Genomic DNA, 61818 nt, shown 5'->3' on the forward strand with positions numbered 1-61818 from the left:
GACCACATTCTTGACAGGATAATAACAATTGAAATGCATAGAAATTAATTTTCTTACATTTGTTATTACCCTGTAAGTAAATCAAACAAAATTGCCTGCTTACTGACCAACTCTATTTTTCTCTGGAATGTTGCCTGAAAAACTTTTTGTTTTGTTTTAGCCTAAACATTAACCCTTTCTCAAGGAGGAATGAATGATCCAGAGGTAGCAAAATATGCATATGAAATAAGCCTACAGGACCTTTCCATCTATGAAGAGTATTTGATTGTAGCATCTCTGTGTTGAAAATTTAGTCAATTTGACCTCTTTTGGGCTCAAACCCCTGGCAGATTTGATCATAAATTTGGCTTGCATTTGATCATGGAACTTTCCTTCAAAAAATAGCTGAAGTGGTTTAAAGGTTTCTATGACGAGGCATTCAAAGGAGGTCAACACCAAGACTTTGATAACTGAAAAAAAACACCATTTTCTAGCTTAAGTTCACAAATCAATGAAATCATAAATGTAATACTCACTGCCTACCAAGATGTTCGAATGTACTGTTGTTGTATGAACGCAACTATGTTTATACCAGGCTCAGAACTACAACTTGCAATGTGTAAAAAAATATTATGAGTTTTTTTTTTTTTATTCCAAGATATATACTAGTAAAATAAAAAGATCCTAAATTTTCCATTCATATTAATTATGATTCTGCAATATAATTGTCAAAATAAGATTGCATACGTATATACCGATACATGCAATTCAAATTTGTACATAAGGTTATTCATGACAAGTTATCACGATTCTCCCCAGTTGAATCTCTACATTTACTTGTAGCTGACAGGGGAAACGCCTTTATAATATAAGAACCTTCAAACAATATATTTCAATTTTAGATATCTCATATACCAGTATTTAGTTATCAAAATGGTGAAAGCATAGCATGTTCTTTAATATTAAATTTTCTGATGTTGAAATATTTCAAAATTATAATATATGTATATCCTAAATCTCTAAAATAAGATTTCTCAAAAGTAATTACAGTGTAGGAAATACTTTAACATGGATGTCAATGAAGTAATAGCCTGGCTAGAAGCTAGTACTGTACATACAATATGACACAGTTGATTTTAGGCTTGCATTGCCATACAATGTGATTTCCTGAGATGCTGACCTGAGACTCCCAAGTTTGGATCCTCCTTAAAACCGTCTTCAAGTGACAACAAGCGAAGCCAGACAAAATCTTTAAAAATACCGAATAAAGTAAGTGACATCAGAAGTTTTTTTGTTGATATGACTATAATTCACCTCTATACCAAATTTCAATTTTATATTTGAAAAATTGACCGAGTAATGATGAATTGAATTTTTCGATCGGCGGCGTGGCACGTGTGTGTACTAACCTGTACAGTAAGGAAAGCATCGCCAAACAATATCTTTAAAAATACTTACTTTTGAACGAAATAAGCGACAAAAAAGGACATGTTGTTCATAGGTCTTTTATTGGTATATATTCCAAATTTTAGCTAGATGTTGAAAAAATGACAGCGTTCTGATGAATTGAATTTTACGATCAGATGTTATTCTACAGGGGCTCGGTTTTAGGATACTTTCCAGCAATACTTTTGATCAAATCCGGTGTTTATACACATTCTAAACCCTTATAAAAATTAAGGGTATAAACAAAACTCGGTACTCTCAATTAACACCGGGTAAAAAGTGTTGCTGTTATTTACTGGTGTGTATAGGTTTATTACTAACCGAAAGTATCCCGAAACCGAACCCCTGTGTGTTGTTCATATGACTATGATACAACTTAAGCTAGATATTTGAAAAATTGACCGAGTTATGATAAATTGAATTTTTATACCACCGGTGGGGTGGCACACGTGTGTATAGTCCGAATAATTCTGACGGTTTTTTTCCCTTCCAACATTTTTTTTTTTCACATGTTATTTTACAAAAGACAGTACAAAACATAACATGTATACACTCTTGCTCTCATACTATGGATATTTAAGGAGAATTTTTGAATTCCCATCCGAGATGCGCATTACACATGTAGTACCTGTGTATTTGTGACCGTAACGGTCTGGAGTTGGAATGAATTATTCGAAATTGGTTAATACACATCTCGGGCGGCAATCGAATTAGGTACAAGTTATATGTGCATATATATGGGAAAATACACAATACTTGGTAAATAAGCTATGTTATCATTAAGTTAGAAAAGAGTCTCCATTTTTGGAGAAAGGTATTTTGTTTCATCTCTCTTTACACTTTCTATAAAAAGTGTATCACATTTCATACGTTGTTTGAAAATGTAATATTTAACAATTAGCATAATAAGGTTATGCACATAATATGTTTTACCTATTTTCCCAAATATAATATCTTGTTTTGTTAATGTAAACAGAGGTTTTTGAGAATATCCAGTTTTCAAGAAGTAGCCAAAGCCTTTCGACATGTTCACATTAAAAAAATATGTGTAGTAAAGTTTTTTCGGATTGTTTGCAGAATATACAAAGTGGTTTGTTTTTTATTTCAATTTTTGTAAGAAAACTGTTAGTTGCAAGTATCCTATGTATAATTCTATATTGAAACCACTGCAGAGTCACATCTGTTGTTATTTTGAAAACTATATTTTGTAATTTTATTAATTCAGTATTGTCGTCAACACCTAGCACATTAGACCATTTGTCAATATATTTATTAGTGCATTTAATTTTGGAATTAAAAATATCATACATGTCTCTGCTTCGTTTTTTGCTATTATTTATTAATTCTATGGTGATTGTAATAAATGGTTAATCGACGCCAGACTGATATAAAAAAAAGTCGATAAAATAATTCGGACTAATGTGTGTGAAGAAATCTACTGATCATGAAGTGTCTTCAAACTATATCTCTAAAATTAATCTAAAAAGTAATCGATATCAGAAGATATGTTATTTTGTTACACCTCAAGTGAATTTCTAGCTATTTGATTGGTTGGGAGAAAATTAAACAAAAATCTCTGTCACCCTCCGAAAATACATTGGTTTTAAGGGGCACGGTTGATATTGCCATGAGACAGTGAAAAATATCACATGCGTGAAAAATGTGCGTGCACCGCTTCGTTTCCCCACCATGATGGTCACAAGAACGTTTGACGGCAACAGCCAATTTTATCAAGCCCCGCTGCGATAGCGATTGTAAAAAGCAGACTATCAATACACAAGATGTCATTATCGAGGTTTGCTGCCGTTTCTGAGCTACAAAGACTTTTGGTGTAACAAAATAGATATGACATTCATTAGCAGGTGACAGTAAATATTGTCAACCCTTAAAAACCCATTGTCACCCTCGGCTTCGCCTCGGGTGACAATGGTTTTCTCGGAAAGTTAAAAGCGTTTAAGGGTGTGCCAGTTATGAAATTACTTAGATTTGCTCAAGACAAATTAAAATTAATGATTCCGGCTTCTGAAAACAAATCTGACATGTTCACAGCTGCAAGGCTTTTATATTACCTCCAATACAATACATTCAAAACCTGCCATACTACATTCCGGCTTCTGAAAACAAATCTGACGTGTTCACAGTGGCAAGGTTTTAAATTACCTCCAATACAATACAGTCAAAACATGCCATACTACATTTTACAGAATTTTGTAAATTATACACTTAAATTTCACACGTGTATATATCTCGATGCGTAAGGCTATGAATGCAAATATCATATTTTAATTAATTAAAGCAGTGCTCGTCCTTGAAGTTGTTTACAAACCAACAACTCAAATATGTAAACACCTCACAAGCGTGATATTTAAAAAAAAAAAAAAATTTTTTTTATCTTGACTGGACTTGATCACTGAGGAAGTGTTGCGTCAATAGTCTGATGTAGGTGTTTGTTACCAGGTATCTCAATGGTCTATGATAAGTGTTTGTAAACAGGTATCTCAGTGGTCTATAGTGAGAGTTTGTAACCAGGTATCTCAGTGGTCTATAGTAAGTTTTTGTGTCAAGGTATCTCAGTTAACTAAAAAAAAAATGTGATCAGGTATCTCAGTTGTCCATAGGTAGTGCGTCTGTTACTGTTCGTGACTAGCTAGGTACATGTAACTCAGTGAACTATAATTAGTGATTGTGACCAGGTATCTCAGTGGTTTATAGTATAATTAGAGTGTGTGACCAGATATATATCAATGATCTATAGGTAGAGTTTGGGACCAGGTATATCAATGGTCTATAGCTAGTGTTTGTGACCACATATCTGAATAGATTATACATGTGGTTGAAAATTGACTAAAACGTTACATGTAATCAGTTATTCAATTTTTCGTTTTCACATTTAAGAACTGATTATTTCACACGTTTCGAAAAGTCAAACATACAAAAATTAGTCAAAGTCATGGACCTAGGTCTAGTCTAATTCCTTGATGAAATGACGAATCATATCTACATGTAGCTTATTTTTCTAGATCTCGTGAGTTACGTCCCCTTAACACCTTTCGACTCAGGCCAGACCATGGAATTAGATTACTATCTAAGTCCGTGCTAGAATTGACCATTTTCAGCCAGTAAACTTGCTTAACTATTCTGATACTCAATGATTTCATCAGAAAGAACAACTGAAAAGACGATTGACACTCTAAAGTGTTTTTTTTTTTTTTTTTTTACCTAGGGGGCATCTACTCATCTTTTATAATTATTCATGTTTTGTAATATTTGATTTTGAGCACACGGCTTCCCCCCCATAAAAAAAATCAAAGGTTGGCAAGTATGCATTTATCATTTATTACCATGTATCATTTGTTTACAAAAATAAGTGCAATTAACGCCTTCATTAAATACAGATACAATTAAAGGGTAGAACAAATATTAGTACATGTAAAGGGGACTTAATGGAATGCTTGATGTTTGTCATTTATTGTAAGTTTAGTTGTTTTTAATAAAATAGAAGAGACAAAACTGATGAAATAACTTGTTAAAAGAATCTTTTTTTCAACACGTCTAAATACATTGTGTGCATTTAAAAAGCATGGCAATGTATTTTCCTTAACACATCACAAACTTCCAAAGAGATCCGTTGAAAAATGCAGGAGGAGATTGCCGGACAAAAATCAAGGAAACACGACAACATATCATGATTATTTAGCCTACTAAGTTTCAAAGAAATCCGTCAAAAATTGTAGTAGGAGATTGCCGGACAAAAATCAAATACTGAAATAAACAAAGGGCAATAACTTTTGCAAAAATTGTCGAATCAAAGTTCTTTTCAAGGAAACACGACAACATATCATGATTATTTAACCTACTAAGTTTCAAAGAAATCCGTCAAAAACTGTAGGAGTAGATTGCCGGACAAAAAATTAAATACTGAAATGAACAAAGGGCAATAACTTTTGGAAAAATTGTCGAATCAAAGTTCTTTTCAAGGAAACACGACAACATATCATGATTATTTAGCCTACTAAGTTTCAAAGAAATCCGTCAAAAATTGTAGGAGGATATTGCCGGACAAAAAATCAAATACTGATATGAACAAAGGGCAATAACTTTTGCAAAAATTGTCGAATCAAAGTTCTTTAAAGGGAGACACAACTTCATATCATGATTATGATGTATACCAAGTTTCAAAGAGATCGATTGAAAAATGTAGGAGGAGATTGACGGACAAACAAAAGTTTACGCGGGCGGAAGGACGACGCCATACCATAATACTCCCGTCAAACTTGACGGCCTTTAAAAATCTCTCGTCGTCAGAAAGCTACGTTATCGCAGCTAGATTGAACCACAGGGGTTTGTTACACCTGTGCATTATGTGTATTATGACCCATGTCAGTATAGCATATGTGTATTTCAGACCCCGCACCAGGGTTGGGAAGGGGACGGGGGAGTGTCAATCATGTTGTGACCAGAGACATCCAATGTATAAAGCCAGTAGTAAGATAATCTCCAAGTGCTAACGGACAAACAGACGGACAGAAGACAATGGACGAACAGACAGACAGACAGAGGAAAAACAGACGGATGGACAACATGATGACTCATTTTATAATTATCCCCCACTTTTATCGAAACGGGGAATATTTATTTTGGTTTTTCTGTCTGTCTGTCTGTCTGTCACGCTTCGTTTCCAACGAATGTTAACCGATTTTCTTCAAACTTGGTCACAGGGTTGAATGCCTTAAGGGCTTAGCCAAGTTCGATGACCACTTTCAGCGGACCCCAGTTGCCGGAGCTATATGGCCCCTTGAATAATGAAAAACGTTATTATCTGCTGCGTTTCGTTTCAGTGCAATAACTACAACAAATATGTTAACCGATTTTCTTCAAACTTGGTCACAGGGTTAAATGCCTTAAGGGCTCGGCCTAGATTGATGACCACTTTCAGCGGAATTTATTTGGCGGAGTTATGGCGCCTTAAATAATGAAAAACGTCATTATCTGCCGTTCCTGTTCATTAACTCTCTCAAATATTTTTCGATTGTCTTCAAACTTAGTAACAAGATTCAACGCATTAATTGCTCGGCAAAGTTAGACAACACTCTAATCGGACTCCGCTTAATAAATCTAGAAAATATGAGCCAAATCCTTCAAACTTGATAATTAACAATGTTAGTGTTCCTCTGCCTTTCCATCCATCTCGGGCACTCATTGGTTTTCGTGTGATTATTGCTGTAAATATTATTTAGATGTTTCAACCAAATTCCATATGCACATCCGACTCATGCCAAGTTTGACAACCGATGTGATTTGTGCATATTTACGAATAATCAATGAGGTATAGGGCTTTTTTTCTTCGAGTGTCCAGCTATACATTATGTCTTAACAGCACGATACTCACATGTTTATACCTTACCTCAGTAATGTTAACCTGCCAGCGGGGGATATAAATTCCACGAATTTGCTTGATTAAAAGCAATTTCTCGTTAAGATCAAACGACATAATGCCAACGGACTGCAAATTTGAGACGATAATTCTACATTTGTGTTGGAAATTCAATCATGCATGCAAACACTTTGACGTTAAGCAAAAAAACTAGTGATACAAGTATATCCCCTTACGTTACAGACCCTGTTTGTTAATTTTATAATGCTCTTCTCTCTCAATGCGATTCAACTAGACAAACAGACAGATATGAAAGGTACAATGTAACACTTTTTTTTTTATCAAACCTTAACTACTAAATATCACGCGACTGTTTTCCTCTCTTCTGTTGCTTGTGAGTTATTTTATATGCAAAATGTTTTATTTGATACCACAGACGAGAAACGGACGTATTTTTTACCAGGGCTTCCTACATGTACAGGAAAGGAAACCTTAACGAATCACTTTTACATCCAAATATGACTTTTAAATGCTTCCGTCACTCTGAAAATATCGAGGGAAAAATTTGCATTGGGATACAGCAAGCCTATTCTTTCACCGGACCTACACAGGTTCTGCTTTTCTGACATGTTTACTTTCAAGTCCTCGTGTACTTTTAAAATGTAGCTGGAAATGCTGACATATAGGGCACGTGCACCCGCATCTTTAATGCCCGTCCCTAATGAAAGAAGGTTTGTAGAATTTCATATTGGCAATTGTTTGTCAAAAGTATGAAAAACATCCACACCCTCTGTTTATACAAACTTGAGTCCCCTTTGTCAAAATATGTTTTCCTCTATTTCTCCTGTTGGGCCCCAACCCTCTGCCCCTTCAGACCAGATGAGCTAAAAATGGTTTACACAGAGTTGTCAATAGGAGCCGGCACCCGGCGATTTGTCGCCTGGTATTCTGTTATTTGTCGCCGTCTACTTTTGTGCCAAGAATAAAAATAAAATAAAGAAAATATGCTATGTTTGTTGCTGTTGTTGGTTTTCTTACAACTGTGAACTTTTCTTCTGATGTCGACATCAAATCACTCTCAAATCACGGACGTGATCGGTAAACATTAGTATGCCCAAGGAAAACACCCGAGGACCCCTAGTGAATTCCCGGAAGTGGAAAACCTCCGATGCACTCCGAAAAGAGGACAATATTAACAAAACAATTACACATAGCATGAAACGGCAAAACACTCAAACTTTGTTCCATTTCTTTAAGAAGGGATGATATTCAATCGATAAATAAAAGCTCCAGACTCAAAATATTCCGGCAATTTGTGGTGATATTTGTAGACTCCGCCTGACTAGGTACCATCGTAATATCGTAACATTGACTTGTCACGGCAATGTTTACACACGAGCACAGTGTTGAATTCAATTACAGGGATTAGTATAAACATTCTGATATCCATAATTACTAATTATTAGCTGTATAGTTCTAATGTTACATTAGAACTATACAGCTAATAATTAGTAATTATGGATATCAGATTGTTAGGCGAGTGCTATCGATAGACTTGCACACGTCCGAAATACACTTGACTGGCCGGGAGCATTTATCAGCATTTATGAAGACTTAATTAAATATCAAAATTTAATTTTAATATTGTAACATTTTATTTCAACATTTTATTTCAAATTTTGTCATTCAAAAAAACAGTATGTTTTTTTTTGCATTTGTTTTTAATTGATTACATATTGTTTTTGTCTAAATTATAATGAAAATAAATTGAAAAACTTTAAAAATACACATTTAATAAATATAACTATTAATTTCTTAGTCCCAGATTATTAAATAATTAAACAAATGAATAGCTTAAAATCAGTGTGAACATGTCAATTGATTGGTCCAGTGGTTTCAGTACTCGGAATGGCTGAAAAAAACAAATTATATAAATATTCAAAATATTGTATTATAGTTATTCTTTGAGACAATGCAACAACAAACAGCATCCTGTCAAAAAACTGAATTTTTGACCTCCAGGAGAATGCGTTTTCAGCATCATGGGTAGTAGAAAAATTTCCAATTTTAAAGTTGAATGGAAAATAATTTGCATGATATTGATGTTTGTATAATGAACAATTATCCTCATTTGTTTCTCTCAAAAGTGCTTAAAAGCCATCTCCGGTCATCTAGGATTTCAATTTTTTCCGGGGGTGAGCCCCCGGGTGAGCCCCCGGGTGAGCCCCCGTACCCCCCTCTCGTGCTCTCCCCCTGGCTACGGCCTACGGCCCTCGTTCGGCGGCCTTTGGCCGCCATTAGGGCCTTCGGCCCTCAAAAAAATGGTGCCTCCTACTTTTTATTCATCAACCTCCTACTATTATTCTTATTGACAACACTGGTTTACAGCATATACACAAATATCATAAACACATGATTTTTTTCAAACTATATGAGAATGAAATGTTTACAAATCATTTGCAAAAGATACAACTGTTTAATTATTGCTCAAAGCTAAACCAGAAATATGTGAAGCAACATATACAATATATGTATTGAGATATTAAGTTTACAATCAAATATTCACGCCTGTCGAAGTAAATTGTATAAATTGTAGATTTCATCATAATCAATTGTAATGTTTAATCATACCAGCGTGTGTTCTTGAATATTTCGCTACACCAGCCACAGAAAAAGAAGGGTGTTTAGAAGCTTCTTTGTCAAGTCTAATAAAATCAAATATTGTAAATAACAAACATGTGTCTTGTTGTAACAGGCAAAATTAATCTATTTAAGGGAGGAATAAATAACAATATTAATGTATGAATATTTTTAAATGAATTTTAACTGTCATTGTACAATACCACAAAGCTAATTATATAACATGATAGATCTATATATATTGTAAATTAAAAATGTTTGCCTTGTTGTGACAGGTAAAATCATGGAATTAATGCTATCTTAATGTCCAGGGTCACATGAAACTACATGTATTTAAGATAGGAATACATTACAATACATGATTATTTTAAATGAATTTCAACTGTCATTTTACAATACCAAAAAGCTAGTAATATTACATGTTAGAAATTGGGACAAAATACACCCCAAAGTGCTTTACATTCAATAGATGACCCGGTCCTTGAGTAATAAACTTTACAATTTAGATAAAAGCATGTATGGACATTTCTATCCATCAAGAATATTAGATTCTAGTAAATCCCAGAGAAGACGAATTTTAATATTTTAGCCAATATTCCAATAGACCCTGTCCCTCCGGCCCAAGGGGTGGGTCAGGATCTTATTTTCTGATAGCATTAAATTGTAATCTCATTATCATTTCAAGCAAATTTGAATTATTTCATGTAGAGTTAAAAACAAAATATGCCAAAAAGCATAATTGCCCTATATAAACTATAGTAACTTATACCCTCTCCCAAAGGAAGATCTAATGATTATGGGGCAATGTTGATAATACACCTAGGGACCTTCCCGTCCATGAACAGTACTTGATACCAGTACACCTGAATCTGAAGAAGATTTTTGAGAAATATTGGTCAATTTTTCCTTTGGAGCCCTATATATCCTATCCCCTAGGTGAGCGGCAGGAACTCCAATTTTACAATTTGATACCCTCTTTCCACAAAGAAAGATTCTTATAAAGTCTGAATAGAAAAGTATACCTTGTGGGACTTTAATAAAAAAAAAATATATAATAACAAGAGGCCCAGAGGGCATGTATCGCTCATGTTTCTTTTGTTACATGAAACTGACATATAGATAACCTCAGACCAAATTTGGTAACTAGAACACGAGGCATTTTAACATCTATTAAACGGTTCTTAAGATATTGTTGGAAATTTGAAATTTTAGTTTTAAAGCTTTTAATCCACGTTGACCTTTGCTCCGTCAGCACTTAAAGTTGACCTTTGACGCATTACTGTAATTCGGAAAAAGATTCACACAGATGGTCTACATAACATACCCAAGTATCGTGACTCTCGACCAAATGGTTCTTAAGATATTGTTGTTTGAAGTTTTTAACATATTTGACTCCTGTGACCTTGACAGTAGGTCAAGGTCATTTTAATGAAGAGCATTCCATCCCAGGTACCTATTTGTCAAATATCATGACCCTGGGCCTTATCGAACTTGAGAAGAAGATTGATGAAGCTTTTCACCCTTATTGACCTTTGATCCCCGACTAGCACTGAAAGGTGACATTTGACCTCATTACTGTAATAAAGAAAAAGATTCCAACAGCTGGTCTACATAACATATCCAAGTATCATGAATCTAGTCATCATGGTCATTCAAATATTGTTGTTTGAATTTTTAACATATTGACCCCTGTGACCTTGAAAGTAGGTCAAGGTCATTTTAACGAGGAAACTTAATAGCACTCCATCCCATCTACCTACTGGTCAAATGTCATGAGCCTCGGTCCTTTAGTTCTTCAGAAGAAGTCGTTCAAAAGAAAAAGTTGACAGACGGACGACGGACGCCGCAGTATGGCATTTGGCCTGATGAGCTAAAAATGAAATCAGCAAAATATAATAAAAAGCAGTTTTCTAAGCATAAAATTCTTCTGGCTAGTCCATAGTATGAACCCTGGACTTCATATTGAACTATAGCAGACTGATCGAGCTGCATGATCATTGGAACTGTCCTGGCCCAAATGTGCTAAAGTTATGTATCCAACACTGAGATATACACGAGATGATCATCGATCTAAACCCTTAAAACATGTAAAATTACTCTGAAAGCCTTAGTTTAGGTCCAAATAAAGCTGTAACAAATTATCAGGTTCCTGTTAGTTAGATAAGGGCGCCTAGCATCGTCGACATATTTTTATGTACAACATATTTCAGTGGGATGGTACCAGTAAGAGTATATGTAGCAGCGTCAGCTACTCGGTCAGACAGTGAGAAGATTTGTTTGAGGATTTTCCTATACTGTACTTCCAGTGGTTCCATATCTCTGTCTGTCGGATTGACAGTTTCCTGACCATATACGTAGAAGGTGTAAACAGGTCTCTGGATTCAGTCCACTTTCCATGTAACCCTTTACCCATTAAACTGTGTAGAATCCTCCTGTCTCGTTTTTATGTTACTTTGTATTGTTGTCTTGGCTGATTTCCTTTGATTGACATGGTGGATCACACCTAGGTGGACAGCTTCTATAACTCTAGACAGAGTAATGTTATTCATAGACCATGGGAAGGGTGGTGTGTCGTTCGGTATCCTGTTGTTATTACAGACTGGTAAGATAACACACTTTGCTGGTTGTATGTCATACATTGTACATATAAGCTCCTCGCTGTAGTTTTTACGATGTTAATCAGTCAGTCTGCAAGCCACCCTTCGAATAGTCTATCAGAGCTACACTGTACGTCATCTACACAAGTGGGTGAAGCACATGCATATGGTGTTAGACCGATATGCACGCCAAAACCGGAAATCGACGACCGAACCAGCAAATATACATAGAGCTATGTGCTGAGAGTCCCGCCTTGTCTAACTCCCTGTTGTACAGAGATAGATTTAGATAGTTGGTTTTGCCATTGCACTGAGGTGGTTGCATTACAGTTCAGATCATGGATATTCTCTCATGTTTTACCTGTTACGCCATATAGGTATAGTTTCCTTTCTAGAAGACGGTGGTGTACGGTATCAAAAGCAGCCTTTGCATCAAGGGAGGCTATATATGTTATTTTCATGGCTAGCAGCGATCGCCTCATGGACAATGAAACTACTGGAGAGAGGTGAAGTGCCTTTGGTGAATCCTCGTTGTAGTTGGTTCTGTTGAGTACTGAAGGCTGCCTTTAGCCTGCTTAACGGGACGGGTTCCAAGGTTTTGAGTACTGCTGGTAATACAGTTATTCCCCTATAGTTCTTGCTTTGAGACTTAGGAGCATTTCTTCTTAAAAACAGGTGATACATTTCCTAGTTTCAGGACATCAGGGACAACTCCCTTGCTGATTATTATGTTAAACAGTGTATCCGTCTTTCTTTAGCAAATTATATTTGATATTACTCTTGTTTTATTTCCTTCCAAACTCCTGTGATACATTAGATAAACCAAAGAGAAGAGTTTCTTCCCCTTCCCTAGCGCCTTCTGAAAGGGACAGTTCTCCTCTATAGAGGTTCACCAGGGGAATATTTATATATATATTGTTTGCGATAAATTGTAAAACTTTATCTGTTTTTGTTTTGTTTTTGATTTTGCGACAATGTCACTACTGACCCGATTTAATGATACCCATGCACTGACATAGTTTTTTTAAAGGTTTTAGTCCGTTACAAAAATTGTAAAATCGATGTTACAATTATAAAATAATTGACCTTGGCACCATTAACCTTAGATTATCCCATTTGAAGTTTTTTCATACTTAACAAATATAATTATGTTCTATTATCAAAATCCATTCAGAAATGAAGTTGCTAGAGCAATGACAAATATTTTCTATAAATAGTATTGGTGACCTTGACTTTCTGAAAAAATGTTTGTTTTAGGTATTCTTATATTTACCCAACGCAGGAAGTTTGATCAAAATCCATGCAAAAATGAAGTTGACAAAATGATTGCAAACATGTTCTGTACAGAAGAAATAGTCTCTTTGACCTTGGCAAGCTCATTCGAGGTATTATCATGCTTGACCGATACATAAAGTTTCATCAAGATCCACTAAGAAAAGTTAAAGCAGTCTGCTATATACAAACATTAGGGTATCGCTATATCCCCTTCAAGGCCTTAATCGAAAGGGAAGAAATATGAAACAGTACAGTAGGTGCCAATATACAATAAATGATCTTCGTCCATCCGATGTGTTTTCTTATAAAATATTTCAAAATCAAACAAATTACAGAAACAACAGTTATTATAAGAAAACAAAACTTTATTAGAAAACAAAACTTCATTATAACAAATTAACAACAGTTGTGTAGAGACAAACATTGCCTTGGTGATTAGCATTAATGGCTGTAAGGTTTTCACCACAGAAATATTCTCCTTAGCATGCCTACAGAGAAATATTACTATTAAACATTTGTTTGTTTGTGTTTTACGTCCTATTATATTAAATTAACAGCTATGGTCATTTAAGAACCTGCCAGGTTTTGGTGGTGGAGGAAAGCTGGAGTTCCCGGAGAAAAACCACCGACCTACGGCCAGTACCTGGCGACTGCCCCACGTAGGCCTCGAACCCGCAACCCAGTGGTGGAGGGCTAGGTGGCAGCAGAATGTCAGACGCTAGTAAACAAAGTGTTTGAATTCAAATTTAAAAAATGATGTAAAACTTTGGAGATATTTTGATATATAGACAAATTTTCATGTTTGTAGTCGCAATAAAATGTCGGTTGATTCTTTATATTCTTTACTCAACCAACATTTCAGTATGAATTGATATTTATGAGCTAATAACTTCAAATGATTTAAAAAAAAATATTATTTTCTGACTATGTTCTTATTGTCATGAACGAAATTATTATTGTTCATAATTTCAGAGGCAAAACAGCCCAGAATTGAATTCAGCACACACAATTTTTTTTTGAATTAACTATTTGTATACGTATAAGCTTCTGATTTTTGAAAGATGCAGCTTCACTATAATATGACCATAAAGTCATGCTTAGGTCTCATTGGGCAGAGCTACAGAGGTCAAATGTACACTGAACTTGTCCCAGAAGAGTACAGAGTACTTTTTGTTTACAAAGTGTTGACGTGTTCAACTCCGTACAGAACTTTGTGAAAACCACAAAAAAAAAGAGACTGACTCATAACACTTCACACACAATACAGGGTTCTGTAGAGAAGAAATCAATTTTTCTTTATAAAAACTCTTAACATCCTCTTCCATAAGGAAAATCAATTTTTACATGAAAAATTAGTAGCATCCTCTAGATCTGTTAGGAAATAAATTCCTACACGTCCGTAAAATAAGCACTTCTAGATAATTAGAGCATTGTAATATTCTTTAAACTACAAGCCAGCCTGTTTGATATAAATTATACATATTTTGATATTACACAGGGAAAATCAATTTAAAGGACAGAAAACTTCTAAATCTAAAAAATCTAAAATAAGCACTTCTAGATAATTAGAGCATTGTAATATTCTTTAAACTACAAGCCAGCCTGTTTGATATAAATTATACATATTTTGATATTACACAGGGAAAATCAATTTAAAGGACAGAAAACTGTGCTATGTATACATGACTTGTAATGATAATTATACCATAGAAAATAAATCTGTATATAACACAACATTGATTGCACAACTTTCATTAGATTTTGATAAATTCAAATACAGATGATATTCAATTGTTTTTTATGTTGGAGATCAGACAAATTAAGCTAGATATCAATATTGCATTCCTCATTAACATATACTTATGGATATTATAGAGATTGGTGTGGATATTATAATTGGTGTCTGTTGATTTTCAGTGTTTTACATATACTGCGGTATATAATGAAGAGTATTATATTAAATGGGGATTTGTTTTCTATGATAAAACATGCTTTCCATGAATCCAAAGGGACAATAGAAATTACTTTGCTATAATCAAAATTAGTTGTTCACGAAATCAGTCCCTGCCATCTATATGATTTAATTCTACAATGTATGTCAAGGGGAGGGACAAAATTATGACTGTCATAACTAAGAACGTCTTTTACATTAAGCAGGTTCATACAATGTACTTTATTTACTGTACTGGGGCTATCTGATTTCTCTGCGTAGATACTGGGTAAGTCTGCCTCATAAGAAGTGATCGATAATATACATGTACCTGTGCATTATTGACATGCGCTGTAGATTCTGCTTAATAGCGTAGCTTATTTTTGCATCTTGGAAATAACTGACAAGTATGGATTACATTTAACCCTTTCACCACTGTAGACCATAATGGACTCGTCCATATCAATGCACGGTAGAGTCTACTAAAGTTACATAGGGGTGAAAGGGTAAATAGATTAAAAAGAAAATAATAAACATATAACTATATTTTGATTTCAATTAAATAGGCTTAAGATTGATAAATAACGAGATCTGGAGAATTTTCCTTACCATCAGTGGGTAAGATAACCTTACTGACACACACTAATCATAACATGTTATGGAACTTTAATATCTAGATCTTAGGGTAGATAAAAAACATTTGCAATATAAAATGGATCTCTCCTTGTGTTTGTAAATTTGATGAATGCTGTGGGTATGTAAAACTGTATATGAAAACCAAATTTTACTTGGGTGTACAACCATTAATCAGGTAAAGTTAAATATATGCTACCTTAAATTAGTCAAATGAATTACCTCATAAACGTTTAGCTTAATCACACAAGCTCATAAGAAGTACTAAACTGTTTATTTATTATACTGGCAATTCAGTTTTTATTTTGATTTTACAATGGTATTTGTAGGACACTAAAATGTGTATGACATTGGAATTATTGTTTGAAATAAAATAGTAAATATTGCTAAAAAAATCTAGGTGGAAACTAACCTATAACCTATACTATTTAAAAGTAAATGGGACCAGGACAAATTTAATTTCAAAACGCAAAATTGCACATTAAAATGGTGTCAACATATAGTTGTGATAAAATTAAATTTGTGTCAGGTAATCAGGAGTAATACCAATACAAGTAAAAGCAAACAAAAGGCCCACAGAACCTGTTTCCCTCACCTGAATATTTAAGCAACAATGACAAAATATTATCGCTAGATGTAATATTACAAATATTTTCCCATTTTGGGCTATATCTCTATAAGCACTGATTTCACAAGGCTGCTTCATAGAAGATTGGGTTGGAATATGATCAACTGTTCTGGAGAATATGCTTTTATATTTTGATTGTTTGGGGTTTTAATTTTCTTGCAGCAGCTAAGGTCATATGAAGACAGGTACCTAGGGAGATGCTGCCTGAACTAAAGAGTAGCGAAGAAAGAAAAGAAAATGTAAACATTTCTGCAAGGGGACTTGGTTGAATTTCATGATATGATACAATGGGATAGTACAGTAAAGTTATTATTTCCCTAAACCTACATGGAGTAGTAGGCATAAATTTCGTCATGAGCCTCGTACATTTTTTAACTAAAGGTATTCACAGCTTGGAAATCACAGAAATGTCCCCAAAGATGGGGCAAGCAGGTATATGGTTATAAGGTTGTGATCACATTCATTTCCAAGTCATGATTAAAGATCAAATGTCCCCAGGGGCAGAGCTAGAACCAGACACTGGAGCCAATCCTGGTAGCATGGCTGTGGTTGTCTCTTCATGCCTTGTTAGCAAATATACATATGGCTATAGGGGAGGGATTTTAACTGTGACAAAGGTATTCCCCAAGGACCGTGATGGGGTGGGGGGCTCTGACCTTAAAAATAGATCAAGGTCATTTATATAAAGAGACTTTATAGTATTCAATCCATAGTATATACCCCCTAAATATCATGACCCTGAGCTTTCTGGAATTTATATACAGAAACAATCACATTCCATCCCTGGTAGCTACTGGTCAAATATCAACCCTTAAGAAATTGTTTAACAAAAGAGTGGACAGACACTGGACACTGCACTCTACCATAAGCTCACATGCCCCTTTATGCAAGGTAAGCTAAAAAGACCAAAGTAGATGGCCTCATATAAATTAATACACTTCCAAGCCATTTTTACCTCTTCACTGACATGGTTTGGTGGAACTCCAAACTCAAGACATGTGGGGAGATAGAGTTATGCGAATAATTATATGTTACCGATCTGCCTTGTATCTGCCTGCACGGTATGACCTTGTCTCTGCCCGCACAGTATAACTGTGTATCTGTCTGCACAGTATGACAGTGTATCTGCCCGCACAGTATGACCGTGTATCTGCCCACACGATATGACCGTGTATCTGCCCGCACAGTATGACCTTGTATCTTCCCGCACGGTGCGATCGTGTATCTGCAAGCGCGGAATGACCTTGTATCTGCCCACACGGTATGACCTTGTATCTGCCCACACACGATATGACCTTGTATCTGCCCGCACGGTATGACCTTGTATCTGCCTGCACGGTATGACCTTGTATCTGCCAGCACGGTATGACCGTGTATCTGCCATGACCGTGTATCTGCCCGCACGGTATGACCGTGTATTTGCCCGCACGGCATGACCTTATATTTGCCTGCACGGTATGACCTTGTATCTGCCCGCACGGTATGACCTTGTCTCTGCCCGCACAGTATGACCTTGTATGTGCCCACACGGTATGACCTTGTATGTGCCCGCACGGCATGACCTTGTATTTGCCTGCACGGTATGACCTTGTATGTGCCCGCACGGTATGACCTTGTATTTGCCCGCACGGTATGACCGTGTATCTGCACGCACTGTATGACCTTGTATCTGCCCGCACGGTATGACCTTGTATGTGCCCGCACGGTATGACCTTGTATGTGCTCGCACGGCATGACCTTGTATTTGCCTGCACGGTATGACCTTGTATGTGCCCGCACGGTTTGACCTTGTATTTGCCCACACGGCATGACCTTGTATTTGCCCGCACGGTATGACCGTGTATCTGCCCGCACGGTATGACCTTGTATTTGCCCGCACGGTATGACCTTGTATTTGCCCACATGGTATGACTTTGTATTTGCCCGCACTGTATGACCGTGTATCTGCCCGCACGGTATGACCATGTATTTGCCCGCACAGTATGACCTTGTATTTGCCCGCACGGTATGACCTTGTATGAAGGTGAGAAAAGATGATCAAACAATAAATAGACAATTCTATAAACACATGAATGTTTCTACAATGTGTATATAATGGTACATATAGACCTAGGGTAAGGTATGATCAATCCAACACCATCATTTCAAAATAATGCTTCACCAAATACATCACAGTCTGGTTTGTTATCACAGGTACACTATCAATGTATAGTTTTAATTTAAACAGGTGTGACCAGCATTGTCCATGGTGTTACATACAGTTAACTCTAGACTGGCCCCCCGTCTTGAGAATATTGAATCATTTAGAAAAGAAAACCTCTAATAACAATTTTGATCACTTGGATGTCTGTTTCCAGAGTTCTTAACTAGGGGGAGATAAGCTAGTTGTAAAATGCAGTTGAGAAATTCTTCATAAAAACTTAGGGTCTGGTAGCCAGTCTAAGTTAACTCATTCACCCCTGAATTTTCATAATGAACTAGCTATTCAAACCTTTGAATTGAAAGAGATAAAATGTGTCTTCAGGGGAGAATGAGTTGAGCAGGTTTGCTTGACATAGCAAGCATCAAGATGATGGGACTGTCACTGTCAATATATACAAGCAGGTAAGGAGAACTCGGAACACTCAGTCCACATAATAGTCCAACTTACACAAGCATCAAGGGGAGACTACTGTCACAACAGACTTCAAGACGATGAAGCAACACTACTGCCATTCTAAGCTACACTGTGAGACAGTGATGTGTTTTTGAAAGGGAATGATTTCACAATAAAAGGTAGCAAATGGTGGTTTTAAATAAGATACATACACTATTACTTACATAATCAAACTCATTCAGGATCAAATAAAATACACACACCCTTACCTACACACACATCCAGTACAGACTGTACCTACAAACACAAGTATATCCCATCACAGCATCTATTAGCATCACTCACATAGAAACATATTGGTTAAACCATAAGGTGAAACATACAAGTAAGACCTATACAATGAAGGTAACACACTTAAAACATACAGGTAACATACACAGGTAAAACATTAATGTACATGGGAAACATACAAGTTAAACCTCTACAATGTAGGTAACACACTTAAACCATACAGGTAACATACAAAGGTAAAACATTAATGAACATGGGAAACATACAAGTTAAACCTCTACAATGTAGGTAACACACTTATAACATACAGGTAACATACACAGGTAAAACATTAATGTACATCGGAAACATACAAGTTAAACCTATACAATGTAAGTAACACACTTTAAACATACAGGTAACATACACAGGTAAAACATTAATGTACATGGGAAACAAACAAGTTAAACCTATACAATGTAGGTAAAACTCTTTGAATATACAGGTAATATACAGGTAAACTATAACATGGGAAAAACATGGGTGAAACAAACAAGTAAAACCTATACAATGTAAGTAACACACTTTAAACATACAGGTAATATACATTATGCAGGTAAAACATTAATGTACATGGGAAACATACAAGTTAAACTGATACAATGTAGGTCATACACAGGTAAAATGAACATTTACTGTATGTGCATGAGAAACATGGGTAAGACGTACAGGTTAAATCATAAAGGTAAAACACACAGGTTAATCATACAGGTGAAGAGCACAGGTAAGACATACAGGTGAAACATACTGTACCGTTAAAACATACAAGTGAAACACACAGGTAAAACATACAAGTAAAACATATGAAACATCTATAGGTAAAACGTCATACCGATAACAAGCACAGGTAAGACATACCTATTAACATACAGCTACATAGACAAGTAAATTATACAGTTGAAATCCACATGTAAAACATACAATGTGTAGGTAAAATCTAGTTAAAACCTACAATTGAAACCTACAGGGAAAACACAGGTAAATCATACAGGGGAAATCAACATGCGAGACATACATGTACACACACAGGTAATATTTACATTGTAGTTCTGCCTGATGAGTGTAAACAATGTCTACACTTAAACATGGTTTAATTAACACTATAGCATAAATAAGTGTTCTGTTAATAAACTGTAAACATTTGCCAAATTGTAACAAATATAAACTCTGTGACATGCATAACCATTTCTAACTTCTGTTCCAATCTGTAAGGTTTTATATACCTACAAACGTTTCTACAAATATCAAGTGTTACAATTTGGGTAACTAAGTCTTAAATACATTTTCACTTGGAAAAAGAACAATTTTTACTACAAAATCGGTATCATTTTCAGGATAAATCTGATAAGTTCTCCTCAGTTTGTAATACAGTAGCCATGTTTAGGATTGTTACATATTGTAGCCAGGTTTGACTGTATCCATTATTACCAGGTCAGAGAGAGCACTTTCCATCACTTCAATTTCTAACTACATCACAATGTTTAACGCACAAATAGGGATGTTCTCACGGATACCTGGCTGTCCCCAGGTGCTGTCGCCGGAATTTCGACAAGATGAAGGGCGTGGCTGCTAGTGCCAATAAGCTGATGCCAAGGAGGGGGCGGTATCGAATCCAGCCAATCGCAATCACCGTGAGAGACAGGCTGATGGACATTGACAGATTCAGAACTGTAACGCCAGCAGCTACCAGTTCGCGGATAATTGGCAGCCAATCAACTGTAACAATTAAAACCAGGTTCAAATTATTGTCACAATAATAATAATATTTTTATCCTAAACTACTTCGAAAGATAAGTAAAACATGTGAAATACATGTAAAGAGTTAATGATTAACTTGTCACTTGATGAAGACATTTACTTTTCAACATCTTTACCTGATCATAAGGAAACTAAATATCACTGTTTGAACCAAATCCTACATATTCTTAAAACTTTTATATATAAACCATACCACAAACTGTAAGTCTCAATGTAAACATTTCTATTCGTGAACTGTTAAATTCACAACTGTGAGAATGCTATTTTAATATTAATTGAAATTACGTAAAATATTAATAACATTCACCGAAGACGTCAACAACTATTTGCAATTAAGGCTCCTGGCATATTAAAGAAAAAATAATGCTCTAATGAAAAATAATGACATTACCATTATGGAAGGCATTGCTAAGAAATAACAAGTATGATTACATTGTTGAAATCTGGAATGAAGTGCTTATTACTAAAATTAATTCGACTAAAAAGAGCAACCTTTCAACCTTATTTACATTAAAGTTGTGATCTGTGATCTCATTACCAACAGTATGACCCTATGACCTTTCCAAGAGAATAAAGAAGTGACCTGACCAAGGGTGTGACCTCAATGTTTAAAACCCGACCCATAGTAAAGTTCTGCAACGATAAAGAGTGTCCCTGTGACATTTATATTTCTGTGACCTTGACCTTGAAAGTGACTGGGACCTTATCACTAGAAAGTGACCATAAGACCTTTTCAAGACCTTGTGATCTAGGTTTTTTACGAGAATGGACCCAGTATCTTACCCTGAGTAACCCTTTGTCCTTTACTTTACTAAAGTGATCTTGTGACCTTACTTATTGACCTTATGACCTTTCCTACAGTTATATCATTGACCTTATTTTTAGAGGGACCCACTGACTTTACTAACACTGCCTCTGTGACCTTACCCACAGAGTGACCTTGTGACCTTTCCTTTATATATTTCTGACGTTACCATTATTTTAAGGATGACCCACTGACTTCTCTAACACTGCCTCTGTGACCTTTCCCACAGAGTGGCCTGTGACCTTACTAACAGTGTCCCTCCAGCATTACCGACTGATCATGAGTGACCTATGAACTTGATACCTAGAGATTGACCCTGTGACCTTACCTAGAGTGCTGACTATACTGGTAAGACATCCGAAGCCTACAAACATGAGAAGCCAGCCCCCAAACCTGATGGCCCAGGTCATAACAGTGTTTGTGCTGTGTTCTTTAGCAAACATTGCCTGCAAAAAGGATAAATCAAATCTCATGTATACATTTGGTACAGTTAATTTCTTTATGATGTATTTTTTTCAATTTTGCAGAGGAGCTGCATTCAAAATCTATTATTATCATATCTTGTTGTTTTCATAATAAATGGCTCTCTGTCCGTTTCTGGCGGCCAGTTGCGCTTTCTGCTCATATAAGGTGTATGTTTATCTATTGTCACTTCTATAGGTGATCTTGTTAATAAAGTGATATTTAAGCGAAATACACATCAAAACAGTTGATAATAAAAAAATTGTCAATTCAATTGAATTACATAGATTGTATTGCAGGAAAAACAGTGCATGATGAAAACGTGATAATAAACGAAAAGTGATATTAAGTGATATGATATTAAGTGAAATGCACTGTATTTTAAATATTTCCCTGTGTTAATCATCTGTTGTACCAATCGATGTGTACTCATATTAAGCCTTTAAATCATTGTGTGGATGGGTCTACAAGTATCAAACAAACCTTGGCAGACAGGGCTCCCTCGTACAGTAGTTCTAGGGTGTCCCCAGCAATGGTATTGTAACCCTTCAGCTCACTCCCCAACTGTCGGGCCACAATGCTCACCTTTATAAATGGAGATAAGCAGATATGTTACATATACATTGTTTAATTTTGTACATACACCTCTATACTATACTCACCTTTATAAAGGGAGATAAGCAGATATGTTACATTGTTTAATTTTGTACATAAACCTCTATACTATGCTCACCTTCATATAGGGAGATATTGTACATAAACCTCTAAACTATGCTCACCTTCATAAAGGGAGATAAGCAGATATGTTACATTGTTTGATTTTGTACATAAACCTCTATACTATGCTCACCTTCATATAGGGAGATATTGTACATAAACCTCTAAACTATGCTCACCTTTATAAAGGGAGATAAGCAGATATGTTACATATACATTGTTTAATTTTGTACATAAACCTCTATACTATGCTCACCTTCATAAAGGGAGATAAGCAGATATGTTACATATACATTGTTTGATTTTGTACATGAACCTCTATTGTTTGATTTTCTACATAAACAGTGAGATCATTAAGAGCTGTGTCCTAATGTATTGTATATATAAGGGAGGTGGGAGGCACTTGAATTATTACATTATGGGTTATAGTGTTAAAACCAGATCTGCCTACCATTTCTTATATTAAAACACTTTTTAAGATTTTATGGGTGATGGGATCCCTGAAAAAGGTGCCTCCCATACGTCTACAGTTAGTTCTGGAATAACCCTAACCCTTTAACATCTATGTAACTTCAATAGACTCTATCATACATTGTTCTAGATGAGTTCATTACATTCTTCAGTGGTTACAGGGTTAAAAGATATAGTTCACTAAATTCATGAACCACAATACTTACACTATCTGCATCTCCCATCATCGATTGTCCACTGAGACCAGCATACTCAAATTTTATCCTCAAGTCACCCGCCTAGCATACAAATAAAACACAATTACAATTAGAAATGCTCATTCTAGAAACTGATTTATAATTAACTTAGGTTCTTTTCAATCACATGGGTTATATTTTTTAGATATTTAGATTTTAATTGGGTATGTTATAACTTGCACAATTCAGTATCAATTCTAAAAGTAAAATGGACCACATTAAAATGACCTTGACCTTTGAATGCAACCCCAAAATAGATAGTGTTTCAAAAACAATTAGTGACATGTTTGTTAGGTTAGACGAGTGTATAGCTAACAAGATCATCCATGTAATAGTCTGGCGTGTGTTTTCAAGTACCATTCAGTCATATCAATCTTGCATTATGACCTTTGAACCCAAAGTTAAACAGGGTTCTTATCTCTTGTGTGGATAATGATTTTTTTATAGTTTAGCGAGTCTCAGCAGCTGAACATCTTAAATCTTTATTAAAAATATAAGGTTTTATTTTTAGGTACGTACTGTACATAGTACCAAGTCATGCTGACCTTGCATTGATTATGTCTTTGAAATTAACCTGTGTGCTAATTAATGAGTTTTCAATGTGTGTGTGCTTTTACCTGTGGATTGGTTGGATTTAAGCTGTGTATAAAGAGTCCATCCAACACATGGATACTTGGATCATTTGGTTTGATAATTAACTCAGCTTCCACTGGCCTAAAGTTGGAAATCTTTCCCACCAAACCTATACAGATAAGGCAAAATAAAATTGTCAAATGACTGAAATGTTTGGCATAGTTTGTGACCTAATATTGTGGAATCTTTGTTTCTACAGGTCAGATATACCCTGTGTATTTAACAGTTTGGAAACACAAGTACATTAACATTATTTCCATGAAAGTCATTCAATGTCTCCTAAATATTTCTGAAATGTTACGATTTGAACTGATCCAAGATTTTTTATTTATTTTTAATCTGGTAGATACTAATTTCTATCAAAGTCGATCCTGAGGAAATCTACTTTATAAAAGTATTAAGCCATCTTAATTTTTTTTGAAAAAACGGTTAACAATAATGAAAAGAATTTTCATTGGTAACTACCACAGTTGAACTAGCTTCTAACTTACCTGGAGATAGCTGAAACTGTCCTACATTCACCAGGTGAGCTGTCTGGGTCTTAGACTTGACTGCCATGGATCTGTAACAGTCATAAACGGAGAGTTTTAGCGTGTTTGTATATGAGGATACTAAAGGAGATATCATATACATGTATAATGGCATAAATGGGAAGATACTCTACATGATGGTATTGGTGGGGAGGTACTGTGGTGGCATCTTCGCTAGCCAAGTGTTCGCTTCGTATATACACTCCACTTACCCTTGGCGGATATAGCCGTGTTTTCCGAGCCTTCAAATTATCGTAAGTGGAGTATATACGAAGCGAACACTTGGCTAGCTAAGATGCTGTAAAGGAGGTTGAGCTAAAAACATAACGATAATTAGACAACATTTCAAATTATGTCAGATCTTCTGTTTTAAATAAATGAGAAGATCTGACATAATTTGAAATGTTGTCCGATAACCCTTATCAGCTGTGTTTTAGGAGAGTTATATCCCTTGGACAGACGACCCTGCTGACAACGAGATCTTGACCAGTCCCATGATAACATTATTGCTGTGACATATCTCTACATGGTAACTTTGCACCCTGATTTTCAAAAGATAAGCATTAGAGTTTTTACCTCCAGAGTCTTTGGTAGTTACGGTTTGTTTGTTTGTTTGTTTGATTTTGTTTAACGTCCTATTAACAGCTAAGGTCATTTAAGGACGGCCTCCCCTGTGTGCAAGATGCATGTGTGTAGTGTATGCGTGTGTATTTTGGGAGGCTGCGATATGTTCGTGTTTATCTCCTTGTGATAGCGCGGAACTGATGCCGACTTTATAGTGCTACCTCACTGAAACATACTGCCGAAGACACCCAGCAGGACGCCTCACCCGGTCACATTATACTGACAACGGGCGAACCAGTCGTCCCACTCCTAATTTGCTGAGCGTTAAGCAGGAGTAGAAACTACCATTGTTAAAGACTTTGGTATGTCTCGGCCAGGGGACAGAACCCAAAGCCTTCCTCACAGGGGCGAACGCTCAACAAATGGCCAAAAGTGAGGCATTGTCAAGGGAGACATTAGGAAGAAGAAAGTTATTTAGAAAGGAGAGAAGAGATAAGGTCCCAAATTTAGTCGCCTCTTACGATCATGCAATTGGGGGCAGCAGGTACAATTCTTACGCCCTACCTGCAGGGACTTGGTAGTTACGGTGAAGTGAGCTAGACCTTAGACCCCATGCAGCAATGGTATGTGAACATGTACACCATCGTTTCCTAAAGTAGTCATGATAGGTGACTTTTTTTATCACCAGTTCACTTTAACAGTTGCTTTAAGCCTAAACATGAAATGTCTTCTCATCAATTAAAACAAAGAAGAATTGATCTCAAACTATTTCATACAATTTAATCAACAGGAAAATGATTTAATGAATCACAGAATTTATCTTACTGTTAATTTTACTTCACATCACCATATCTTGTTTGTATATCAACCTGTCTACTTACGTTGGGTTTCGATGGCTAAATTCGCTATCAAATTGTGCACTTCTCACGAGATCAGACCTCCACTCTTGTGCTGTAATAACGAATCATTATGCTTGTAAAATTAATTTCTGACTTGGCCCATTGTTTCTAGCTGCAGATATGGTAACTTATTGGCATCCTCAATACTCAAGGAGTTATGCTCATTTACGTTTCTGCACCCAAGAAAAATATCAAGAATAATTTGAAGACTCTGTGTGCGCCACCTTGTGAATGACTAGTTTGGTCTTTTGATGTATATCAAAGTAGAGACATGGAAGCATAACAGTATAATTGGCTGGTTTTTATGTCTGATGTTTCTCCTCTGTAATCTTCAAAGGACATGTATCAGCCTAGCAATTGGTCAGGTTTTCTTTACCTTATTTTTCAATCTAATAACTAGCCTTATGACTTTGATTCTAGCTGTCATGACATATTCTAGAAGTGCAAAGAACGTGAGCATAATCTCCAGACTTTGGAGGATGTGGCAAGTCTATACATTATGATAGCACTACATTCACTTGACTTCCATGATTGCGAGTTAAAGTATTGTGTAAAAACTCAATAAATGCAAATCAGCAACTTTACACTGCATGCTATATAACAAATGCTAACGCACACCATAGTATATGTTCGTTGCAAACTGCGTTCATTGGACCGTATACGCCGTCAAGCATTAAGTAACAAACAGATGCAGTCATTGCGGTTACAATTATACATGTAAGCAATAACCACAAGATAACCGGAACAGGACATAATAATTTCGATAGAGACAAATGTCAGTGTTCAACCTTATGTACCGGTCTCTGGTAAAAACACTGTGTTTTAAACATATATTTATGCAATTTTCAAGAAAAATACAGTACTGTATACAACCTTAAAAGCATCCCATCCTTTATCAGCACATATTTTCTAATTTCTGATCTGCATGTTGCATTCCTTTGCCATAAATTACAGACTAGCTTGAAAACAAAATTTATGGCTCAAATTTTCAGAATTTTGCATAGTTTATGCAAACCTTCAATCTTTCCTAAATTGCTAAGCATTCAGAATTTCAAGTTGTTTAGGTCAATTACTTAAATAAATAAATCCCCTTAGCCCTTCATGTAAATGGAAAATCCTATTTATGTCAAAAATCATGATCATGGTCTGCAAAATGATAGGGCTTGACTATAGACTAATTTTACTAAATTGGTAGATACTCTATTTGCAGATATGAAAATACAGTCAAGGGGAGATAAGCACACTCACAATAGGAATAGGTAGTTTCTGTCCTGGTATGGCTGCCTTCATTGTGCTCTCTGAAACAAAAATCAAATTTAGTCATTACAATGTAGGGAACAGGATACCCAGTGTCTTTAAGAAGAGTTAAGTGTGGTTCAGGTTACCTAGCTCACTGATTCTTTACAGGCTAAAGGGTTGCGGGTTCGAGTTACGTCAAGGCACTGTGTTGTATCTTTGAACAAGATACTAGATACTACACTCTACTTGTTCCAGTCTACTCAGTTGTAAATTGGTACGTGGTTGGGCAGTGCTAGACTTGTAGAATGCTTGCTGTGAGTGCCGAAATGGCAGCACCAGCTGTATGCTCCCCAGGGAGTTGAGAAAGATATTGGCTGATTGCAAAGGCCCTATAACCATGGATAATAATTTGTCAACCGATTTTAGACTACCTACTAACTAGGTTGTGATAAAGCGGTATATAAGAACCTCAAATTATTATTATTACATGACTACATTAAGACGGGTTTCACAGCTTCAATTTGTAATTACACATTAGAACTGTCGTAACCAGAATATAATTTAAAATATCAGTTTTAAAGTATTCATTGTTGTAAAGTATTGTGATGTCAAACTTGGTCAAAGAAACAGTTTTGAATTGATTAAAACCTGGATTCAGGAGTTGCTTCCCTTATTTGCATAATTCACAAATAGTCAAATATAGATCAAAGCTATGATTTCCAGCTGGACATTGTTGTGGATATCTCTTTGATTATACATACATCCATGTTACTCAATACCGGCGGTGTTACATTATATACTGTGGAACCCCACTAGCCCTGGCTTCATACCTTCTTTCCTATACTTTCTTTATTGAAGGACTGGGTGTTCCCTTTATTTTCATTACAAGCATTCAAAATAGAATTAAAAACATCCAGAATATATTACGTTTTACTTTGATGCTCCACCCACTGAAACATCTCCACTGTCCGCCTCAGGTGGACCGAATGTACTGCAATATCATAGGTCGGATCTGTCAGCACCTATAAACAGTTAATAAAGTACAAGTTTATACATGTGTCTGTCCGGTGGACAGTCAAAGGGTTTTGAAGGGGTTAATTATGGACATGTTTAAATGTTGATTTCTGGTCCTTTAAAGAACCAGAAAATATAAAAGTGTATTTATATAAAAGCAACATATTTTGCTGCAGTTGGCACATCAAATAGTAGAAATAAAAACAATTTTCAAAGTGATATGGTACTTACTGTACCAAGCAGCATGGAACTAATCATAACCAAAAAACAGATGAAAACTCATTCTGAGTACAGCCTCCTATTTTTAAAAACAAATTACTTTGAATCAAAACTTTTCCTGAAAATGAACCGTCTTTGTCAAGATCGAATAATAAACCATTCCAGATACAATATCTGGATTTTTAAATATGACTGAAAAACTGTCAATATTGTACCATTTATGGTATTGTGACGTTAGCCTACAATTACAAGTAGTATTTTGGTTTGGTTTAGTATTGTTTAACGTCCTATCAACAGGACCATCAACCCAGTTTTCGACTATCTGCCGAATTATTTATACATATAAATACAAGAGTTTCTTTGTAACCTTTTGTTTTACAGTTGGCAAAAGACAATGAGGTCGACGTCACTTTGATTGTGATTATTTTCACTTACCCTTTCTGTCTTTAATTTGCCAGTGAGGTGGACAAGTTTACCATGGTTATGATCAAACACTACATTGGTGTTATCTAGGGGCACCACACTGGCTAAACCTTCATCAAGAGATTGGGCAGTCTGAACTGCTCGGCCCTACAAACAAATCAGATTTACTGATGAATTTTAAATCAATCCTTGTAAACAAAGTGCTTGAAAATGAAAAAGGCATGTTAATACATGATATCATGATACCTTCTTTTACTACGTTATTTCAAGCTTTTTAAACTGTTTCAGGAACACTTGCTAGCGATAAATGAAATGGGTTTGATACGAAAAATGTTGATTGTAACAAGTTATATGTAATTATCTTCAATTTGAAACTTGACCTTCAAAATTCATACACGCTGTAGTTCTGCCCAAACAGGTGTTTCAAAAATAGGTAAATGCCCACCAATACAAAAACTGACTGCTATTAATGATGGACTTTGTAGATCTATAACTTATGGATTTCTGTTTTAAATCTAGTTTACACAAAAATTGGTCTGCAACATTACAAAGCACATGTACAGTATGGTAAATGTGACTGCGACGTGGCATAGAATTGTGATGTCATACTTGGTCAATGTATGAATGTGTGTCTACATCCTCGATATCCAGGAGTTACGCTCACTTTCTGTCTCTGCACCCCTGGAATATGTCATAGCAAAATTGAAGGCACGAAGATAGCTGTTTGATTGGTCTCAGGTAAAAAAAACCTGCTAGGCTGATACCTGTCCTTTGAAGATTACAAAGGAGAGACACCGACTTCCAAGCCTGTCAATTTTTACCATTACGTGACCGCAAGATTCTTTTGATGAACATCAAAGGATCGAACTAGTCTTCTTGTCTCATCAACAAGGTGGTTCACTCTGTGCCTTCAATTTTTCTATGACATATTCCAGGGGTGTAGAGAGCAACAGTGAGCGTAACCCCTTGATATCGAGGATGCACACTTGGGTCAATGTATGTGTGTCTGCAATGTCACAAAGTATTGTGATGTACGTCATACTTGGTCAATTGTGTGTCTACAATGTCACAGAGCATTGAAGTGTAAAACCTTTTAAAATCAAATGTGATTGTGATGTCACTGAAAAATTTCCTGACCATAAATGAGAAAGTATGGATACCTCACAACCTCTTTGGGCATTATATGAACATAAATAAAAAAGAAATACGGGTAAGTTTGAATTTACCTCATTCCAAAAAAGTAGTCCAGAGGCAACAACAAGCAATACAATTCCAATCAGTATCCCAGCACAGCTGTTTCCAACTCGCTCCAAAAATGTGGCATTCCTCCTGTACGTGGTACGAGTGTGCCTATCATTCATATTGTGCAATCCAGGGTCATCTGGATACTAACAAACCATTAAAGAAAAATCTGATACAAATTGGAAATAATCAAACAATCATAATGTATATAGATCACTGTATATGGGAGACTAGATTCAAGCCACAATTCAAATTCTTGTAGGGGTGCATGTACACACGAGGCAACGAGGGGGTCTATTAAAATAATATCTAATCAATCTGTCCAATTGAGGAAAATTCATTTGTTTATCTAGTAAATAAAAACCCAACCTGCCCTGGGATAGGAGGCAAAAGCCCAATAACGTCGAGACTATATCCACTTATGAATATTTCTCTGAAATCATCTTCTCCACTAGGGCTTGACATATATTGCTACCAGTATTTATGGGTTTGTTTAAATAACAGGCTTTACTGAGATACAATGTATATCTTAAACTAGTTATTTCTATATGATATTCTATAGAGTATAACATACTTTACATTTGGAGACCAAAGTATCTAAACTAGGTTGTCCAATTTGTTAACAATTTGATAAACCCTACACTATTGTAGTATCCGGGTTGTTTCATCCTAAATCCTGTTCGTACTACGGGTCGTTTTGCCCTATATCCAGTTTGTACTACAGGTTGGTTCGCCCTATATCCAGTTCGTACTACGGGTCGGTTCGCCCTATATCCAGTTCGTACTACGGGTCGGTTCGCCCTATATCATGTTTGTACTATGGGTCGTTTTGCCCTATATCCAGTTCGTACTACCGGTCGTTTTGCCCTATATCCAGTTCGTACTACGGGTCGGTTCGCCCTATATCCAGTTCGTACTACGGGTCGGTTCGCCCTATATCCAATTCGTACTACGGGTCGTTTTGCCCTATATCCAGTTCGTTCTACGGGTCGCTTTGCCCTATATCAAGTTTGTACTATGGGTCGGTTCGCCCTATATCCAGTTCGTACTATGGGTCGTTTTGCCCTATATCCAGTTCGTACTACGGGTCGTTTTGCCCTACATCCAGTTCGCCCAAGGTTGTTTCGCCCTAATATAAATATGTATTTTAAAGTACAGTAGATTTCTCTTAATATCACTTTCCATTTGTCAGAGAAAAAACATGATATTAACAGAAACATGGCATTAACAGAAGAAATATTTTCTGACGTTTTTCAGCCCTCAAAACCGGAAGTGAACTTAGTCAAATGCCTAAGTGATGTGGCTCTACGAAGAAGATTGATATTTTGTAACTAACCTTGTTCTTTCCTCTAGTTTAAATATAGATTTAAGTAAATAAGTAAAGAAATAAATATATTATTTGTATTTTATTTCAGTATGTAGTTACATTTCATATAGTTAGTGGCAAAATGACGATCAGTACGATTGTAATTATGATTGTTTACTGCAGTAGTGATGTAGGCATACAAGTGTTTGGCTGGTATTCTGTATCAAAATCAATTGTAAACATGAGACTTCATAAATATTTACCTTTATCTTGATATAAATACTGTTCTTTCGCTAGTAACATCTTTTTATAGTTAAATTTCTTTAGATATTTGCGGCAACTGTGTAATCGAAGATAGTACACATGTTATAATTAGTCGAAAGATTACATCACACTTGGCATTAGAAAAGTTTACAGATGTTTGACTGTCCTAGCTCCCCCAACCACAGGTGAATATCATGTTAACAAGTATGTAAGTCAACCTATTGTTTAACAGTCAGCTAGGTGTAACCTATTGTTTGACAGTCAGCCAGGTGTAAAAAATACCCTGTAAGGCTGAGGTGTTGTTTACATAGCGCGTCCAGGGTGTCACAAAAGGTCCCCAGGGCATTTATCATGAATCTTTACCACCATTTACCTGTATTTTTTTTGTGACAGTGGCCAAAATAAAGTGATATTAAGAGAAATCAACATAAAAACAGGTGATAATAAAAAGATTGATTTCATAGATTATAAAGCAGGAACAACGGTGCATCAAAAAAACATGATAATAACCGAAAAGTGACATTAAGCGACGTGATATTAGGTGAAATGTACTGTATAAGTATCAGTTGAAATGTTTTTAATAATTAACACTTAAATTTTTTCGTGTTTCGCAAACAACTGTGCTGTGGAGAGAGTTTCATGCTGATGTATGCTACATTGTATGTGCATACCATGGCCAGTAGACTGTGTAGGAATCTAACAAGTCTAAAGACAAAAAAGACTTGAAGGGAGACTTGGGAAAACTTTCAATGCGACTCTATTCGCCATACAAAACTTAACAGGGCTAATAAAGTTTCGTACTGTAAACATTTTAGTGCGAAACGACCCAGGGCAAACGGGATTTGGCGAATCGACCTGACACCCTACTCTATAGGCCTTTAAGTACACTATGTTACCAAATGACTCATTGAATGAGCAATGTCAATATGTATTTGTGTTATAACTTCAGCTAATTTTAGAAGGCAATTTCTGTTATCACCTGTATTTACCTGATCGAAGTATATTGGTATGGTTATATATAGAATTATAAACAAACTAAACAACATATCTTTACTTTACAACATCTCAATGTGTGAAGCATGTGAATATTACTAGTTCTTAGGCCTACACAGTTATTTATGTTTAAAATTACTTTATTACTAGGCTATCACCAGAACACCACTGCACATAAATGTGTCAAGGTTAATTGATGAACGTTTCTCTCCGACTTCAATCTATTGAATTTAGACTTGTAATTCCGCTCCTCTACGATACACTCCAGGTAAAGTATTACAAGCCTAATTTTAAGCACAGTTGCTCGGGTTCTGGAATATGTGTTATATTATCGCACCTCACTAGATGTCCCCAACCTGTAATTTGCCTGACGAAACACCTACCGTTACACCTGGACAGATAAAAAGACTCCTCTGAAATACTTACATTACGCCTATACATGTCAGTAGGTTGAGATATGAGAAATAATCTACAGACAGGACATATGACTTTCTTCTCACGTTACTCGGACTTTACTTGATCGAGTTGTTGCTAGTTTCACTTCAAACCGGAAATGAATTAGGCCGCATTTCATTGGGCAATACCGTGTCACGTGCTAAGGGTATTTCCCTTATGCGTCGTCTGCACACGTGTACGTGCCTATAAGGTGACAGAAATATAAATGACCAATTTGTACCTGAACGGACACGTCGTATTTCTACGATAACGGATTTTCTTAAAAGGTAAATGGTAATCTCAGTCAACAAAAAAAGTAAACTAAAATAATGAATTAAGGCAAGCCGTATATTGTACGTCTCTGAGTAGATCTTATATCATTAATTTTCATCCTCGTACATTTGTACGTATAATAATAATAATAATATCTATTCAGGTAAAAGGCATAAAAATACACGTATATCACATTTTGTAGGTTTGACATAACTATATACTATCACAGATGTTATTTATAAGTTATTTGTGCCATAGAACTAGCACGGACTTAGATATCTAATCTAATTCCGTGGAACTAGTAATCAGTCAGAGTGTTAAAACTGGATTTGATTCAATTAAATTTAGGCCTTTACCTGGGATGACCCAGAAAGCCACATTGTCACTTAATTCCAATGGGGTCCCTTAGATCTAAATAAATCAATTCAATTCACAAAAAGTTACATAATTATATAATAGATATCGATAATTTGATAAGACTCTATAAGAACCTTTTATAAATGTATTAAGAGACTTATACAATTATAAGCACATACTTGTACCATAGGCTTTATAATCAATTAAATAATGCTGGTAATTGAAATGATATAAAAAATAAAGTTATTAACCATATATTGGAATTTTAACAATTAGGTATCAACTTAAAATATTACTTGCAGAAGAGGGCTTGTGGTTGGATCAATCCCTACCAACCAAACTCTCAGACTGCTTATATATATAAATTAATGTACATAGAAGTGTATCCCGTTTAGAATAGTTAAAATCCGATACAAACGATACATTTGAAAAAAAATGAATTTTATTAAAACCTGGTTGTTTCTTGCAGAAGAGGGCTGTTGAATCGGTGGTTGGGCCAGTCCCTACCGACCAAACTCTCTTACTGCATAAAGTAATAGTAATTGACATTATGACATACACAACATACAAGAAATTGGAATATGAATAGGATTTAAGTCAGAAGTATAATGCCTTTGAATAATTCAATTGACAAATTTTAGCAAGTATATTTAAATTAATTGCTACTTGCAGAAGAGGGCTGGTGGTCGGGCCAATCCCTAGCGACCAAACTCTCAGACTGCATAGAAAGTAACACTATAGTGTAATTTAATAACAGCATTTATGATAGTATTTGAATTAAGAAGTAAAAGGTTATATATCACTTAAGTCTCACCATTACACTTTCACAAAATCGCATTTTTGTTTATATCTAAACTTTGATGTTAAATGTTGTTTGACCAGAATTTAGAACCCGTGTAAGTTGTTGGTAGCCTTAACATTTTCTGTTAATGCATTTTAATCTTTTATTGCATTGTTAGAGAAAGATGTGGTTCTACCCCACTTATATTATGTATATAAAAGTTATACTAGCTTGATGTTGTACACCTCTTGTTGTTCCTTTCAAAACCTTCCTTCGTATACGTTGGAGATTTTTCATTGAACATTTTAAAAACATGGTTTAATCTCAGTTGAACCACTCTATTACTTACATTCAATCTAAATCCAGAATGAAACCAACAACCTTGTTTTGTGTAACTTGAAGTTTGTGTTTAAGATTTTTGGAGATACCCTCGTACCAAGATGAACAAGCATATAGTCAAAATGACATTGGATAAGTGCCGAGCAGATCATAGTGTTTTCTTGATGGCAGAGATAGACTTTTTCTGTATGTATGCACTGAGTTAGATTAGCTTAGTCCTTGGTACATGTTTGTGATTTCTTTCGGTTTTAAAGGTATCTCATTTGCCTAAAAGTCAATTCTTTGCATCCCTATATGATTTTTTTTTTTTTTTAAATGGAATAAAGTTGACGAACGACAGACGCTTCGCCCTTGCAAAAGTTCACCAGTCCTTCGGACAGGGACAAGTTCGGCTCCGTAATTTAAGTCTGGCAACCCATGATATTGGGAGGATATGGAAAAGAAAAACTCAATTACAAAAATTAGTAAAATGAAGAAAGTTACTTTTGGGAGGATAGAAAGAAAATCATGACCTAAACTCTTTCTAGTTTTGCGAACTTTCTGTAAACCGAATTGTTACTTATTTATGTTATATACGTATACTTTAACACACCGACAGCTTCACATAATATTATACATGAATCCTAGCATTCACTTTCGTATTGCTGTGATATACGATTTTGTTTTAAATATCTTTGTGGGGCAGGTTCGGCCCAAAATACCGGGGCAAGTTCGGCCCATGCAACACATAAAAAACGTGAATTTGGCAGGGAAATATGACGTGGCATGCTTTATGGTTCCAACGTTGGCCAATGTGTTTGCCCTTTTGCTATTATTTTATGAAAGGCATGGGATTTCACTTCCAAATAGTTAATAAACACATAATTTTCGACAAATGCCATGACTGCTCCGAACGACGAAAAGAAAATGGACCGAACTTGTTAAATAATTGAATCAGCGTAGGAAATTCCCGACATGCAATTGCTGTTTCCGCTGTCACGGCTTCCTCGGTTACTTTATTGAGAACGTCTTTTTTGTCTTTTTGGGGGGTAACTACATATATATTTGTGAAATTCAAATGTGCTACTGTTTTGATTTCAATTTACGCATGGGTTAGGCACGCTGCGCAAGACCTGTGTCGCCTGTCCAGATTTCAACTCCTAATAGATCAATATTTTAGGAAACACATATTTGATCCCGGCTACATCGTAGAAGTACATGTACTCTATTTTCGTTATGTCTTCAATTTCGGACGGAAACACATACCGTGGGCCCGTATTTATGAAACTGTTCTCGTGCTCAAGCATGGATTTTATGCTCAAGCCTAATCTCTTGTTCTGGTTATAGATTAATATAAGAAATCTTATTTTATGACTGTTTTGGAACAAAATTAAAGGCCTATACTCTTTCTAAATTTTAATTTGATTTTTTGATCGTTTGACATGACTTATAGCGAGTTACAGGAAAGCTGGTTTGAGCACATCGTCCATGCATGCTTGAGAACGGACCCAAGTGTCGCTTTTCATATGTTCGAATTTTAGTGGAATTCTAATGTAAACATATTCTGTCGCTATTAGTCCCGAATTCGACTCCTACTGGAAGCACTCACTGTCACTAATCCAGGGTTCGATTCATAACAGAAAACATTTTGATACCATAAACATTGTCACCAACGTGTAACCGCTTGCACTTATTATAGGTAAAAGACAATAGCATGACGTCATGATCGGTAAAAATAAAGATACCCACTTGTGACGTCACATACTTGTTGCTAAGCTGCTTAGCAATCGGCGAAGGCGGAGATGATCAGTCTCTCCTCTGATATTTACTTCTTTTGTTTAAATCTTCGATTACCACAATGAATATCAGGTTATTCTTGGTATTTGTGGTAACGCTGTGCGCTATGCATCAAGGGCCTGCTGTATATCGGGACCTTACGTGGTAAGTTTGGACCAGACATGGTATACTTTTACTTGACATCGCGCAAAAATCTTGCGGAGCTCTAATGAACGTCAATAACTTTTTCAAGTTTAAGAAGGTGTTGCCATTGAATATTTAGAAATATTTACTCTTAACTTTATAATTTTAACTCTGTAGCGTGGAGCCCGAGCCAGGATATGCCAAAAGATTGTTTTATTATTTCACCGCAAGTGAAATTAAGAAAGTCTGTCCAACGGTTACCGATCTGACATGGGTAAGGATTACATAGTTTTTAATGTTAATGACTGTCATGAAAACGTCAACAGTTTTTATTTTACTAATAGTAAAGTAAGCTTATGCTTGTGATAAAGGTTAACTGATTCTACTTCTCATCAATTTATTAAAAACCTTATATATTTTACGCGTGTGCATTTCGTTTCGTAAGGGTTTCTTGTGTGTATTTCGCAATATTATTAGCCACCAGCTATGCTTTGTCAGCGTCCAGTTTTGACAAAACGGATTTCTTCTCCATTGTCCATATCTTAGGAATTTGCGGGTCTTGAACATTAAATGTTTGTATTATAGAATATATCCTTGAAAATCATTATGATTTGATTTATTTTAGCGAATTGGAAATGAAGTATTCTATAATCTGCTGTGTGTGCTTCTTACCCTGCTGTTGGGCTATGGGCCGTCAATTGGAAAAATCGTCAAAGAGAAATGGTCAGCCGCTGTGTCAATGTTCCGAGAATGGAGAGCTCGTAAGTAACCAGCGAAGGTTAAAATATTGAATAAAGCAGCCCTTCTAATGAATTATAGTTTTCTCACTTTCAGTTCTAGTGTTCTGTTTATCTTGTAATTAAGACGTTTTCGAAAAATAATATACCTTTTTTAAACCTAGTGTTTTAATAACTACCTTAACGCCCCACCTTGCGGTTGATACACGTTTGCTAGCTTATATTAAAGCGAATTGTTTGGTAACGAACAGTGTAATTGTGATCTTGATAGACTTTAATCTCAGAGAAGCTCTTTGGTCATGCTTAAAGAACGGGAACCACTTTCTATAAGCCTTGTAATTTGTCAGATTTGTGTGTCTGGAACCAGTCAGATAGGTATCTGTTAGTCCCGGTTCCGTTCTGCTTACATCTCAGGATGCATAGAAAGTAATGTTTTGTGTTTCGTAAACTTAAACCCTGGATTTCAAAAGAAATATCTTGGCGTATTAAATATTTGTTTGTGCAGGCCCTTCCCTCTGCCGTCACTGCGGTACTGCCCCGTGTCAGGTTAAAAGGATATCCTTGTGGAAGCCCTCCGGTACTCGTAAGAAAGACGAGGCGAATTTTGCAAAAAGGTCAAACGCCATGATGTTGTTTTACTATGGACTAGAGTGGTCCGTAGTACTGACCAAAGAGCTGCCATGGAATGACCTGTACTTGAAGAGGAAGTTCGTCCAGCATTTTGAGGAGGAGCATATGGTATTGTTCCCAGTGTGCATCCAGCGTCAGATCAACTACTGGTACCCTGTCCCTTGCTAGGTATGTACTCTGTCCCTCAACTGGTACTATGTCCCTCGGTTGATTGGTGTTATATCCGTCTCTAGACCCCTTCCTGAATTGGTACTATGTCCCTCCCTATGTATTCCGTCCCTTAATAAGTTGGTACCATGTCCCTGCTAAGTACCCTGTCCCTCGCTAGGAACACTCTCACTCACCATGTCCTATGTCCCTTGATAGGTCGGTACTTTTCCTCTCTAGGTACCAGGTCCCTCCCTAGGTTCTCTATCCCTAGCTAGGAACACTCTCACTCACTATGTTCTATGTCCCTTGATAGGTCGGTAGTCTTCCTCTCTAGGTACCATGTCTCTATCCCTCGCTAGGAACACTCTCACTCACCATTTCCTATGACCCTTGATAGGTCGGTACTTTTCCTCCCTAGGTACCATGTCCCTCCCTAGTTTCTCTGTCCCTCGCTAGGAACACTCTCACTCACTATGTCCTATGTCCCTTGATAGGTCGGTACTCTTCCTACCTAGGTACCATGTCCTTCCCTAGGTTCTCTATCCCTCGCTAGGAACACTCTCACTCACTATGTCCTATGTTCCTTGATAGGTCGGTAGGCTTCCTCTCTAGGTACCATGTCCCTCCCTAGGTTCTCCGTCCCTCGCTAGGAACACTGTCACTGACTAGGTTCTTTGTCCCTTGATAGGTCGGTACTTTTCCTCTCTAGGTACCATGTCCCTCCCTAGGTTCTCCGTCCCTCGCTAGGAACACTGTCACTGACTAGGTTCTTTGTCCCTTGATAGGTCGGTACCCTTCCTCTCTAGGTACCATGTCCCTCCCTGGGTTCTCTATCCCTCGCTAGGAACACTCTCACTCACTATGTCCTATGCCCCTTGATAGGTCGGTACTCTTCCTCTCTAGGTACCAGGTCCTTCCCTAGGTTCTCTATCCCTCGCTAGGAACACTCTCACTCATTATGTCCTATGTCCGTTGATAGGTCGGTACTCTTCCTCTCTAGGTACCAGGTCCTTCCCTAGGTTCTCTATCCCTCGCTAGGAACACTGTCACTCACTATGTCCCTTGATAGGTCGGTAGTCTTCCTCTCTAGGTACCATGTCCCTCCCTAGGTTCTCTATCCCTCGCTAGGAACACTGTCACTCACTATGTCCCTTGATAGGTCGGTAGTCTTCCTCTCTAGGTACCATGTCTCGATCCCTCGCTAGGAACACTCTCACTCACTATGTCCTATGCCCCTTGATAGGTCGGTACTCTTCCTCTCTAGGTACCATGTCCTTCCCTAGGTTCTCTATCCCTCGCTAGGAACACTGTCACTCACTATGTCCCTTGATAGGTCGGTAGTCTTCCTCTCTAGGTACCATGTCTCTATCCCTCGCTAGGAACACTCTCACTCCCTATGTCCTATGTTCCTTGATAGGTCGGTAGGCTTCCTCTCTAGGTACCATGTCCCTCCCTAGGTTCTCTTTCCCTCGCTAGGAACACTGTCACTCACTATGTCCCTTGATAGGTCGGTAGTCTTCCTCTCTAGGTACCATGTCTCGATCCCTCGCTAGGAACACTCTCACTCACTATGTCCCTTGATAGGTCGGTAGTCTTCCTCTCTAGGTACCATGTCCCTCCCTAGGTTCTCTGTCCCTCGCTAGGAATACTCTCACTCACTATGTCCTATGTCCCTTGATAGGTCGGGACTTTTCCTCTTTAGGTACCATGTCCCTCCCTAGGTTCTCTATCCCTCGCTAGGAACACTCTCACTCACTATGTCCCTTGATAGGTCGGTAGTCTTCCTCTCTAGGTACCATGTCTCTATCCCTCGCTAGGAACACTCTCACTCACGATGTCCTATGTCCCTTGATAGGTCGGTACTCTTCCTCTCTAGGTACCAGGTCCTTCCCTAGGTTCTCTATCCCTCGCTAGGAACACTCTCACTCATTATGTCCTATGTCCGTTGATAGGTCGGTACTCTTCCTCTCTAGGTACCATGTCCCTCCCTAGGTTCTCTATCCCTCGCTAGGAACACTCTCACTCACTATGTCCTATGTCCCTTGATAGGTCGGTACTCTCCCTCTCTAGGTACCATGTCCCTCCCTAGGTTTCCTGTCCCTCGCTAGGAACACTGTCACTGACTAGGTCGTTTGTCCCTTGCTACGTAGGTACCATATCCCTCGCGACGTTGGTGCTGTATATCCCTCTCTAGGTACCATGTCCATCGCTAAGTTGGTACTATATCCCTCTCTAGGTACCATGTCCCTCCCTTAGTTGGTACTATATCCCTGTCTAGCATGTCCCTTTCTAAGTTGGTACTATATCCCTCTTTAGGTACCTTGTCCATCGCTAAGTTGGTACTATATATCCTTCACTAGTTATTTTTTCCTGACTAGTTAGTTTTACCTTGTCCTCGCTAGGTTGGCTCCTCCCGAAAATAAAAAAAATAAATAAAAGGGATAGATTGTTTTGATTTTGAATAATCAATTTCATAAATTTTTAATATTCAATTACTTTTCCTTAATGCCAAAACTACCATGCATGACAACATATTCTGCAGTGGAGAACGGATAGATTGTGCATGACGTTTTCATGAAAGTTATTTATTGATTTCATTGCAGATTCGTTTCGCTGTTCAAAGAGAAGCAAGTGGATTGCAGTCGGTGATTGAGTAGAAGTTTGAGATTGACGTCAGTTTTTTTGGGTCACAATCCGATCCGATTGGAATGGTGTTTGGCCAATGTTATATTGTACCTTATATTTGTTATATTGAATTGTAACTCTATGGATCTTGACCACTAGTGGTTTCGTGAAGAACGGAACTGATACCTGATGAATTAGCCATTATAACTTAGCTAGTATTGTCCAACAGTGATCCACTTGATAATTTTCAATGGTGTTTGTTTGATTAGTCAGTTGCTAACATGTTTCTATTGGCCATTAGGTGATTTGAGTAATTGTGAAGCTGGGAAGTTGACTAAGTAGCATTGGTCAGTTCGAAGTCGGTTCGCCTGATGTAGATGTTTCCGGTATTTATTACATTATCAAGTTAGAACGATGTCGATCTTAACTGTTTCATAAGTGTTTTGAGAAAGTTTGTGAAATACTCAACGTATAGGTCAGCTCAAACCACCAGTGGTTCCACGCTGGTTGTGGCTATCATTTCGAAAGGTTCTACCTCTGACACATCTTGAAAGCTATCGCTCTCTCGTACATTTATGCTATGCTTAGTATTTTGGCTTGAGTCTGATGGTGTTGTCGTGGTCAGTTATACACTCGGTCAAACTGACCAACAGGTTCTGTAAAATTACCAACATGCATAATTCTGTTCATTTTGTACTGGTCAGTTTTGCTTTTGCGAATTTGTATAGTAACAATCATGTGATCAATAACATTCTTCAAATTGATTTTCGTCTTCATGTTTTTTGTAACCATCGTTTTAAACATGTCATAGGTTCGCAAAAACGTATGAAATGTCATGCATTGAGGTGGGACTTTGCTCATATTGCCGATACCTCCGCCTGTATTAATGAAACCGTTATCATGCTCAAGAATGGATTCTGTGCTCAAACCAACCCAGCTGTTACTCACTTAAATAATGTGACACGCTCAAAAAGTCAAATGTTAACATTGAAAATACACTTCGGCTTTAAGACTCCATAATTCTTCCAAATCATTGACAAAGTGTTTATTTCACATTTATCACTAGAACAAGATATTGGGCTTGAGCACAGAATCTGAGTTTGAGCATGAGAACGTTTCCGTGAATACGACACCTTGATTTACGGACATCCTCTAAATTCTTCATGTGTCATGGTATATTTTTAAAGAAGCTGATTTATTGGTCTATATCTCCGTATTTTACGGATACACTGTCATATTTGGCTATATATATACATACATGTACAATGTACATTATATAAAAAGTAAAAATAATCAACCACACCGTCACGTCCTTAGCACTTTCATCTCATCAAAGAGATTCTTCATGTTTATCTTGCCACACTATTTCAGAAAGATGTACTCCCAAGATTAAAAAAACCCGAAAATCAAAGAAAACAGAAACGAAAGGAGACATATGAAATGAAATTAAATTAGATTCGATTAAATTTCGTCTAGCATTGAATAGTTTATTACAAAATGTAAAAAATACAAACATCTACATTTAGAGAGAAGATTTAATCTTACTTATTTCAGAACTAAAACTCAATGAAGTGGACAAACTTATATAACAATGGATGTCTGTTGGAACGACTAAACTGTCACAGCTCGTTTGTTTATATTTGCAAGATGAGGAGGGAGGCTTTGGAAGAGCGTTGCACGTACCTTGTCCACTATAAATAGAACATGCACGTACATATTTACTGCCAAAATATTATTATATTATAGCCTTTGGCTGAGGTCGATAAATCCAGGTATTGACCGAAGTTAAAGGCTACAATTGTTTTATTATTTTACAAAATAGTAATGTAAGCAATCGAAGAAAAAAAGACTCGGAAGCGTGACGGTGCATTGTTTGGAGACACGTCATTATTCTATATTTAGAAATACCCAGTCATTTAACAAAAATCACGCGCTCCAAGTCAATATCGGTTTTTATCGGTGGACACGTGATGCACTCCTGCCCAATCACTTGTCGAGAATAATATGAAAAAATAATAATATTCAATTATAGCCTTTGGCTGAGGTCGATACCTGGATTTATCAACCCGAGAAAAGATATATTGACCGAGGACGCAGTCCGAGGTTAATATATCTATTCTCGGGTCGATAAATCCGGGTATTGACCGAAGTTAAAGGCTACAATTGTTTTATTATTTTACAAAACAGTAATGTAAGCACTCTCAAAAAAAAAACACAACAAAAAAGCTTCGGAAGTGGGACGGTGTACTGTTTGGAGACACGTCATAGTTCTATTTTTAGAAACACCCAGTCCTTTAACAAAAATCACGCGCTCCAAGTCAATATCGGTTTTTTATCGGTGGACACGTGATGCACTCCTGGCCAATCACTTGTCGAGAATATTTGTTTTTTAATAAACATGATTATTAACCAAGTGAAAAGTGAAAAATGAGAGAGTATCAAGTTATCTTGTCATTTCGGTTAAATGTTTCTTTCGAGTTCTGAGAAACTTTAAACGATTTTTAAATATCGAACAGTTATAGTTGTTTCTGTTCAAATCTTTCAACCAAGTTCTTGTCTGCTGTCGAATGCTGACGAACGTTTGAAGGGAGATTACTCGTACCATACACATTGTTGTGTTGTTAAGATTTTTAATCATCACGTTAAAAGAAAATGAGGCAAAATATCCGTCACACATTATGACATCTTCTGTGCACCCCATTAATATATCATTACAAAAGAGATGGCTCATGGTTAGGCATTAAATTAGTTTCAGACAAAACTGTTAAATCCATAGGTTGTGAGACCAGGTCTACCACCCATTCAAAACTAGTCAGTCCTACCGTTATGTTGTCGCGTGATCAAAAAGATCAATGATTTATAGAAACCTGTAACAGGTTCAAGAATAGCAAAGTTGTAATATTCGCAATTCGGTGCGTTGCGGTGCGGTGGGGTGCGGTACTCATCAACACCAACGCACAGGGCGGCGTAGATTTACATCGTACAGTCAAGCAGGAACCGTCGGCACTTTCCTTAAACGTGAAAATACGTTTACGGAAATGCCGACTGTTCCCGATTGATCGTACGATGTGAATAACACAATGTATACCGTGGCAACCACCACGAAATTTACCCGTACTTACTTTGTCAAATAGACTCCGTTTAACATAGTTTTCCAGCGTTTTAAAAGAAAATGTAAATGCGTATATATATGTAAAAAATATCCAATATATACATATTTATACAAAGACTTAGATTAGATGCTATCTAAGTCCGTGATATATATAACCGCGAAGAATCAATCCGCTCTTGAATTATTTCTTTGTTTTTATTTCTATTTTCAAACATTCAAATTTCGAACAACCATAATTCTATAAAATGCACCACAACATGAGCTTTTTATGTAATTTCTCTTTTAATAAGGCGTTTAACGGGTATTTCACAATTCACAATGGTGACAATAGTACATATGTAGTTTAACATAGAGGTTTAAAAGAAAAAAAAGACCACCCACGGAACGTCGGCATGACGATTTACCATCGAAGACAAATTGTTATCTAATAAATACAGCAAAACCTCGATATAATGCCCTCGTTTTAGCTGCCATCTCATTTACAACCAACGTTTTTCAATGACCTTTTTTCTGATAATTTCTTTATACTTTCCCTCAATATATTGTCAAACCTCTTTATAACGCCAATTTCTGTGAAAAAATGTCATTATAACGAGGTTTTACTGCAGTTAATTAATTAAGGCATGACACATTCAAATCTTTTTTTTTTTTACACTAAAAGAATATCGACCGCCGCGGAGGTTATGGTATGATACATAATTAAAGGCGAACGATAGAGATCGGATACTTGAATCTTTTTATTTTTTTAATATGATGGTTCTTATCATTGTATGACGTATCTGTATATCCTTATATGAAAACACATGTCCGTGCTCAATACTTACACAAATTTCGATTGACTTCAGTCTCCCTCATTGAGCTGTATCAGATTGTAAGTATAAATCATCTCATTTTGCTTGTATACACTATGTCTGTACCAAACTGTAATAACGCAATTGCAGATTGCCTAGAACAAGGATCATGTCATTCACCTTTTTAGCGATTAAGCTATAAACTGTAAAGAAATGTCTGTTTTCTAGTTTTTTTAGTTACTGAATCTGACGAGTAAGGAAACCATTTTAGTGTTCATACCTATAGTCTCTGTACACAATTACAAATAATGCATACTTGTAGATTGTCTGGTCTAAGCTGTTGTGTATTCACATGTTTTTAAAGCGACTAAGCTATAAACTTTAGAGGAATGTCTATTTCTAGTGTTTTGATTTACTGAATCTGACGTAACGAGGAAGGAGAAATAATTTCAGGATTTTAAGACATAATTTTCTTACATATATAAGATGTGTTCGTAGTCTTTTCGACGTTTTGTATTAATGTGATTTTTACTGTTAGTTTTTAAGTTGTTCATATTGTTGCGTCGTCTCGTAGTATTTTATTTCATTAAATGGATGTAAGATCAGATTGAGACAAAAAAAACACCCACACACAGTAGAATATCAAATTGTAAACAAAAACACGAACCATCGATAAAACTTGGGCAAAATATGAACAAGGAAAGATGTACATGGAGCCAATCGACAAAGTACATGTAAAAGGAGAATGGAACTAGGATCCGTATTTATGAAACCATTCTCATGATCAAGCCTTATTTCTTGTTCCGATTATAAATTAATACTAAAATCTTATTTGTCAATGACCTGGAGACAATTTGAAGAGACTTAAAGCCGAATACTGTTTTCAGTGTTCACACTAGAGTTTTTAATCATTTGACATAATAAAAGTGAGATACAGGAAAGGTGGTTTGAGCACAGAATCAATACTTTAGCAATGAGAACGGTTTCATTAATACGGGTATCGGTTTTTATATTTTGTAGCATTCTGTTTGGTCACATAAGAAATAGACATGTCATAATGCCGCTGGATGATTTTCATGAGGACACCAGCGTTAATATCACAGTGGATAGCGCACTTGCCTTTCACTAAGGCGGCCGGGGTTCGATTCCCCGATCGGACGTGAAAAGGTAGGGGTCACCTGCCCGACAACGTGGGTTTTTTCCGGGTACTCCGGTTTCCTCCCACACTAAGACAGCCCCTCCCCCCATTGGATATGACTTATCATGAAAATATTATTTTTGAATGTTTAATCCTAAAACTGCAGTAGTATGGGATGGAATAAAAAAATAATGTTTTAATAATTGATGAGATGTTTAAAAAAGATTATGTTAAAATTAGCTTAAATGTACTTTCAATATATCTGCTTGAGCATGAGAACGGTTTCATGAATACGAATTCTCTTTGTACTATTTCAAGGGTTTCTATATAAGTCATATCCAGGGACCTCAATATAACGAAGGTCTTCAGATTAGGTATTCCCAAATGCAGAATCTCTTTCCTTTATGCCAGTATAATAAATATTTATTAAACATTTCATTTGCAGTTATAGGGATATAGAGACGCAATGTATTGGCTTGAGAATTGGGTTAATATTCTTTTGGTGTGTATGGCAGTCGGTGGGGGAGGCCTGGTTTTGCTGATATGCTGTTGTTGTTTATGTTGTTTCCGTAGAAGAGACAACACCACAATAGTTATGCCACAACAAGCGGCCGCCAATACCATTGTGACTAACAACAACAACACCAGCAACAACACAGCGAGTAAGTGATTCTATTCCTCTTCGTCATCCTCGCATCATCGATATCCTGGGATAACTCTCACTTACGCTCTATGTACCCATGGACGTCACTTACGCTCTCTGTACCCATGGACTTCACCTACGCTCTCTGTACCCCTTGACGTCACTTACGCTCTCTGTACCCCTTGACGTCACTTACGCTCTCTGTACCCCTTGACGTCACCTACGCTCTCTGTACCCCTTGGCGTCACTAGCAAAATTGAAGGTACAAAGACAGCCGTTTGATTGGTATATGGTATAAAATCTGACCAACCGCTAGGCTGATACCTGTCATTTGAAGATTACAAAGGGTCGACACCCGACTTCAGAGTCAGTCAATTTTTACCGTTACGTGACCGCGAGATGTGAACATCAAAGGATTGAACTAGTCTTCCTGCCTCATCAACAAGGTGGCTTACACTGAACCTTCAATTTTGCTATGACATATTCCAGGGATGCAAAGAGGGTAAGTGAGCGTATCGAGGATGCCTTTCATTTCAATTTATTGGCCATTTAGGGGAGACCGGGGCAAGTTCGGCCCATGCAACACGTAAGAAGTCGTGTATTGGCGGGAAAATCTGACGTCGCATGCTTTATTACCTCATTGTCGCATAGACGTGTCACTTTCCTTTTGATCTAGCTATGGTATAACCAACTTATTTTACACAGTTTTACTAATCCCATATGGTATTAGTGAGGCTCCTCCCCTATACTGAATACAATAGAATTCTCCATTCACATTGGTCAGCCAATGAAAGTGTACAGTGGCCAATTAGTGATGTTAATAGGATATCGACACCGTGGGAAATAAATAAAAATACAAATACAGGAAGTTCAAACACATTTTATTAAGCAACATTGTTGGAAACAATTCAACAAATTTCGCCTTTACAGACAGGTTCCACGGTCGATCTTTTTTCCGTTTTGTAAGTTAAAGTCTTAGCATAAACTGGTACCAGTCGGTCTTGTAATTAAAAGACACGTGGCAATTGTGAAACACATTTCTGGACATATTAGAAATACAGCAAATGGAACTTGGTCCTTTTCTGTAGGCATGTTAATATTCACATTAGTAGGCTTAGTATCTGAATTACCATTTTTACATGTAGCGCCCTCAATTTTTACCATTTTCTCCTTCGGAAGGTCCAATAATTTGCTCACTTCTAACAGCGGTGCAGCACACAGTCTCTTGAAGCTTGAACTGCTGTGCTCCTGTGACCAGTTCTGGACATTATCAAATGTTCAAATGTTCTCTTAAAATTTTTACGTGACACTTTATGCGACAAGTCGGTTACATCATAGGCCTCGCAATATGTCAGTTATCGTACTCGAGGGGCGGAGCTTACATCTCTCGCGCTACGCGCTCGAGAAGTAGCTCCGCCCCTCTCGTACAATAACTAACATATTGCTCGGTTCCTATGATATAACCAATATTAATCATGCTGATGCAAACGTGCGCCGATCTTACACCAGACTGCCCGTCCAAACTTGCCCCAAGGCGGGGCACGTTCGGAAATAATACTTCAAATACGGACGTGTTTGCCCCTTTGTTATCATTTTATGAAAGGCATGGAATTTCTTTTCCAAATAGTATATAATTATACACACGAATTTTAGCGAATGCCATACAGCCCAGAACAATGTAATATAAGTGCTGAAATTGATGTCTCTGATGAACTAAGAAAAAAAAATACAAGAGAAAACTTAGTTGTCTGCAAATACGTATTTAAAAAACCCATTGATTAATCTAGAGCAAAGGATGTACAAAGAAAGATTTACGAGGAGACCCTATATATAAATACAACGGTGAAGGATAATAAGTAATGGTGTTTAGTTCTCCTGTTTCATCGACGATAAACGCCGTGACATCTAAGCTAAACCAAAGCAGGAACACTTATAAACAAACAACAGTCAAAGTAAGGAAAATATGTCTCAGCTACAATTCATGAAATCAAGTTACCTGTATAAATGTTCATTTCAGTGCAAGGGATGGCGTCGCAACTAAATCCTGGATATCATCCATCAACCGGATGTCTTCCTTCTGTTGGTTACACATGTACACCTACAGATGGACAGCCATATCCGGCTGGACACCCACCTCCTTTTGGAAACCCACTTCAGACTGGACATCCTCCTCCGACTGGACACCCATCTCAGGCTGGACATACACTTCTGGCTCGACACCAACCTCCGGCTGGACACCCACCTCCTGCTGGAAACCCACCTCAGACTGGACACCAACTTCCGGCTGGACACCCACCACAGACTGGACACCCACCACAGACTGGACATCCACTTCCGGTTGGACACATACCTCCTGCTGGAAACCCACTTCAGACTGGACATCCACCTCTGGCTGGACATCCACCTCTGGCTGGTCATCGACCTCAGACTGGACAGCCACTTCCGGCTGGACACCCACCTCTTTCTGGACAACCTCTTCTAGTTAGAAACCGCCTCCCGGCTGAACACCATTTTCCGTTTGGATATCAATCTTATTTGACAAACACACTTTTTGATGGAAAACAGCAACCTCCTGCCTACACCCCTTACGCTGAGCACCAACCGGCTGGATTTCCATCTCCCATCGGACATCCACTTCCTTCTAAAACACTTTTTACAGATTGTCTTCCAGCGTACACACCCTCCGCTCCTCCGTGTGAGGATCAACCTCTATTTGGGGATAATCTTACTAGTGGGGAGAAGTTGGATGATGACATGCATATTCCAGCATTAAAGAATTATCGTTAACCCGACATTGTAAAACACAAGAACATAATTGAAAGGTAGTTCGGGGGAGGGGGNTCCGTCTCATTGTGTTTCTCGTTTTTATCGAAAGGAAAAAGAAAATATTTCCAAGTCGCCTACAAGATTCACATTGAAACCGGATGTCGACGTCTCTGTCTTTGACGTAGTGTTACCGGAAAGGGACAATGCGGTCTTTTTTTCTTCTGGGAATTCCCGAGGAGCGACTTTTTTTTGTTAAATTAGGATGTAATTCTTGACCGTGGCGTCTGTTTAAATAGAGAGACATTTTTTTCTGACATTGACAATTTGTAAATTGTTTGCAGATTTTCAAAACTCGAAAATTCGCATATAAACATAAGAGCAGATGCAAAACAAAATATGGCGGGGGTAGGGGAAGGAGAGATATCTTTCTATATGATCATTATTTCTAAATTATATTTTAGATAAACAGTGTACATGTACTATGATAGAAATGTGAGCATGAATTCAAATTATGATTTTGAAAAAATAAATGTTTAAAAGATCTTCATTGTTAACGTATCATCAGTGTTATCTTCATTAACCCTTTCAACACTGTAGACCTTAATGGACTCATCCAGATCAATTTATGGTCGAATTTATTAAAGTTACATAGGGGTGGAAGGGTTAAGAATCATTTCTACTCATTTCAAAATGTCATTGCTCTATATCACATTTTTTCATTGTTAGATTAACAGGGCAGATTAATTCAGGATCCCCGAACCACTGTCTAACGTTATAAATATGCATTGGAAACTTTCATTATACTGTCGCTCAAACCAACCGAGCTACACCTGGTCAAACACAATTGGCTTAGTCAAGCTTCACTTATATCCTAAACGAAATTAAGGGGAAGAATGTGTATATATGAAAAATTGAGTGGAATTTTCTACAGTTTTTCGTCTTGCAGTACGGGGAGACTGGCGCTTGGTAAGCCATGCTATGAAATTAAGGGGGGATATTGGGGTACTGTATTAAGGATTATTTTATTGGATTTTCCATTGTTTTCAAATGATATCTCAATGACGTATGAAATGCACAAGAAAGGCTTACTGAACAGAATTCCGGTAGTACGCAATGTGAATGGTTCTACGTAGACTTACGAGGATTAAGGATAGCTCTCAACAGTCTGTGTCCACAACTCTTAAATATTTCTTACAAATAGGCGCTACACACACATCGCTTATCCCTACCTCATCAGAACGAAACGATCTATTATCAGTAATGAACACGGGACAGCGAATTATGAGCTTCTTTAAGTCAGGATAAACATATTAATCTGGTACTGCAAGGTAAGAACCACCAGTAAACACCGTATAAAACAACAGAAATAGTTACCTACCACAATACAGCAAGGGAATTCACAAACTGTTGTATTCCGTCTTTGCGTATTGCAGAGTTATCTTCTCTTCTTGATTGTTACGTCATTGGTTTGTGAGAGTAAAGTCATTAATTTTTGAGAAAACGACGTAATTTTCTCGCACAAACCAATGACGTAGCAATCAATACCTGCTCACAAGAGAAGATAACTGCAATACGCAAAGACGGAATATGGCAACAAAACCATTAAGCCGTTAGCATGCTAACTACTGAAGTATATCCTAATAACTGTTAGACATGGCGATAATTAAAAGAAACTGGTCCGAACACTCTTGTAAAGAAGAGCATAAAGGCCATAAACAAAATGTTGTCGCGTTACATGTACTAACTTGAAAACTCGACTTTCTAAGTCAAAATTTCGAGACAATAAATCGAAAGTTCAAGTTAATGACTCGAAATTTCGAGAAATGACTTAATAAGTCGAAATTTCGAGATAATAACACGTCACTTCTATTCACTAACTCGAGTTTTCTACCTGGCCCTAATGCCCTTCCGAACTCTTGACACAAGAAAATCAATGTTTCCTTACAACCTTTCATGTTTCATTCACCTAATTACTTAAACAATGTATCAAGATAGTCAAATACACTATCCACATACAGTGAATTTAATGGATTTGCCGGAGCGCTTCAGGATAAAAAAAATTCTGATAACAAACGATGAATACTTGGTCTGCGAATTCAAAAGTACAATTTGCATTAATGACAAACAGTAACAAGTACTAATTGTAATGGGGGACCATTACAGAAGTCTGCTGCTTCATTGACGGTTACCGCCCCATCAAGTCTACGTTTCATCTGAATTAATTCGTTATTTCGTTATCAAATACCCCCGCAATGTACCAAATAAGTGAAAAAACCAGTAATGTTTCCGAAGATGATGTGAGTGAACAATCGGGAACCGTCGACACTTTCCGTCTTTATTTACTCGTTTTCGGAAAGTGCCGCCAGTGTGTGGCTGCCAGTTTTAGTATTGTTTATTTTTGCGAGTTATGTCCCCTCTATTAAGAATTCAAGTGTAAGTCAACTTATTCCGAATGTGCTTGTGAACAGTGTCGATTTTTAACTGTAAGTTGACTGTACTGTCAATTTTAATGTTTCTAACATGATGTCAAGATTTGATTTGACCTTTACACTTCTAAAGATATGTTTGAATGCTTAAGTGTAATTAATGCTAAACCTGCGAAAAAGCGTTTTGTAAACATTTTTTATATACATTAAAAAAGCATTACAATAACAAATTACATAGCAAAGCAAAATGCTTAATATAGAAGCTGTCGATTTATTTCAGCGCACGCATGATGGCATCGGCGCGTGAATTTTGGCGCAAAATGTCGGGGAAAGATGCTGAACAGGTCGGACGAGATTGAAAAATCTAGCACGGAGAATGAGATAGCCAGGGCCCGTATTCATGAAACTGTTTACATGCTAAAGAATGGATTCCGTTCTCAATATACAATTGTTTCATAGGTACTGGGGGAACAGTCAAATCATTGACCCGAGGTAGCAGGGAAGACCTAGGGAACTGTTGTCAAAAGGCGCTGAATGATGATATTAAGCATGTTACATGATGGGATGAAGGGCAAGGTTATTCATTTTAACAATCTTGTTGTTTGTTCAAATGAAAAACCTTGACCTTATTTCAAGGTCACAGAGGTCAAATATGTTTGAAACCTTTAAGTGACTTCTTCCGAAAAAAATTAAAGGTGCAGGATGATGCTATTTAGCCTGTTACACGAGTGAATGAAAGGCTACCAAGTTTGGTCAAATGAATGAACTTGACTTGTATTCAAGGTCACAGGGGTCAAATATGTTTAAAACTTTAAACAACTTCTTCTGAATATCTATAAGGCCTAGAATGTTAATATCTGGCCAGTAGCATGCTAGGATAAAGGGCTATCAAGCTTTTTTATTTGATTAAATGACCTAATCTCAATAAACAAAATGTCTAGGGTGGTTGTTATTTTGCAAGATGAAGGGCTTTACAGTTTGTTCAACGTAATGACCTTATTCGACTTTCCAGGTCACAGGGATCAAATGTTTTAAAATCTTTAACAGGTTCTTTTGAATGACTTTTAGTCTTTAGTCTTAAATACTGATATTTTGCCTGTAGATTTATTCTAGATAACTTTTAAGGTTACAAGTGTGATATTAATACCAGGTGATCGATGCAGGCCTATCGGGCCTCTTGTTTTAATCCGCTTTAAACAAAAGGGTGTTAAATGAAAAGTTGAAGCGGCGGGCATATGGACTGACATACCCGTCTCTTATAACGAACTACTAATGTATAATTTCCTTTGCAATTCGTGCATTTGTTTCCATCTCTAAGGACCAATCATTTAGGACTCTTGATAAAGAAAAAATAGAGAAACGAGTTCAAATCATATCTAGAGATATTTTCATAAAAATACGCAACAGTATATGTGGGATTTTTGACGCAACGTCCTTCTCCAAAAGACGCCGAATGCTCATAATCAACGTTTGTTGACAATTTTCTCGCATGGTTAATATTTTATTTTAGTCGTAAAAGGTGCGCGCACTTTGGCTTTCGTGGTATTATTTAAATCTTTTTACTAAACAAGCACAATTTTAATACTAAGATTGTGTTGCCCTTTTTTTTTGTCTTTTTAACAAGCAGACACCTTTGGAAAATTGATATTGCGTTACAGAACACATGTTTTGATACTTTACTCAAATTGAAATGGTTATCGTTTCTTTACAAACACTGTAAGCACATCATCCATTTTTATATTTGGTTTTATATGTGAACACTTGCAATTTAAAGAAATATAAAAAAAGACTTATTTGCTTTTAAAACAAATACATATCAATACTTGTATAAACTGAGAGTCATTACATCTATCTTACATGTAAAAGCAACCATCTTGCAGCGGCAGTTCTTGTTCCATTGCTTTTAAAAAATCAATGACACACTTTTCCAAAAGAATCTCGTTATTGATTCACTATAGAGTACAGTACAGTACAGAATTCACGCGAACTACTTAGACACACCGCCGCTAAATTGATCGCCCTTCATTTGTATTATATATTGTATATTTTGTAAATAATTAAACGTTGCAATTAATTCATTTTTCTGTTGTTTATGTTGACACACTTGTGTACAGATCGTATGCAAAATACTGCTTTTTTTGTATTAAAAATATGACATGCCGACCCTGTATAAACCGGACACCTGTGTAAACTGGCCAAATAGTTTGGTCCCAGTGACATCCGGTTTAGACAGGTTATATTATTACCCGACTCTCTTATGTCACCGTGACCAAATATATGATTAATTAGTTTTAGTCTTATTCCTATTTAATGGATAGGTTTTAAGATCTGGTACTGATTTCTCTAAACATTTGTCGGATTCTATTTTAATGGGACATCATTGTCCTGAATGCCATCATATTTTCAACTTAACCTAATTTACGACAGAACTGTTAAATATCGTTTTTCAAATCTTCAATATTTGCTTTAGGTATAGGACAACATTTTAAACCTTTTCTTTAGGTTTGGTTTGGTTTAGTATTGTTTAACGTCCTATCAACAGCTACATTAATGGTCATTTAAGGACGGCCTCCCCTGTGTGCAAGATACATGCATGTAATGTATGCGTGTGTGTTTTTGGAGGCTGCGATATGTTCGTGTTTATCTCCTTGTAATTCGTTTTAGGTAATATATTCAATAAACCATCTTTACTCACAGATTGATCCTTTCTTTAAAATCCCCTGACTTCATCGTTTGTAGCGCATTTGTCTAAACAGACTTCTGTCCGATATATGTTGTTCCCGTGGATAAAAACCGGAAGGGACGCAGTCGGTCATTCTACGATCACGTGGTCTTAAATGTTACATTCTACTCGACGGTGTCAGTGTTTTCTTGTCAGTATGTTAAGGCCTGACTGGCGTGTTTATATGCTGCTTTTCGTAAACGTAGTTGGTGACATGACAGCTTCTGAATAGGTGGTATATTTGGACTCAACAGTCGCCAGTACCTGCTCTTAAGGAGGTAATAGTGTTTGTGGTTTAATTTACGTGGTGGCTATCATTAAGTTTTTTCCCTTTCGGTGACGAAGACCTCTTCACCAACATTTTCCGCATACTCCGCATATACCACTTTTGCTTAGCTGACCATATCTCTCCTGACTTGTTTTCTTGAATGTAACACTCTTTATTCCTAATATCAATTTATAAAACCACAATGTATGGATCAATTTGCCGTCGAATTCAATATCTATTTTAAGATTGAGTCTTCCTGATCCTGATTTTAAGTTCAAAACGTTGAACTGCCGTATCTTTTTGAATTTTACAATCTGCGTCATTTTCCCCAGGAAAGTACCTCGGACGAACCTCTCTTGGACGAATGATCTTCGAGTTTCCCGACTATCGTCCGTAAATTGCAGTTGTGTAGGTATTTTCAAAATGGTCCTAAAAGGTCTGTTTCCGCTGGTTTTAAATATTTTTCCAAGTATTATCAATTGATTTCTAAACCTGTTTTGCTGCGTATTGTATTGGCGTGCCATCTTCATTTGGTGTTTTGAGTCTGAAAATCTTCATTTTTGGTGACAGATTAATTTCGTTTTAATATCAACAAAGTTTAATATAATGTCCTCAATAGCCGAATGTACAAAGGATGGCTTTTAAGCTATTTCTTCGATTTTCCTCTCATCTTTAGGGGTTACATATTATATATATGCACACAAGAAGAATACATTTCACGGTGGTATATCTTTACTCGAAATAGGGGTTCATAAGAAATCTACAACAAATTAATACACATTGTCATGTCTGTTTCTTTCAGTAAATATTTCTACCCAAGCAATTACCTCAGCTAAATTCTATGAACACTATACTACAATTCGGTTAATCCTCCAGTGCAATGGGCGCTGTGTCTTTACTTTGTACCTCATTCTAAAATATACCGTATTTATCTTGTTCTGTCTTTCCCCATAGCTTACCTTACTTTTATTTCTTTGATTTGAATTTCAGTAGGCTTTTTAATGCCGAATTTAGCTGTCTGTTCATCATTGCAACCATGATAGGATTTAAAGCAACGGACGAACATCCTACTGTGCTCAATACAAGTAATACACATACTAAAGTGTCTGACAAAGATGTCTGTCCACTGATTCTGTTACAAACTACAAACACCGGTAGGGGGAGCCAGCAACCCATGAAAGTTCCAATTAAAATAGCGATTTTCTTTGAAGTCCTCAGTTCCAGCCGTCTTCGACCTTTGCTGCGGTTCCGTGAGGTCATCAGACACACGGCGCCTACAACATGTTCATTGTTTGTCCTAGCGATTCGTTCCGTTCCGTCCATCCCCACAACTTTTATGGTCTTAGATGAAGACGATGCAATATCTGGTAAAGAAGCGCTTTGCACATTTTTACGCACACATCCGTTAGAATTATTGCCAGCCGACACTGTTAAATCACAAGATGATAATGAGGTAGCGTTTTGTTTATGTTTCTCTACGAGTAGTGTCCCATCATGCTTCATTCTGTCATCCTGACCTTTGTTATGTATATCATCCGAAAATGCTGTGCATTCAAGACTGGTCTGTTTTAGGGACATACTTTTCCCGCATGGCACCCGTGTAAATGTTGATTCGGCAGTATTCTTGGATATATAGGAAATATCATTTGCTGAATTTCCATACTTATTTTTCATTTCATGGGGCGACACTTTCGATGTTTTTGTGTTTTTGTATTTAGTCATGACATCTGAGTGTTTAAAAAGTGCTTTCAAAATGAGAGAGTAAAATATTGTTATGACACAAATCAATGTAAATCCGAGGGGAGTTATCAAACATGTATCGTAATCCGTCCAGGTGAGAACTCCATGAGTAATGGAACAAGGCACATAAAGTGTACTGTCGGTTAACATCAAAGCAGAAATAATTCCCAAAAACAAGGCTATCGTCCATGACAAAATTACTAGGACAGCCGAACACTTTTTAATTCCAGTTTTATTAAATGGGTAAACTACGGCTTGATATCGCTCAAAACTAGCCGTAGCGAGCATAAATAACTGTAGCGTATCCCAGACCGTCCTGAAAAACGTGCCAGATCTGCATAATATCCATGTTGAAGAGTCTAGAGAATGCCCAAAATACAGCACAATTCGAATCGGCAATAGACATACACAACCTATTAAATTGGCTATGCACGAACTCACAACATTCACATACAGATAAGTATGAAGATGCCGATTTAAATAAATACACAAAAGGAGACAAGTGTTTGAAATCATCCCAATAATAATGATCACAATCATGCTCACCTCATACAATATAATCACCACATCCACAGCAGACGGATACGTTGAATGAAATGAACTGTCATTACCAGTGCCATTGTTTACAAAGTCCATCTCTGTGTATTGGTCGATGACAAAGCATCTCTGTGTACTGTCCCACAGAGCGTCAATAATACATAGCTGTACAACAGGGACCTGGTAATTTGTTACAGGGATATTTGGACCTAACCTAGGGTGTTTAGAATTATTTTACACGTGTTAGTGTTAGGGGTTTAGATCAATTTTGGTGAAAATGATAACAAAACACGAGAAGGGAGGAAAGCTCTCGATGTCGTAAAAAACACACAAAAAAAACCCCGCAGTCATCGAGACTTTTCGTATACAAATGTATTCAAAGCGTTGACGTCAGACATGAGCCGAACCATGTCATGATGATTGGCTGGCTTTTTTAGGGACAAAATGGCCGCGCTTCCAGCCATTCACACCGCGGGTTTCGGCACGTGGCTGACGTCAATACTATGTTGCTCTATGACTGCGAAAAACTTTGGAACTCGAAAATGGCGTGTGTTTTTTGAGGAAACGGAAATCATGTCTACGGAACGAAAATACCTTTTAGGTGAATATAGGACGATTTTAAAAGAAAGATTATCTATCTTTCTAAAAGGACTAAGCACATTTTTGTATATTAACTAGAAGTGTGGTTTTTGAAGCAATACAGTTAGGTGGGGTCGATTTAGAACACCAAGAGCTTTCCTCCTTCTCGTATATTTTCTCATCATTGGTGGTGGCATTTTTACCGAAAATTGATCGGAACCCCTCAAAATAGCTCTTAACATCCTAGCTTAGGTCCAAATATAGCTGTTACAATTTAGGTCCCTGAGAGCTGCACAATATATTTAATATGGATTTCTTGCAAGAAATTGAAAACGTTATACATGCAGTACGGTGAAAAAACTCTTTCATAAATTCAGTAATACATTTATTTAAATATCATGTTGTATAGGTGGTATCATTCAGACGTTTTACAAAGAAATCACACCGACTAGATCAAATAGGGACCTGAGACTTTGCTACACAACATACATGTAACTATGTTCGGCTTGAGTGATACTATAGATCAATTATCAATTAAAAAAAAACATTTCAAAGGATGGTATAATTCTAGTAGTAGGATGGTATATTTTAAAAGGGTGGAAAGCATTTTATGTCCACAAATCGACCTCAACGCACTTCCTTGTATCAAAAAGCACATGCACAATATACTAATGTTTCGTTCCGTTGGAAACATTAATCCCGTTTCTTTCGCATCACCATGTGCCCATGTGAACTCTTTTTTGCAAACATGTTTTTCATTCATCCAAAGGCACACTTGTTCTTGAGCTTGACGCCAGGCTCACGCAAACACCTGCAGTGTCGTTGGTTGGCTATAACTTGAATCAAGGGATATTCTCGATTATATATGTATTTCATTTTAGCCCTCACAAAATTTTGGCCGTATGCCACATGTCAAAAGCTTATCTAGCCTTCACCTGATTTTCAGTGATACAAACTACTTGATTTCATGTTCATTATAACGAAACATTGTTGTTAAGCTGATGTTAATAAATCAATGAGTCGGTTGAGAGCCTTATGAATAAATACACAGGTAATACGGTTCACGGGGTCATGGGAAGGTTTGTAAAAGAAATCAGTCCATCTTATCAGTGGTAACAAGCTGTTGTTTTAATCCGAGGAGGTTTGATTGAGTTGATTTGTCGACACCAGGAGCTTTCTACCCTTCTAGTTTTGTACCGTGATAAGCGTGTTTTTTTTTATCGGGAGTTTATCTGAACCCTCAAAACGTCTAATTCCGTCTTTGAGGATTGCAAAGTTATCTTCTCTTTGGAGCAGGTATTGATTGTTACGTCATTGGTCTGTGTAAGAAAATTACGTCGTTTTCTCAAAAATTGATGACGCTACCCTCACAAACAAGTGACGAAACAATCAATACCTGCTCCCAAGAGAAGATAACTCTGCAATACGCAAAGACGGAATATTACCCTGAACAGTTAAGATCCAAACAAAGCTCATGTAACTAATTCTCGGGTCCCTGTGCTAAGTTAAAAGGACAATTTATGGCTTCTGCAACCAACAAAACGCATCTTGCTTCATTAGAGACGAAAATCAATGTAGTAGGAATAGGCTGGCCAGGTGTGGAGCGGTAATACATTAACAGTGAGAACAATAGCTAACAAATATCGATAGACATTGTACGTGCTTAGAAAGTGCGTAGTAAATAGATATATGATACTGGCGCTCCTTACCACATAAGTCATCTTTTTGTAATATATTTTGACCTTTTTGAAATGCTTTCTAGCAGACTTTCATTATTAGGTGAAACTTGGTTTATTAACAATTCTTAATGGGTTTTTTTATGTTGGCTCTAGGTTGGGTATTTCTAAAAGCCTGTTTTCAGCAGCGTCGATCAAAATCTCAACTTATCAACAGTATCGTCGCTAAAATCTACTGTTCTAATGTCCAGTGTCACGCAAACTACTAAACACTATTGTCTAGATACATGTGGGTCTTACAGATACAAATTGACCAGCATTTTCATTTTCATCGTTATTCCATCTCTTGGGCTTTGCCAAGAATAATAAAACATATTACCTGTTAATGTCGCTCAGTTACCTGAAACTTTTTGTATTCGCACCGTTTAGTTTGAAATACTATTCAATGCTGCTTTAGTCTACAACTATCCCTTCCGGAGCCTGAAATAAATATGACTTCTTCACTCATAAAGCTACGGTTAAAAGCTTCCGCTTACCATGTAGTCCGACTTAACAAAGAAGAAAACGTATTTCTCATTGTGGTTTATACTTTATTTATATTATCAGGAAACTACCAACATCAACACAATCTACACGTGTATAACAACAAAATAAAATATTCATAATGAGGATTGGATTACTTGCGTTAGCGAGCGGTCGAGTACATCGCTGTGTGAAAACGAGATAGAAAAATCAGACACGGTGTATCACGTGGAATATCTCTGTCTGAGGTGCGAGAAACTGTGATTTTCAGAATATCAAATAGGCTATTGCTTCTTCCGTTACGACTTATCTTACGCAAATGAATTTCCTCTACAATTACATCTGAACTTTCAAAATTGTGATCAACGACAACTTTGAAATTTAGAGAATCAGACGTTATACGGTCAAAAGCGCATGAGTGTATCTTTAATTATCAATGATCTTCCAAAAGAGTACTTTGAATTGACAGGTGGTACTTAAATGTTACCAAAAAATAAATAACCATCAAAGTTAAAATCAGACTTGAATAATTTAGACGTTTTTGACAACAAATTATGGATGCTCACTATTTTCAAATGTTAATGAATTGATATTCACCTTACATGTCGTGTACACAAACACATACATAGACTGTTTATGCTTACGAAATAAAGAGCAGCCTTCAATGTATACGGAGAATGCATTGTCAGCCATTGACGCGGTAATACAAATCAAATCATAGCTCTATGCATATGTCACCCTGGTAAAATACAAGCCGCTTCCTACCGACTCGGCTAGGGAGAAATTCTCTTTAGCTCATTTGGTGGAGCGTAATACTTGTAAGCCAGAGGTTCCAATCGCGTGTGGGATTGTGCTCTTAAGATATTTTCAGAATTATTGATTAATTGTTATAAGCAAAAGACCATGATCATACCCAGCTCATTCCTTACGGTGAAAGGCCCGTCAAATTGTTAGCCTACACTTTCTAGTATTTGTTTGGTTTTGAGGGAAATGTGCGGGAAAAAATATAATTTCCGGTTATTTCTTGCCTATTGTATATCAAAATTATGAAAGCGTTAGGCTATTTTGGGGGTGTTTAAAGTCTGCAAATCCAGCTTAAATAGACATGTATATTTGACGAAAATGTTTTAATCCCTTGTGTTTACGATTTTCTCCCCTGTTATGCAACATGCTTTGCAAGTACTAGCACACGTGGACTTATCCAAACACTTGTGAATACAATAACAAAAGGAAATATTTCAGAAAAAAAATATTCATTGTCAATATATGGCGTATTGCATAGTTGTACGTAAAACACAGCGAGATGAATAACATATCAAGCATGGAGTTCGCAGAGAAACTATTTTATAGGGGTTGTCTTTCATCATAACACCACACAATAAAGCGTTTGAGGTGTGCCAATCATTCACAGGATGGAAAAGCCTACTTATATTAATTGACATCAACGAAACATGCAAGGGCGGGGGGGG

The 61818-nt window shown here is 36.8% G+C and overlaps 2 protein-coding genes across 2 annotated transcripts; one reads left to right on the plus strand and one right to left on the minus strand.

Moving 5' to 3' along the window:
• Positions 1-13993: 13993 nt before the first annotated feature.
• On the minus strand, positions 13994-33751 carry LOC110454676 (transmembrane protein 43-like). Its single transcript, XM_021504320.1, has 14 exons — positions 33630-33751; positions 30625-30786; positions 29411-29545; positions 28670-28764; positions 27752-27801; positions 26486-26555; positions 25002-25072; positions 24495-24619; positions 23848-23919; positions 22937-23038; positions 22320-22437; positions 20943-21144; positions 19368-19395; positions 13994-14029 (listed from the first exon to the last, which is right to left on the minus strand). Exons 1-13 carry the CDS (start codon positions 33642-33644, stop codon positions 19368-19370), a joined length of 1245 nt encoding a protein of 414 aa, XP_021359995.1. The 5' UTR covers positions 33645-33751; the 3' UTR covers positions 13994-14029.
• A 3389-nt stretch (positions 33752-37140) lies between these two features.
• Positions 37141-38822, plus strand: LOC110454337. The gene is made up of 4 exons (XM_021503796.1): positions 37141-37308; positions 37465-37561; positions 37913-38048; positions 38530-38822. Exons 1-4 carry the CDS (start codon positions 37226-37228, stop codon positions 38820-38822), a joined length of 609 nt encoding a protein of 202 aa, XP_021359471.1. The 5' UTR covers positions 37141-37225.
• Positions 38823-61818: the final 22996 nt, after the last annotated feature.

This window comes from Mizuhopecten yessoensis, unplaced genomic scaffold, assembly GCF_002113885.1.
Source record: "Mizuhopecten yessoensis strain PY_sf001 unplaced genomic scaffold, ASM211388v2 scaffold917, whole genome shotgun sequence".
In the NCBI taxonomy this organism is placed as follows: domain Eukaryota; kingdom Metazoa; phylum Mollusca; class Bivalvia; order Pectinida; family Pectinidae; genus Mizuhopecten; species Mizuhopecten yessoensis.

Excerpts from the sequence above, each read along its gene's own strand:
- LOC110454676 (XM_021504320.1), bottom strand. Across the intron at positions 26,556-27,751 it reads AGAAACTACCTATTCCTATT|CACAAGAGTGGAGGTCTGAT; the intron begins GTGAGTGTGCTT and ends TCGTTATTACAG. Across the intron at positions 21,145-22,319 it reads CAGTATAGTCAGCACTCTAG|TTGATTGGCTGCCAATTATC; the intron begins GTAAGGTCACAG and ends TAATTGTTACAG.
- LOC110454337 (XM_021503796.1), top strand. The coding sequence starts at position 37,226 with ATGAATATCAGGTTATTCTTGGTATTTGTGGTAACGCTGTGCGCTATG. Across the intron at positions 37,309-37,464 it reads GTATATCGGGACCTTACGTG|CGTGGAGCCCGAGCCAGGAT; the intron begins GTAAGTTTGGAC and ends TTAACTCTGTAG. Across the intron at positions 37,562-37,912 it reads CGGTTACCGATCTGACATGG|CGAATTGGAAATGAAGTATT; the intron begins GTAAGGATTACA and ends GATTTATTTTAG.